This window comes from Puma concolor, chromosome F2 (genome assembly GCF_028749965.1).
Source record: "Puma concolor isolate L17-30 chromosome F2, mPumCon1.1.hap2, whole genome shotgun sequence".
Classification (NCBI taxonomy): domain Eukaryota; kingdom Metazoa; phylum Chordata; class Mammalia; order Carnivora; family Felidae; genus Puma; species Puma concolor.
This window is the reverse complement of record NC_141684.1, coordinates 77,439,691-77,511,779: the sequence shown is the minus strand read 5'-3', so window position 1 is coordinate 77,511,779 and position 72,089 is coordinate 77,439,691. Positions and strand designations below refer to the sequence as shown.

General features: G+C 43.6%; 1 pseudogene; it reads left to right on the top strand.

Moving 5' to 3' along the window:
• The first annotated feature begins 40,397 nt into the window (after nucleotides 1–40,397).
• Nucleotides 40,398–42,611, top strand: LOC112859362 (large ribosomal subunit protein uL23 pseudogene; annotated as a pseudogene).
• Nucleotides 42,612–72,089: the final 29,478 nt, after the last annotated feature.

Sequence of the window (72,089 nt, the reverse complement as noted above, 5' to 3'; positions counted from 1 at the left end):
TCACTTAAATGGGATCATACAATCTGTGGTCTTTTGTGTCTGGCTTCTTTCACTTCGCATGACGTTTCCAAAGTTCGTCCGTGTCATAACATATATGAGAACCTCAGTCCTCTTTATGGCTGAATAATATTCCATTGTGCGTATGTAGCACAATTTATTTATCCATTCATCTGTTGATGGCCATTTGGGCTATTTCCACCTTTTGGCTACCATGATCAGTGCTTCTCTGAACATTCACGTGCAAGGATTTGTTTGAGTATCTGTTTTCAATTCTCTTGGGTATATATACACCAAGGAGTAGAATTACCGGGTCGTCTGGTAATTCTATGTTTAACTTTCTGGGGAACTGCCAAACTTGTCCACATTAGCTGTACCACTTTATGTTCCCACCAGCCATTTACCAGGGTTCCAATTTTCCACATCTTTGCCAAGACTGACTGGTTTTTGTTTGTCTGTCTGTTTGTTTTTTCCTGTAGCCTTTCTCGTGAGTGTGACATAGTATCTCATTTTGGTTTTCATTTGCATTTCCCGAATACCTAGTGATATAATCATCACCTTCATTGGCTTATTTGCCACTTATGTACCTTCTTTGGAAGACTATCTGTTCATGTGCTTTGTCCATTTTTTAATTGGGTTATTTGTCTTTTAATTGTTGAGTTGTAATAGTTCTTTATATACTGAAGATACAAAACTTGATTAGATATATGATTTGCAAATGTTTTCTCTCATTCTGTGGGGTATCTTTTCAGCTTTTTGATAGTGTCCTTTCATGCAGAAAAGTTTTTAATTTTTCTAAAGTCCAAATCATCAATTTGTTGTTTCTTTTTTTTTAATGCTTATTTTTGAGAGAGAGAGAGAGAGAGAGAGAGAGAGAGAGAGAGAGATTCACAGAGAGAGAGAGCACAAGCAGGGGAGGGGCAGAGAGAGAGGGAGACACAGAATCCGAAGCAGGTTCCAGGCTCTGAGCTGTCAGCACAGAGCCTGACACGGGGCTCAAACTCACAAACTGTGAGATCATGACCTGAGCTGAAGTCAGACACTTAACTGACTGAGCCACCCAGGAGCCCCTCAATTTGTTGTTTCAATTGTTGTATCAATTATTGTTCATATTTTGGTGTCATATCCAGTGATTTCTTAATCCAAGATCGTGACGATTTACTCCTAGGTTTTCTTCTATGGGCTTTATAGTTTTTGTTTTTATATTTAGGCATTTGATTTATTTTGGGCTAATATTTGTTTATTGACTCAAAACATAAAGGTGTCCTTTATGAATAGTTTGCCTTCTCTTTACAAATTGGATGCTCTTTCTTTCTTTTTTTTTTTTTTTTTTAATTTTTTAATGTTTATTTATTTTTGAGACAGAGAGAGACAGAGCACGAGCAGGGTAGGGACAGAGAGAGGGAGACACCAAATCCGAAGCAGGCTCCAGGCTCTGAGCTGTCAGCACAGGGCCTGATGGGGCTCAAACTCATGGATTGCAAGATCATGACATGAGCCGAAGTCAGATGCTTAACCGACTGAGCCACCCAGGCGCCCTTCTTTTCTTTTCTTTTCTTTTCTTTTCTTTTCTTTTCTTTTCTTTTCTTTTCTTTTCTTTTCTTTTCTTTTCTTTTCTTTTCTTTCTTTCTCTTCTTTCTTTCTTTCTCTTCTTTCTTTCTTTCTTTCTTTCTTTCTTTCTTTCTTCTTCCCTTTCCTTTCCTTTCCTCCCTCCCTCTTTTCTTTTCCCTTTTCTTTTCTTTCCCTAATTGTCCTTGGTACAACTTCCAAGACAACGTTGAACAGTAGTAGTGGATTCAGTCAGCCTTGTTCTTGATTTTGAGTAAAATCTATCTAGTCTATCACCTTTAACAATGATTGTGGGTTTTTTATACATGCGCTTTATCAGGGTAAGGAAATCCCCTCTATTCCTATTTTATTGAGTGTTTTATCATGAATGGGTGTTGGATTTATCATCTTTTATCATGAATGGGTGGTGGATTTTGCCAAATGTCTTTTCTGTGTCTTTGAGATGATCACATGGTTTTTGTAGTTTATTCTATTAAGGTGGTGTATTGCTTTGATAGATTTTCAGATATACTAAACCTTGTGTATCTGGGATAAATTCCACTTGATCATGGTACATAATCATTTTTATGTTGTTGAATTTGGTTTGCTAGTATTTTGTTGATTATTTTTGCATATATGATTATATTTGATGTTTTCTTTTAAAAATTTTTAATAAACTTTTAAAAAATGTTGATCTTATTTTTCAGAGAGAGAGCAAGTGGGGGAGGGGCAGAGAGAGAGGGAGACAGAAGATTGGAAGCAGGGTCTGCACTGTCAGCACAGAGCCTGATGGGCTTGAACCCACTAACCGTGAGATCATGACCTGAGCTGCAGGCAGACGCTTAACTGACTGAGCCACCCAGGCGCCCCAATATTTGATGTTTTCTTTTGATGTCTTGATGTCTTTTGATGTCTTGATCTGGTTTAGTTTTAGTTTGATGTCTTGATCTGGTTTAGTAATTAATACTGGGCAAATAGAATGATTTGGAAGTGTTCTCTCCTGTTTTGTTTTTTGTTTTTTTGTTGGTTTTTAAGGAGTTTGTGAAGAGTTGATGTTAATTCTTCTTTAAATCTTTGGTAGAGGGGGGAGCTGGGTGGCCCAGTTGGCACAGTGACTGACAGTGCAGAGCCTTATTGGGATTCCCTCTCCCTCTTTCTCTGCCTCTCTCTCTCTCTCTCTCTCTCTCTCTCAAAAATAAATAAATAAACATTAAAAAAAGTCTTTTATAGAATTCACTAGTGAAGTAATCTGATACTGTGCTTTCCTTTGTGGGAAGTTGTTAAATTAAATTAAATTAAATTAAATTAAATTATTAAGTTAAATTAATGAATTACTTTATTGGGAAGTTTTCAAAAATTGTCAATTCAATCTCTTGTTAGACATCTTTTCAAAATTTCTCTTCTTTTTGAATCCATTTTGGTAGTTTATGTCTTTCTAGCTGTTCATCCATTTCACCTAGAATACCTAATTAGTCGTCATGCTATTATTTACAGTGTTCTCTTACAATCCTTTTTATTTCCATAAGGTTGGTATTAGTGTCTCTTATTCATTTCTGATTTAGTAATTTGCTCTGCATGTGGCAGAAATACCTTTATTACTGTAAGAGTAAGAATATATATATATATATTTAAAGTAATCTCTATGCCCAACGTGGGGCTTGAACTCATGACCTGGAGATCGAGAGTTACATGCTTTATTGACTGAGCCAGCCAGGTACTCCATACTTTAAAATATTTTAAAATCAAGACATTTTTCAGTGTAAAATTTGTTTAAAATAAAATGATAGCAGTAGACATACTACGTGTCATGCCATAAAATTGCAGCCAGGTTGTTCAAATGTAAGAATTCTATGCTTTTTCTTGTGTACTTCCTACACGTCTTAAAACTTTTTCTTAGCAGTGCCTTCTCCTATCAGTCAGAAGCTTATGGGTCTTTCTTTTCTCTGCCTCCAATATTCTGTCAACGTCAAGTCACCACTCAAAGATGATTTTATAACACAAGGCCATAGGTCTCAAGGACCAGAGATTTATAATGTAGGAGGTTGTTTATCTTGAGTGTAAAGAATGACTCTGGTCCAGGAAAGTTCTTGGGGTAGGTGGGTCTCTTTTTATTGCCTCTCGAGTATACGGGTGGGGACAATTCCTCAGGTAGGAGCTGCCCTGGAAATAGGTCATGATTACTGTTCATAGACCGAGAGGTTGCTGAAGGGAGAGAGAGGTAGGGATTTATTTGCTCTGCCTTCCACTAGGAGTCACATCTGATGAGAAATAATTAGGGCACAGCCCAGCTGCCATGCAGTGGTACTGGTACTGAGCCTAGTTTCCCCCTGGAGTCACATTGCCTAGAACAAAACTAACTCCTGAGGGGATTGGGGTGGGGGAGTCATCCTAATGCACATTTACTGTTTCTCATTTGTGAATGTCATTTGTAGTATCTCTGTAATTTCATTGTATTGACTGAAGAATGAAAAGGGAGAATTCCAAAGCAAGCATTAGATGCTGCTGGATATTGTTTGAAGTTGGAGAAGAAGCTGGTGTCCATTCTCAGATGTTGAGATGATTGGATTGTGCATGCCTTTTCCTTCGTTTACCTAGCGATCTCTTGAGAGTGAGATGTTGGCCTTCTACTTTGAAAAATAGTCGTGAAGGATCCACAGAAGTAAGCAACGATGACCTCTGAGGCTCTTTAGAGCTCTAAGTGGCTCTAATTGTTCTTTCTTCAAGTGGAGACTGTCAACATCACACACACACCCACCCACCCACACACCAAGACACCACACGGAGCAATTTAGCCGTCTAAGATTAGGCAAGGCTGCCACCTAGTGGCCAAATGTGAACATTTCTCAGGGAATTTCTACTTTTCATTTTGGTCTGACTTAATTTGAATCATTAATTATTCATGAATTTATATACTCAACGAATATAAAGTACTCACACACTAGATGCAAGGCTAAGCACCAGAATCCTAAAATCAGAAAGGCAAAGTCATTGCCCCACAGGCACACACAGACCAGTAGAAGGGAACAGACAGCTAAATGAATGAATACTGAAATCACAGTGCAGTAAATGCTGTAAGTGACTTACTCCCAACACTCTGGTTCACCTTTAATTTTATAGGAGCTGGCACCTCAGTCTAGGCATGGCCAACCCAAGTTCTTCATTGCCTGGAGTTGGTGGCCATAAAAAAGAATGGGGAGGAGGAGGGCAGGGAGCAAACTAAAGGTGACAACAGTGGCTGTTGATTTTCACTGAAGTCTCTTACTATAGAGCTATAGACGCTGACTTTTGCAAGTTTGGAAAATTGACATTTACAGTCCCCGCTAGCATCTTAAGGATACAGAATAGATAAACTCTTGCTTTTTGAGGTGATACACTATGCACACATATTTGAAATCCAGCTGCAAACAGTCTAAGGAAGAGAAGCCCAGAAGTTGTGCACTCTCAAGCTAGCATTAAATGTGGTAGCGAAGTGGCTTAAAGCGGGTTTTGAATGCGCTGGTCCTGGGTGTGTGTCCCGAAGCAGCTGCTTACCCAGGAGAACTATTAGAGCTCTAAGCCTCAGCAGCCTCCCCGGCCAAACGGCAGGAGCATTACTGCCTTCTTCAGTATGACTGTGGTGCTGAGAACGACAGAAGAGGTATGCAGATCATTTAGCAAGTGCTGAGCGGAGTGAAGGTCCAATAATCACGCGCGCTCATTATGTTTGTGAAGACATTCTGTGGATTGCTTCAGGGAAGACAGTGCCTAAAACACAGACTTCTTTCCTTATGTGGCAGAATCTCATAGTGAACCCTGCTTGCTGGGCCTCCCTGCAGCTGTGTGGCCAGAGGCCACACGTTTTGTGCCCCCTGCGTTTTGCTCTCTCCCCTGGAGAATTTCTGTCTCTAGACAATTAGGCTGGGCACCTGGTATAATTTAGCCAGTGCCAGCTGCTGGGGAGACAAAATAGAACATGGGAATGTTACTTTTAGAACTGTTTTAACAGGAAGGCATGGGCAAAGGAGTAAGTAGACATGTTCCTAGATGCTGTAGTTACAAAAAAGGAAGGGTTGGTAATAAAAGGAATTTCATTTAGGGCAATTGGCTGTTCTGAAACTAGTAATTCAACAATGCCAGTTCATTTCAACGTACATAGAACCTCTTGTAGAAAAGGGGAAAATGAGTTTGACTTCTGAATTTTTAACATGTAAAAAGATCTTTACATATATTTACAACTTTCTGATTCTATTTACACGACTATCAAACTCATTGAAATACCATGAACCAGCACCATGGGCATCCCCTGGGAGCTTGTTAGCAATGCAGAATCTCAGTCCTCACCCCTCACCTTTTGAATAAGAATCTGCCAGATAATTTTAAGATCCCCAGATAATTTAATAAGATCCCCAGATAATATAATTTAATAAGATCCCCAGATAATTTTTGTACACATTAAAGTTTGAGAAGCTCAGATACAAGTATGGCTCTCGCATGTTGCAGTAGCACATGCTGAACACTAGGGGGACCCATTTCTTCATATTTCCTACGCTTCTAAAGGGTGAATTAAGACCCGCCACTTGTTGTTTATGCAATCCCCACCTCCCCCCCCCCCACATCGGAATAACATTTTGCTCTGTTAACAAAGAGAAAACAAAGATGATACAAAACATGTTATGTATGACATACATATTATATTTGATGAATGACTGTGGAGAGGACATAGTTTAAATCTTCTCTGTTAAAGTCTAAAACCTTTTAGAAAGACTAAAAACAATCTAAAAGTCCGGGCAAATCCTTGAAAATGATAAGACATTATTTGTACAATAATGTACAATTTTGTTGGGGCTACAATAAAAATGAGTAAGGTACAATGAAAAACTTTTGCTTTAAATTGTGCGTGTGTGTGTGTGCATGTGTGCATGTGGTATAATTTATGACAAGAAGTACGGTCATTAAATGTGAAAAAAACATAAAAACGAGGATGGCGTCATTTTATAATGACATAAATAAACGATGATGAACCTTTAACCCATCAAACTTCATCATCAAAGACATCTAGTCAAGGTCACTGGTAAAAATGAACTTCCTGCTTCTTTCCTTTAGAATAAACAAAGAAATCTATAAATTGAGACTTCAGGCTTACCAGCTCCAGAGAACTCTAAGGCGGGGCTAAGTGACCAAACAGAACTTGTGATGACTGCTTGCCCAGCAGTCCCGGCCACACAGTCTTCACACACAGCAAGAGCTGCCCAGTCTTTTTAGGGGGGCCAGAACACCCGAGTAGCTCTCCTTGAGGCACTTTTGTGTTCTGTGCCTCCAGATTGTAGGAACAGGCTTCCTGGAGGGAGGTTCCCAGCTTGTGTTGGGCCTTAGTGCCCTGGGAAAGTCAGGAGAATCTTGTCCTATCGCATCGAGTTTATCGGCTTGTGTCCTTCAGTGGGCATGGGTATTCATTTCTTAAGTTACTGTGGTAAGATGTGCATGACCTTGGATAGATGACGCAGTGTGATAGAGGAATGAGAAGTTCAGAGAAGAAGTTCCTACGTATGGAATCTCCATAACCTTATCAATGTGAAATAATCATCAAAGAATCCAGTGTTGGTGATAATGTGTGGAGCTAGGTTCTCTCTGTCACTGTTGTTGGGACCGTATGTTGGCCCAGCCTTTTAAGTGTGCAACTTGACAGTTATTTGCCAACATAAAAAATACTCATGCTTTTTCACTCAAAGCCATATTCTGAGCTAGAAATGGTGTTCTAACACTAGAAGCCTGACACAGAGGCCTTCAAATGCAGAGAGAAGGCCAGTGCCCAAAATTACTTTAGTTTTCCTGTGTGCCTGCCACCTAGATATATGCTGTTTATTCTCATCATATAGATAAAACCAAAGAGAGCAAAAGTCTGGTCCCTGGAGCCAATGACCTGTCACATCAAGATTTCAAAATATTCTTCACATATTTCCCTTAGAAACACCAAATTGTACCAAAGGCAAATACAGGGGAATGGGACTGATAGTTTTTAAGGGTTAGAATGTCCTATATTTCAAAAAATGAATTGTGGAATAAAGGCTTTTCCTGTTGGCCCATTAGCCAGCTGACCCCCCACCCCCACCCCCACCCCAGGTCTCTTCTTGCCCACTCTCTGATTAAGCATATGGTCAGAATAGGGGAGAGGGTGCCCTGGTCTTTGTTCCACACCCTCCTTTGACAGCTGCTCCACAGCCAGAAGCTTCTCCATCCTCCCCAACCCTCACCACCCCCAGCAAGAGCTGGGTGAGAAAGGTGTATGGGGTGGCATGGCCAGAAATAGAATTCAATGTTCCAAGTCTTCTAACACAAAAGAAAACCAATGAGGCTGTTTTGGGTTCCCAAGTACACTACATACTAACGAGCTAAGTTTAAATAGAGATTAGAAAAAAAACAAACGTATTTAGACACTTGCACTGAACCATAGGGAAAGCCCCTCCCTCGCTGGAAGCAACCCTTTGAGCTGGTCTGAACCCCAGCTAAGTGGTCATACACACTGGATTGTCCAGAGGAGAGCAGATCTCAGGCTATCTGGCGGAACGAAGGAAAACCTGTTTCACTTACCCCTCCCCTTCTGATAGTCGCCACCCCTGACAGATTTCTCCTGAAAGCTTGCAAGTGGGAGAGTAGTTTAGCTCATTTAACCTTGTCTTCCAGGTGCCCTGCTCAATCTACGAAACTGAGATAAAAAGGTGCACTTTTTGGGGCGCGTGGGTGGCTCAGTCCAGTAAGCATCCGGCTCTTGATTTTGGCTCAGCTCATGATCTCACGGTTCATGAGATCGAGCCCTTGGGGTTGTTTTTCTCTGCCTCTCCCTCTCTCTCTTTCTCTTTCTCTCAAGACAAGTAAATAAGCATTTTTTTAAAAAGGTACACCTTTATGACACACTCCCAATTTGCTGTATTTTTTATTTAAAAACACTTTTTTTTGTTTTAATGCTCGAGACAGAGAAGCTTACGTTGGAGAGGAGCAGAGAGAGAGGGAAACAGAGGATCTGAAGCAGGCTTTATGTTGACAACACAGAGCCCGATGCAGAGCTCGAACTCATGAACCACGAGATCATGACCTGAGTCCAAGTCAGACGCTCAACTGACTGAGCCACCCAGGCGCCCCTGCTATAAGTATTTCTTAAGCGTAGAAAATGAGCTGATGCTTGTTGAGTGCTGACAGTGTCTGGGCCTAGGTGTAAGTTCTCATGCTCTGTCTCTCTCTGTCCCAAAAATAAATAAACGTTGAAAAAAAAAAAAAAAATTTTAAAAAAAGTTCTTAATGTAAATGAACACAGCCTCACACCCGTCTCCCGGGGGCCGACAGGAATGGCTGTCACTCTCGGCTTCTGGGGCATCTTGAGGGAGGTGGGTGTTGAGTTCGTGCCTGCTGGTGGTCATTATCCTTGCCTTACTGCACACGCTTAGTTGTCTTAGGTGGCATAAGAGATTACCCATAGATTCAGGAAACAAACTCTTGGAGGACCATTTGGCAAGGACTATGTCTGTGTTCTGAAAACCTCCAGACGCTTCTGCTAAGGGCAAGAAAGCAGCAGCCCTGAACCTTGGAGAAGGGGTGTCTGAGGCTTGCCGCAGGTCCCGGAGAAAAATGGTGGAGCTATCTTTGAAGACATCCTGCCCAGTGACCCCGATGGCCCAGAGATTAGCAGCCAACGTGTGGACACATGTGGACAACAATGACCAGCCCAACAAGCCATTCAGGGGAGTTGGGCTCTGAACTGAGAAAGACCTAGAAGTATCCTGATTTATTTTTATTGTATTTTCCTTTTTATGTATGTATAAGAGTGACAGGATAAAAACCTGTGTCTAAGTAAATCTAATAAGGACTTTTCATGAAATATAACAAATTAGAAGTGATGAGAAAGCCCTGTGTGCTAGTTTAGTTGGCAGTGTTTTCTCTTAGTGGCTCATAAAAGAGCCGTACATTCTACAATTGACAGCATTTTAGACTAGTTGAAATATGGCATCTTTTTTTAGTTGAATTTTACGGATGAGGAATCGAGGCACAGAGAGGTTAAACAATTTGCTCCAGGTTGCACAGCTAGTTGGTGATAGGATGTGAACAGAAGAGCCTGCCTTCAGGGTGTGTATTCTGAACCCCCAGGGTATGTGCTCATCATCCACCTTGGTCTGGTTCTGTGCCGTGTTTTTGCCTGGCCTCCTCCGGCCTGGCTTGCCTTTGTGCCTGTCCGTTTTCTGAACCTAGTTCTTCACCCTCCACAGATACTCTGAACAATTCAGTGCACGTCTTTTGGTTTGAATCAGCCATGGTCAGTTTCTTTTGCTGACAACTCCCGCCTTTAAAAGATGCCGGCCATAGATTTCACCATAAAGTGACCGTGCCCTTGAGGGATCTTCAGTTTGTTGAGAATAAATGAGCCCTGCGGGGCATGGGAGGTAAGAACCTGAATGGGCTCCTTTGCTCTTCGTTTGTTCTTCACGTTCTGTGGTCCTGGTGATATCATTAGGCCCTCCATATTTCCCACTGAAACTTGCGATTTTCTGTACATTTCCTTCACATGTTCACTCATGCCATTTCCTTAATCAAGTGAGTGCTACTGGGCAGATGCAAAAATTTGTGCCGTCACAATACCCGGACTGTCCGTTTTCTTCTGTAGTAAGTTAGACACTTGTCAGTTTCTTGTTTATAATTTTTTGTTTAGCCTCTGCCTTTACCATTATGCTAATTTCATGGGCTGTTTTATACCTGGTCCTGGGTAAGTGCTCAGAAACCATCTCAGAAACCTGAAATTTTAGAGCCCGAGGCCTCAGAGGCCCTCTGATGAGATACTGTTAGTGTATAAATGAGGAAGCCAGCGGAGGCCTGGGGAGACGATGCACCTGGTCCTCTGTTACGGGGGGAGGGGCCGTCTTCCCGGGATCTATCTAGGTTACATCCCTCCTAGTTCCTCATCCAGTCCTCCAGGCCTGGGTCTCTGTCCGGGTCCCATTGTATGTATCCTTCCTGAATATTCTATAGAGGAGAAGTCATGCCAGTTTATTGTACCTAAACAAATGTGTTTGTAAATGTTAATTTTCACTGGTTCAGCCATGGGTTAGGAGATGGGCCAGGAGGAAGCTAAAGGATGGATGAAAGTCAAGGCTGAAGCCAGGCATCCTGGGAAAGGAGAAACAGCAGTAAGAAACGGAGGGGCAGCTCAGGAGTGGAGCCTCTGTGGAACCGGCAGTAGCCTGTGTTTCAGGACAAAGTGGCCACTGAGGGTGGCCTAAGTGGCTTCCGGGAAGTGGGGAGACTGGTGTGTGTCTCCACCCTGTTCCCCAAACTTTACAATATGAGCTTTGTTCCCTCCCCAGAGACAGTGGTGCCTGGGCCGGTTACTGCATGGAGGGATGGCTCGTGGATGCCTCTGAAGATCTCAGCTGCCCTTTGGGTATGAGTCCTGTCACGCATGGTTCCTTTTCCTAGACCATGTCCCCAGAATCATCATCTCCAGGCAGACGTGCCCCCTGCACACGATGTCGGGCTTGACCAGGATGCCCAGGCATGGCGGCAGGGGGGCGGGAGCCTGGGTCACTCTCACCGTGGTCTAGAAGGCAGCCCCTGTCAAATCCTCACAGGGAGGCAGTGGACGTGATACCACAGGCAAACTCAGAAAAGGCGTGAGAGGCGTATGAAGTCTTGCCTGTGATTCCAATTCATACAGAAAGGGAAAAAAGAAAGAAATGGATGAAGCTCTTTGACTTGGAAACCTTTAGGAGAACGGATTAATCCAGCCCCATGAAGATAAAGGGGTTGGACCAGGCTTCTTTTCCACCCTTGGGGGGAGATAGGGCTTTGGCGATGCCCGGGACAGGGGTTGGAGGAGGTGTGTGAGGCTGGCTGCCTGCTCACCCTTTTCCAGAAAGCCCGGTGAGGCCCCGGCCCCCCCAGTGTCCTGCGTGCATGCCTAGGAACACACCAACCTCCTCCAAGTATGAACGAGAAATATTAACCAATGGAAACGAGCGAGAATGGGAAGTCAACCCTATAAACTAGGCGGAGGCAGCCAAGTGTGAGGGCCAGAGCCCTTGCTGAGAATACGGATTATTATAGAAGGTCCTTCAAAGGGTGGAGGCTCACCTTCAGCTTTTTTTTTTTTTTTAAGTTTTTAAATGTTTATTTTTGAGAGAGAGAGACAGCGTGAGCTGGGCAGGGGTGGAGAGAGAGGGAGACACAGAATCCAACGGTGGCTCCAGGCTCCGAGCTGTCAGCACAGAACCCGACGCGGGGCTCGAACTCACGAACTGCGAGATCATGACTTGAGCTGAAGTCGGACGGCCAACTGACTGAGCCACCCAGGCGCCCCACCTACCCCCCCCCCCCCCCGCTTCGGCTTTTGATGGATTCATCCTCTACCAAGCTAACAAGCCAATTTTTCTCATTTACAAGGGATAATACTGACAGCTTCCAAGAATAAGATTTTGTGGGTGAGAGCCCACCATCCGAGGCTAACTTAGGGAGTACGGCACAGTATTTGAGAGAGAGAGGAGAAAATGTCAAGGACGTTTGGCCAGCAGTGTCGCCTCCCGTTGGCGGTGCGTGTCTGGCCGCCCCCTTCCCTCAGACCACTCTCTCCCCGGATACGTAGAAGGTCAGACAGGTCTTAGGTATGCACCAGCTCTGCTGCTGACCAGAGAGCGGTTCTGGCTTTTGTCTTGAGTAGCTTTCATCTGAAGGGGTCTTTTGCAGCGGCTGCTGGAGAGGCAAAGCTTCCTGGAATATGGCACGGGTTGTCCCTGCTGCTCCCAGGCCTCCCGTGGGGCACGAGGCTGGTCAGCGAGCCAGGGAGGTGGCCTGCTCCTCCCCCCTCAAGATGCTAAGGGGCCTTCGAGTCACTTGACAGGCCTACCCCCCTCGAACTGGCTTGCCTGTTTGCTCTGTAAAACTCCTAAGTTCTCTTACAATCCTCTCTCGGTGAGCTGCTTCTTCACTGGTTTTTATGATGAGGCCCATACACTAGGAACCTGTAGGCGAGTTCACTTTAACAACAGAGAATCCCTCACAAACGCTTCTGTTTCTTTCTCGACTTATTTGGTGTCAAGATGACAAGTGGCTCGTAGGTGTGGGGTCTGTGTAGGAAGTCTCCGACATGGCCACACTGAGAATGTTTATTGTAGAAAGGGAACTTTTGCCCTGTGAAGTCACCTCCTCCGAGTCACCAGTAGCTTTCTGATATTCTATCACAGGAAATTCCTGGTGGTCCACAAAAGCCGTCTTCGGAACACAGCTGCAGAGAGAGAGAAAATAATTGCCGAACTTGACAGTAAGGTCTGGGGACCCGTGTTCAACGGTGGCCCGGCACCTGGGCTCTGTGAAGTGCACACTGGAGGATCTCGGAACAATGTCGAAATAATCCAAGGAAAAAAGGTCAACTGACCTCTCATTGTAATGCATTTAATGCAGAGAAAAAGGTACTAGATAGAGGATGTCTTTTGTATCCCGACGAGTTAGTAGGGGGATTCTATTTAGGTTTGCTTTCTTTGACACTGTAGTAACTGCCCCCCACCCTTACCTAAGAGTGGATGTCGATGATCAGAACCTTAGCTTGAAAATTTGGGTGAAACAGTGACATGTTTGAAGCATCAGATTTTGAACGAAAAACTATTTTACATCAGTGATTTTGACTCAGAATGTTAACATGCCCCAAACAGCTATATGTCCGTCAACCTCAATTCCCTGCATGACACAGGCCAAATGCCCTAATTCTCTGGGCTTAAGAGAGTGTCATGAGTCTTGGGGCGCCTGGGTGGCTCAGTCGGTTAAGCAACCAACTTTGGTTCAGGTCACAATCTCATGGCTTGTGAGTTCGAGCCCTGCGTTGGGCTGTGTGCTGACAGCTTGTAGCTGGAGGCTGCTTCGGAGTCTGTCTGCCCCTCCCCTGCTCACGCCATGTCTCTCTCTGTCTCTCAAAAATAAATAAACATTAACAAAATTAAAACAAAAAAAGAGAGTGTCATGAGTCTGTAAGGGCTCTTCCAGAGTCAGGATCCTGTGATATAAGCCTTTCCGCATCCCTTCCTGGGGGAGGAGAAGGCAGTGTCCCCGTGCTGACTGGCTGCGGAAGCCGAACCATGTTTCTGTGGGTCCTGCCCAGGATTTGAGAAGATTCCAGTGCAAGTGTTATTTTCCTGGAACATCTGTGGCTCCAGCTGTGGTATAAGAATTAGAACGGGCAACAGGAGCCTGAAAGAACAGTGCAGATTGAATTAGAGACCGACTTCCCTAAAATAATTATGACCCTTCATTTGAGGTTGGTTCTGAGCTCTTTCCAGACCTCTTCCATGGCCATTTTTTCTGGAGCCCCATGGAACAGTTGTTGGGCTTTGCATTAAATCTCTCACGTTCTCTACCAATATGTTTTGAGTGACTTCCATGTGCCAAGTAGCTTGCTTGAGTTGGTCCGATTTGATGTTCTCACCCTGCTGCTGGAGGATTGGCCTGGAATCCTTACAGGTCTCCATTCTTCTCTCTGCGGTAAGATAGAAGGCCAAGCAGTGCCATAAACCCATAGGAACTCATAGGCATTGATGAAACTGGGAAGGAGCGATTGACTAGTCTTCGTGGCCTTCTGCTGGCACCCGGCATTTTCTAGCCACACAACTGTCGGCAGCTACACACCTCCCACAGGCCACAACAATTCATGGAAATTAATAAATGCATTTATTGGGAGAGGTCATGGGTGAAACAGGAAAATCAGTCCCCCAGCTTCCCGGACAAATACTTTGGGATCGAGTTTCAATAGAGACCAGCAGTCTCCTTCACAGCGCTGTGTATTTATGGCAAACAGAAGTGGTTCAAGTTCTTAGGTAGTTCGGCAAGGTGAAGTGTGGTTCTTGTATTTGTTTAGTTAACAAAGGCGTTTGGAGGAGGCTTATCCCACAAAATACCGAGGACCAGGAATTCTGGAACGTGAGGAGACTGAATTAATGAGCCTGATTGTCCTCCCCTCAGACCGTGGTCACACAGAAACGGACCCAGTTTTTTTGCTTAAAATTGCCATGTAGTTCAATGGGGTAAAAATAATCTTTTCCACAAGTGATGCTGGAAGAAGTGGATATCCACACGCAAAAGAATGAAATCAAATCCCTTCCTCACATCATATACAAAATTAATTCGAAACAGATCACAGACCTGAGTGTAAGAGTTAAGATGATGACATTTTCCAAAGAAAGCATGAATAAATTTTTGTGATCTTGAATTAGTTGTGTAGCCATGACACCAAAAAGTGTAAGGAACCGAAGAAAAAATACATTTGACTATATCAAAACATAAGCTTTTTTGCTGCAAATGATATATCAGGAAAGTGAAAAGACAACTCACAGGATGGGAGAAAATTACTCAGAGATCACATGTCTGATAAGAAATGGGTATCCAAAATATGTAAAGAATTCTTAGAAGTCAACAACAAAAGGACAGTAACCCAATTAAATGGGCAAAGGATTTGAAAAGAGATTTCTCCAAAGGAGATATGCAACTGGCCAAAAGGCACGTGACAATATGCCCAACATCGTTAACCATTAGGAAGATGCAAATTGAAACCACAGAGAAATACCACTTCAAACCCTTGTTAGCAAAGATATGGGAAAACTGGAACCCTCGTATACTGCTGGTGGGTATGTGACCTGGTGCAGTGCAGGTGGTGTGGAAATTAAATCAGTTTGGTGGTTCCTCAAAACGTTAAACACAAGAGTTGTCATATGAGCCAACAATTCCACTCCTAAGTATGTGCCCAAGAAAATTCAAAGCATATAAACCAGAACATAAGTGTCCATAGCAGCATTATTCGTAATAGCCCAAACATGAAAGCCACCCAGATGTCCACTAATTAATGAATGGACAAACAAAATGTGGTGTGTCCAAATACAGTATCCAATGGGATGTTGTTGGGCTATACAACAGAACAACATGTTGATGCACGCCACCCCATGGATGAACCGTGAAAACATTGTGTCAAATGAAAGAAGTCAGGCACAAAAGACCACTATGATTCCGTTTACGTGGAATGCTCGGAATAGACAAATCTAGAGGACGGAAAGTACATTAGTGGTTTTCTAGGGCTGGGGGTTGTGGGGGCAGTTGGAGGAACGACTGCTAACGGGTTTCAATATTTGGGGCGATGTGATTACCCTAAGTTCAGATCACGGTGATAGTTGTCCGGCTCTGAGAGTATACTGAAAAATCATTGATTTGTATACTTCACATGGGCGAATTTTAGGATATGGGCGTTAAATCTCAATAGGTCTTTAAAAGAACTGACATGTAGGTGGGCACGTGATAAGGTATTATGACGTGCCTGTGCTCTCTGGGCCTGCAGCACCCCGTGCTCCCCTTTTCTCCCTCCACCACATCCTGGTCCCAGGCAGCCCAAGGAAGACCTTTTCCAGCTGGGCTGTGAGAAGAGAGAGGCCGTGTTTCCTTGCTCCTTCCTCCTACTTGTCTGAGTCCCATAAATAGAAAAGACCGAAAGAAATGCCTCAGGCTGAGACGCCTGGGTGGCTCAGTTGGTTAAGCTTCCAGCTCGATTTGGGCTCAGGTCATGATCTCATCGGCTCACGAGATTGAGCCCTGAGTCTGGCTCCCGGCTTTGTGCTGGTAGCACACAGCCTGCGTGGGATTCTCTCTCTCTCCTCTCTCTCTGCCCTTCCCCCCCCCCCACCTCACATGCCCATGCACTTTCTCTCTCTCTCAAAATAAATGATAAATAAACTTAAAAAGAAAGAAAGAAAGCAAGCCTTCAGGCTGTTTGTGGTTACCAAGAAAAGAGAAGTGTGTTCTATCACAATGAAAAAACTTGTATATATATTACAATGCCTTTCTCTCTGGAGCTTTAAAGGTGGTTTTTAGTTCCTCATGGAGTCTACTTAAAGTTCAAGTATTTACGTAGTACAGATTGACACTATATATGACCCTCTGTCTAGTTCTTTTCCTATTACGTATTCACAATGCCCCTATTATACTGATAGGCGTCGGTAGTTTTGCTATTCCATTTTTCTATTTCAGAGTCTTACTTAGTCCCCGCTTCCCTTACAGTGTGGTTTATTATGGACTATTTTCTCGGTAACCATAACTGGTGGTGGTGGCTCTAAAATGCACCTCTTAGGCTTTCTTCTTGCAGAGAGCGTGACGCACTCTGATATCCATCCATGTCTACGTTCACACGGAAGACACGCCGCCGCGGCCGTTTCCGGCCCGTGGCTGAGCACACCATGGATTCCGTTCCTGGGATGCCTCTGACAGGTGACTGTGTCTCTCGGACTCCCTGTCAGCCCTGCTGAAACTTCTCCAGGATGACACTTCAGCCTTCCACCCTTCAACCACGCCGCCTTCCTCCCCTCACACAGCGGGAGACCGCATCCTGTGGGACATTTGCCCTTGACGGCTCCAGGCAGCCTGGCAGGTGGGCTAAATGGGACCCTTGACCCTGGTCAGGGCTCACTGCTGTTGACCCTTTTTAAGGTTATGCTGCTGTTGTTCCAGTTCGGTCAGCAACCCCTGCCAGAGCATTGTGGCCTGTGAAACTGATGCGTGCCCAGTGTTTGGCTTTCTGGACCATTTGCATCTGGACAATGGCGAGCCTTTTACTGCAAAAGGTGCTCAACAGTGTGCTGCTAGTCAAGCATTTGATGGACCTTCTGTAGTTTCTACTACTCACAGGCATCCTGTGTTGCTGAGCATTGAAACAGCCTCCCCGAAATTTGACAGAGGAAAGAATTGACAGAAAAAGGTTCTGACTCTACTCTCTCCCCCTTTCCTGGTCCACACCCCTTAGTGAGACAGTTTGGTGGCTGAATTTGGCAGAGTCCCCGGATAGGAGGTGTCTTCTCCTCGGCTGCTTCCTGCGTAATGATCAGGACAAAAGAAGTGGGGGGCGATCATCAGGAACCGTGGAGGGTTTATCCTACTTGCAAACTGGAGACTTAGCCTGCTACCATTTTAGTGATGCTGGCAGAGGGCATGAGACTCGTGGGTCCCAGAGACGGAGGGCTTTGCTGCTCAGGGTTGTCGGGGTTCTTGGGTCCGATTCCACAGAGTAATGTGATGAGGGGCATGTGAACCCTACACATGAAATGGGTTGCATACGCGAAAAGAACCCCAAGTTCAAGGAGCCCAAATCTTTAGTAATGGGCAATGAGACTGCCTGATATTTGCCCTAGAGAGAAACATGATTATACTGGAAAGTTAACACAGCTGTTCTTTGCGCCGGAGGGAGACATTATCTTCATTCTCCAAGGCTGTATGCTAGACAGACATTCCGGGAAAAAGAGTCCAGAACAAAGAGGGCCAGTGCCTTTGCTCACGGTGTTCAGAGAGACCCCCTGGGGAATTGTCTCCCAATAGTTATATAGACCTATTTGAAAGGGGCGCCTGGGTGGCTCAGTCAGTTATGCATCTGACTTGTTTTTGACTCAGGTTATGATCTCATGGTTGTGGGACTGAGCCCCGCGTCGGGCTCTGTGCTGGGATTCTCTCTCCCCTCTTGTCTCTGCCCCTCCCCTGCTCACACATGTACTCTCTCTCAAAATAAATAAGTAAACTTAAAACATTTTTTTGGTTACTTTCCTTATGATAATTGAGCATTATGTTCCTTTCTTTCACCTGTTGGCAGTTCGAGGCTGGCCTGGTGGTATGCTTTCTGGGGGCAGCCCAGCCAAAAGGAAGACCTTATACATACATAATACTCTCTTTCAGCCACTTGAATTCTCTTGTTGGCTTAGCATGGCCCTAGATGATAATGATCACATGACTGAGTATACGCCGCTTACCAATTCTTTCTACAGTGGCCCACACAAGCCAAGGTTGGGGAGGGGGGTAACTGTTGTTATGGACTGAATCGTGTCCCCCTACCTCCCAGTTCATATGGTGAAGCCCTAACCCTCGATGTGACTGTATTTTTAGCTACGGCCTTTACAGAAGTAATTAATGTTAAATGAGGCCATAAGGTGAGCCCTAATCCATTAGCCCTGGTGTCCGTATAAGAAGAGGAAGTGACACCAGGGGTCTGTTTCTGGGCAAGTGCAGAGGAAAGGCCACGTAGAGACACATTGAAACGGCGGCTGTTTGGAAGTTGGAAAGAGAGGCCTCACTGGAAAACACTCTTGGCACCTTGAGCTTGGACTTCTCAGCTTCCAGAACTGGGAGAAAATAAATGGCTGTTGTATAAGCCACGCAGTCTGTGGTATTGTGTTACGGCAGCCCTGGCAGACTAACACAAATGCTCTTATACGTTCTATAAAAGTGTCCTTGTCCCTTGTGTACTTGACCCTTCCAAAGAATGGTCTTGGTGTGAATAGTGAAATATTTGAACACCAGGTGAAGTTACAGGTACTAAAATGAACCACACCAATTTTGTGGTGATAGAGGGAGAGCAAGAATCCTGGCGCCTGGGAAGGGGAGGCCTTAGACCTCCTGAGGGGGAGTGAGGGACAGTGGAGCCTCTCAGAGGAACAGGTCCTGGTGCACCTTCTTTGTCCTGTTGCAAGTTACTTAAATTTAAGACTGCTGGGTCTGCCACCAGACGACTCTGACCATGACTGATCATCCTTTGCCTTAACCTTACTGAGAAATTTGTTGGGAGCAACAGAGGAGGACCTTGTCATGCAAAACCCTTGTTGGCACCACTGGGTACCTTCCCCACTCCCCATTCCTGTAGTCCTTGTTCCATCATTCCGTGGGGTGAATGAATACTGCTCTTCTGGTGTCATGTACAAACAGGATAGGTTTTGTCCTAAAAATAAGGACGGGACTCAATTATTTAAACTGAACTGAGACCCAGATGAGCTGCCCAGGACCACGTCCTTGACATCGCCAGACTTTTCACATCCACCCCAACGATGTAGGGCTCATTTGAATGGCCCCAACAATTGTGCACTCTCAGTATTGTACGTCTAGCCTGAAGTCAGGTGTTAATCCGCCTTTCTCATGATAACATGGGGACTTCACCTCTAAAGGTGGCCATAGGAGACTTTGCAATATTTAAGCCAATACCATCAGGAGATCATGTAGCCCTCACACAATTGTGGAGATCTCTCCCAAAACAGCTATACCTTGGTTCTCAAGGGAGTGTCCTGGAGGGATAATTGGCTTGTTATTTATCTATATGCACCCCACCACCAGTTCTTCCTGTGACGGGAAACGTCCAATTAGAGGAGGTGGCATGGAATCTGCCCCTGATTTTAGCTGGAGTGAATACTGATATGACCTTGTCCTTGAAAGCCAGCCTAAATATATTGGCCAAGATTGTTACCATGGATAGAATTACCCTAGACTTCCTCCTTCTGTACGTGGATTCATGTATTGGGCCAAGTTAAAAGATCAATAAGATCAATATAGTAAGTTAAAGAGAAAGCCACTTGGATTTCTAAAGACCTTGATGGTCTATGGGATTCGTTCAGCCTCATTGGATCCAGGACCCTGAGGGGCATGGTTGAGGTCAGCACTGGCCACGTCCTGCTGCCTGGAGTCCTAAAGGCATTAGCCTTAACTAAATGCCACATGAGAAACATTGAATGGGTTTGGACCCAGCCTCTGTTGGTCAGATAAATTGTAGAGGATGACTGAGTGGCATACTTTTGGGAAAACTGACCAGAAACCAAGATGGTGTAGAAATGAGGGGTGGATATATGGGGAAACAGTTCTCCATGGATCTCTTGAGTTCCTGCAAACCTTGCCTGCAGAAGTATTAACTGCTCTATGTCTTTTCAAGAATACTTATATAGTAAATATCCTTGGATGATAGAGGCAGTGTCTCCCTGTGGGGCAAAGGGCAGGCAGCCTACTGCTCAGTATAAAAGATACCCTAAGCTCAGAGTTCTCTTCTCTATTATAACTGAACTTGCTGTGTGTGCAGGTACCCGTCTGGGCTCATTTGCATCCACCCCATGGTACTTGGGGGCAAGAACTCATGACAATATGCTGATGCTCATACTGTTTGCTATGTAGGGAGCAATATATATATATATATTTTTTGTCTGTGACCTAGGAGTTGTGTGTCTTTTGCCAGCATCCATGAAATACTAGCAGACTAACTTACCAGCTTCTAAGTAGAGTAAACTCTCAGACACCTCAGAGTTCTTTTTTTTAAATTTAATTTTTAAATTTTATTTAAATCCAAGTTAGTTAAAATATAGTATAATAATGATTTCAGGAGTAGAATTTAGTGATTCATCACTTAACATATGACACCCAGAGCTCATCCCAGCAAGTGCCCTCCTTAATGCCCATCACCCATTTAGCCCACCCCTCACCCACCTCCCCTCCAGCAAGCCTCAGTTTCATCTGTGTATTTAAGACTCTCTTATGGTTTTCCTGTCTTTCTCTTTTTATCTTATTTTTCCTTCCCTTCCCCTATGTTCATCTGTTTTCTTTCTTAAATTCCACATATGAGTGAAGTCATATGATGTTTCTCCTTCTCTGGCTGACTTATTTCACTTAGCGTAATACCCTCCAGTTCCATCCACGTTGTCGCAAATGGCAAGATTTCATTCTTTTTGATCGCCGAGTAATATTCCATTGTATATATATGTACCATGTCTTCTTTATCCATTCGTCAGCCAATGAACATTTGAGACCCCCAGCAGTTCTTATGTAAGTAGCATGAGTCGTCAATGACCATTAAATATTTCATAAGTTGTGGACTAGCAAGAGGGAAGGAATGAATTAGTGCACAGAAAAGGACTTTCTTCTCTCACAATTAAAAAAAAAAACAAAATTAAAATTAAAAAATTAAGATGAAATTAAATTACAATTAAATTAAACAAACAAACCCTGAGTTTTTAACACGTTTCCTTAAACTTTCCAAAGTAGCAGAAGGTTTTCTTCAGCCAACACAACCTAGTCACATGTGTTTTTCTTTTTTCCTTATTATTGCCTCTCTTCATCTTTCTATGTTTCGTCTTATTTTTCATCTCCTTTATTTCCCACCACATGAATAGGCTCAATGATGATTGGTGATTGTTAAGATTTTATACGGGGGCTAGAATACCATTAGTAAAGGACTAAGGCACGTGAGTGTTCATTTTATTTTATCGTGGTAAAATATATGCAACATAAAATTTACCATTTCAACCACCTTAGAGTATACAATTCAGTGACACATTCATCATGTTGTGCAACGATTACCACTATACAGTTCCAGAACTTTCTCATCCTGCCAAACAGAAACTCTGTACCCATCAAACAATAATTTCCCATCCTCGTCTCCCTCCAGCCCCTGGTAACCACTATTCCACTTTCTTTTGCTATGAATTTGACTATTCTAAGTCAAATTTGTCCTTTTGTGTCTGGCTTGTTCTGTGTTGTCAAGGTTCATCCATGATGTAGCACGTGTCAGAATGTCCTTCCTTTTTAAGGCTGAATAATATTTCCTTGTATGTATATGGCACATTTAGAAACATCTTTGTCAGTTGATGGGCAGTTGGGTTGTTTCCGCTGTTTGACTGTTATCGATAATACTACTAAGGGGCGCCTGGCTGGCTCAGTTGGTAGAGCATGCAATCCTTGATCTCGGGGTTGTGAGCTCGAGCCTCAAGTTGGGTGTAGAGATTACTTAAAAATAAAATCTTAAAAAAAATAATCCTAAAAACATCAGGGTACAAATATCTTTTGAGTCCCTGCCTTCAGTTCTTTTGAGTAGATACCTAGAAGTGGAATTGCTGGACCATACAGTAATTTTATGTTTAATTTTTTGAGAAACTGCCAAACTGTTTACCGTTATAGCTGCACTGCTTTGTATTGCCACCAGGAATGCACAAAAGTTCCAGTCTCTCAACATCCTTGCCAACACTTTTTATTTTTTGCTTTTGTCTTGTTTTGCTTTAATAACAGCCATTCTAATGGGTGTGAAGTGGTATCTCATTGTGGTTTTGAATTGCATTTCTCCCGCGACTAATGATGAACATCTTTTCGTGAGCTTATTGACCCCCCTTGTATATATTTTTTCATGTATATCCTTTTGATGCCCTCTTTAAAAAAGGTTTTATTTTATTTTAAAAATAATCTCTACACCCAACATGGGGCTTAAACTTACAGCCCCAAGACCAAGAGTTACATGCTGTACCAACTGGGCCAGCCAGGTGCTCCTTGTTGCCCATTTTTGAACTTGGGTTGTTTGGTTTCTGGGTTGTTGGATTAGGAATTCTTTATACATTCTGGATCCTCTCACTGTGGGTTTGATTTGCATTTCCTTAGTAACTAGTAGAGTTTATCATCATCTTCCTGGGCTTATTTGTCACTGACATATATTTTTTGGAGAAATGACTAATTAAGACTTTTGCTCATTTTAGAATTTCCAGCACCATTTGTTGAATAAAATGCCTTTTCTCATTGAGTGGTCTTGACACCGTTGTTGAAGATCATTTGACCATATGTACGAAAGTTTATTTCAGGGCTGTTTTATTGTATTTGTCTATACATCTGTCCTTATGCCAGCACAACATTGTTTTGAATACTCTATGTTTATATTTGTAGTAAGTTTTGAAATCAGGAAATGTGAACCGTCCAATATTGTTCTTTTTTTAAGAACACATAAATTGAGATTCCACATAAATATTAGGATGGATTTTTCTATTTATGCAAAACACAACATTATCTTTTTAAAATGTTTATTTTTTGAGAGAGATATATATAGAGAGAGCAAGCATGAGTGGGGGAGAGGCAGAGAGACAGGGAGGGGAGTGAAGGGGGACAGAGGATCTGAAGCCGGCTTTGCACTGACAGCAACGAGCCCCATGTGGGGCTCAAACTCATGAACTGTGAGATCATGACCTGAGCTAAAGTCGGGCACTCAACCGACTGAACTATCCAGGTGCCCCACAAGACACAATATTGATAGACACAATTTTGATAGAGATTTCATTGATTCTGTAGATCTAATTGGGTAACATTGTCTTTTTAACAATGCTAAGTCTTCCAATCCATGAACTCAGAATGTCTTTTCATTTATGTCTTCTTTAATTTCTTTCAGTAATGTTTTGTGGTTTTCAGTGTACAAGTCTTCCTGGTTAAATCTATGCCTCAGTATTTTACTCCTTTTGATGCTACTGTAAATGGAAATTTTTTTCTAAATTTCCTTTTCAAATTGTTTGCTGCTAGCATATAGAAATGCAACTGGTTTTTACGTATTGATTTTGTATCCTGCAACACTGCTGAATTCATTTATTAGCTCTAACAGGTTTTGTGTGTGCGCATGAATGTGTGTGTGTGTGTGTGTGTGTGTGTGTGTGTGTGTGTGTAATCTATAGAGTTTTCTACATATAAGATCATGTCATCTGCAAACAGTGATAATTTTACTTCTTCCTTTCCAATTTGGATTCATTTTATTTCTTTATCTTGCTTAATTGCTTTGCCTAGAACGTTAAATACTATGTTGAATAGAAATGGTAAAAGCAGGCAACCCTGTTTAGTTAATGATCTAAAGGAAAAAGTTTTCATATTGTCTTTCCCCCCTTGAATGGTCTTAGCACTCTTATTGAAAATCAATTGACCATATAAGCAAGAGTTTTTTCCAGTATTATATTAGCTGTGTCTTTTTCTTTTCTTTTCTTTTCTTTTCTTTTCTTTTCTTTTCTTTTCTTTTCTTTTCTTTTCTTTTTTTCTTTTCTTTTTTCTTTTCTTCTCTTTTCTTTTCGAGAGAGAAAGAGAGAGCATGAGTGGGGGAGTGAGGTGGAAGGAGAGATAGAGAATCTTAAGTAGGCTCTACATTCAGTGCAGAGCTTGATGCAGGGCTCGATTCCATGACCCCGGTATCATGTCCTGAGCTGAAATCAAGAATTGGACATTCAACTGTTTGGGCCACCCAGGGTCCCCCTAGCTCTGTGTCCTTTAAAAAAATATATGGCCTTTATCATATTGAGAAAGTTTCCTTATATTCCTAGTATACTGAGTGTTTTTATCATGAAAGGTTTTTGAATTTTTGAATTTTTATATGTGTCAATTGAATAGATTATGTGGCTCCCCCCTCCATTCTGTTAATGCAGTGCGTTACATTGTTACGTTGCATTACATTGTTTTTCAGATGTTGAACCATTCTTTCTATTCTTATGGGAATAGGTTTCACTTGGTCATGGTGTATAATTCTTTTAATATACCACTGAATTTGGTTCGCTGATATTTTGTTGATGATTTTGGCATCAATATTCATAAGGGATATTGGTTTGAAGTTTTCATTGTTTGTGGTTTCTTTGGCTTTAGTGTGAGAGTAACACTGGCCTTGTGGAATGACCTAAGAAGTATTTCCTTCTCTTTAAGTTTTTGGAAGAGTTTGACAAGGATCGATGTTAATTCTTTTTAAAACGTTTGATAGAATTCACCAGCGAAGTCATTCTCAGCTTTTATTGTTGGGAGGTTTTTGATTACTGATTCTGTTTGCTTACTAGTTATAGGTCTGTTCAGATTTTCCGCTTCTTCAAGGGTTAATTTTGGTAGTTTTTGTGTGTCCATTTCATTGAGGTTATGCGATTTTTTTTTTGGACACACAGCTGTTTAGCATAGTTTTGCAAAGCTGAAACTCTCCATCCACTGAACAATGACCCTCATCCTTATCTTCCCCAGCTCCATTGTTTCTGTCTTTCTGGTTTTGATTAATGTAAATGCCTCATATAAATACAATCATGTGGGATTGGGATTTTGGGACTCACTTATTCACTTAGTATAATGTCATCAAGGTTCACTCATGCTGTAGCATATACCAGAATTTTCTTGCTATGTTAAGGCTGAATAATATTCCATTGTATCTACATAGCACATTTTGTTTATCCATTCATCCATTGACGGGCACTTGAGTTGCTTCCACCTTTTGGCTATAGCATGTTTTGAATCACCGTAACCTAACTTTGAGAACTATCTCTGTACTTGGGAGTTTTTGATCTTGGGCAATTTAATTTCCTTAAGTCTCATCTGTTTAAGAGCATAATGATGGAACCTCCCCTGTAAAGTTATTGAATTAAATGATAAACTGTTTTTAAAACACTTAACATGGGGTATCAATAAACATTCATTACCTTCAGCAGGGTGGCACAGGAGAAAGAGTTGTCTTTAGAATCAAAGAGTCCTGTGTTTAAATCTCAGATGTTTTGCTATCTAGTTATATGACTTAGGGAAGTTGAGCTTCTGTTTCCTTATTTTAAAAATCAGAATAATAACATTCATTCTTTCGTACAATAAATACTTATTGATACCTATTTAGTGCCAGGCATTGTTCTTTAAGATAGAATATAAGTGAACAAACAGAAATATAAATCTGTGCCCTCATGGAGCTTACATTCTGTGGTGCGAGAACTGAAACAAATAATTCTCAATTCATGTGTTAAACAATGCTAGGAAATAGTGCTTTTTATCAAGACTAATAGTTCATTTACCGAGTCCTATGAGACCCCATTTTGCTTTTTCCAGTAGGGCCACCTGGTCCTCAGCCATTTGGTCCAAGCCAATTGTCATAAATTGTCCACTTTTAGCCAGTTCACCACCTTTGCAAGATCGTATTTGACATCACTTAGCCCAGGCCCTAAACCCTCATAAATACTCTGCTCTAACTTTTCTTTTTTCTTTTATTTTAGAGAAAGGGAGAGGAGTGCATGAGTGAGAGAGAGAAGAAGGAGAGAGAGAGAGACAGAAACAGAATCTCAAGCAGCCTCCACACTCAGCACAGAGTCTGATGTGACTCTGTGTACACACACACACACACACACCTTGTACACAATTCGCAGTAAATATCAGGTCATTAGGTTCCATCCCTTTGGCAAACTAATTGGAATTCAGGAAATAGAAACTGGCGCTGTAATTAAGTTCTGCTCATCACCTTTAGGTAGCCAGAGGGTGAGAGGGTGGTATTACACAGAGCCTATCTACTATTTTTCTGAATTTTAGTGGCTGCACACCCAATCGCACAATGTTAGATCTTCAAGCAGACATTGGCCGGGAGTCCAGGGCCCCATAGATATCCATACGTCCAGTAGGAAACTTTCTAAGGCTGCCGAACAGGAGGGAAAAGTGCCGAGTCATGGGTTTGTTTCCTTCTGAGTCTGTGTGGTTCTTATCATGTTCAGGAAACATTAGCACACCCAGCTATTAATAATGGTGATGAAATGAATTTTCTGACTAGATCTGGGGTGGAGGTAAGGGTCACCTGCCCGGCTAAACTACACTTCTATCTGTTCAGGAAGGAAGGGACCTATCTGAAGGCACGCTGTGAAGATAGGAATGTCCATTCTGAGAACCCTCCGCTTCACGCAATAGGGCAACCTGAGCCTCCTAGAGGTCACGGTTGGGCGGGAGATATGGATGTTGTCATTGGCAGATTTTCTCAGCCATTTCCAAAATCCCTTAGTAGGCAAAGAGTCCAGATAAAGACACAGCATGTAAGGCCTTACAGAGAGTGGGATGAGAGTCCTTGCCATACTGCAGGAGGAAGTATTTGTTTCAATTAATAGAAGACCGTGCTTGCACCCTTAAAATGGATGAACTATTTCCCCTGGGAGACGCGCTCTGATTCGTTATTCGCTTCCCCCCCCTTTTTTGTTAAAGCATGAGATTTCACAGACGAGAGCCCATTCTTTCCTGTACCTTCTCCTGCTCTCCCTACGTCCCCTCAATGGGCTTAACCAGTTCTGATAAGCAGGAACGGTGTCAGATCATCGTTTCTGTGTGCTGCCTAGAACCTTCCAGAATTTATGGTTGTCAGAGTGAATCACGAGAGAGACTCTGACTCTGTTTTTTCTCTCAGAAGGCGAAGGACGGTTGTGGCCATGCCCCTCAGTGAATAGGCCACCTTATGCAACCACCTGCGTTGCTGGGTGCAGAAGCTTATTCTTCTACCCACAATCTGACTGGAAAACTTACCTCAGGTGATGGAATATATCCTATGCTCCCATTGCCCAACAAATCAAGACCTGACAGAAGGGAAAGTTCAGTTCAACTATTTTTGTTTCCTTCCCTTTATCGAATTCATACCCGAGAAGTTTTCACAACAGATTTTAATTTCCAACACTTAAATCAGGTTGATGATTAACGCAAGGAACCGGGGGAGAATTCCCGTCACAATGCGTTACCACAAATAGGGTTGTCGAGCTTGCTAAAGCAATACCCTTGCAAAAGTCAGCCAACAGCTGCCACTGCCGCGCTCACTGGGGTAGCCACGGGCCACGCGTGGCTCTTTAAACTTAACCCACCATGAGTTTATACTAAAAACCCCCTTCCTCAGTCACACTAGTCACATTTCATGTGCTCAGTAGCTACATGCGGTTTGTAGCTACTGTATCGGGCAGACAGGTACAGAACATTTCTATTGTTCTGGAAAGTTCTCTGGGACCGCGCTGGCCTACAGGTTCAGTTTCATCATCTGAGAAGGGGGTAGCAGCTCAGGTCCCGGAGGAGATAGTGCACGGAAACGCTGTTCCTTGTGAAGTGCAACACAAACTGTGCCATTGACCCTGACTTGTAACTTGGATGGACGCAGAGTGGAATCCAGATTTCCTAAAGCAAAGTGTTGTGAAATAATCTGACTCCCTAGCGTATGTGTCTGAGAGTTTCACAAGTCTGCCCTGTTTCTCCCTTTATAATCAGCAGTGCCGGCATTCACCCTTCCTGGGCAGAAAGAGACATAAGCCCTGTCCACTCTGACCCCTGGTTTCCCAGGTGCTCCTCAGTCGGCAGCTCCCTCCCCCTGCACAAGCTCTAGGACTTCGGTACCCCCACCCTCAGCCCCGTGTTCTGAAGCAGCAGGATGCCTGCGGGAGAGCAGAGAACTATCCTTCCCCCAACTCCGCGTTCACACAGAGACCCTAGAAGCCTGTGCTTCCAAGGGCTCGAGAATTTATATGGCAGAGAAGGAGAGGAGCATATACTTGAAACGGGACTAGGCTGGTTCTCACCTCTGTCACTGCTTAACTCTGTGACTTTGGCGAGTAGGTGACCTTCCTTGAAGCAGGGTTTTTGTTTTTGATTTCTTTAATCTGTGTGAATGGGGACAAGGCACTCACTTTGCAGAATTGTGGCAAGAGTGCCCGGGCACACCGTGCTTGGCACATAATGGAGGCTATGAATAGCGATGGATGTACTTACTCAAGACCCGATCTCAGTTCTGGTCGGGGCGGGGGGGGGGACGGGGGGTGAGGAATGGTGCTTTTTCTGTCTCTTGCAAAGCAATGGAAGGATCTCAGGTATTTCATTGTCCACATCTAGATCTGTCTAAACATCAGTGGGACAGGCCTAAACAGCTTCAAGTAAAAGTGCCAGCGACAATACGCATGTCGTACTAAATCCTGTTGGTTGTTCACCTAACCGCCATCCCTCCCCCACACTTTCCCCCTTGATAGCAGAATCCAGATTTTGTTTCCATGCATGGTCTCCAGGGCTCCCTCTTCAGGTCCAGAGTGTTGAAGCTTTCACCAACAGGATTGGTTCAGGCTTTCAGGTTAATATTTGTTTCACCAGTGACTGGTATAAGAAAGGTCATGTGACATCATTCTGATAAGTGGGACATAGGGGAAAGTGTGGGGGGCAGATCTAAGAAAGACTTTTCTGCCCTTAAAAATGAAAGAAAAACAAATGGAAACACTGGACTCTGTTTTTTCCATATTTCTAAAGGAACATGGAAGTGAAATACAGCCCCTGCAATTATAGACTGCTTCTAACAGAACTTCTACCATGAAAAATTAAAATAGAGGGTTGATAGCGAGGGAAAGCCTGGGATTATTAATACTGTGATAGATTCTACTTTTTCCTATTCTACATGTGGTGTATCATCCTTCTAGAAACTCTGACTTAGAAATTTGAGGGGCGCCTGGGTGGCTCAGTCGGTTGAGTGTCGGACTTCAGCTCAGGTCATGATCTCGCAGTTGATGAGTTCAAGCCCCCCTGTTGGGCTCTGTGCTGACAACTTGGAGCCTGGAACCTGCCTCGGATTCTGTGTCTCCCTCTCTCTCTGCCCCTCCCACACTCATGCTCTGTCTTTCTCTGTCTCAAAAATAAAGATAAACGTTAAAAAATTAAAAAAAAAAAAGAAATTTGATATGGCCAGAGCACCTGGGTGGCTCAGTGGATTAAAGTGTCTCACTCTTGGGGCGCCTAGGTGGCTCAGTTTGCTAAGCGTCCAACTTTGGCTTGGGTCATGATCTCGAGGTCTGTGGGTTCGAGCCCTGCGTCGGGCTCTGGGCTGACAGCTCGGAGCCTAGAGCTGCTTCGGATTCTGTGTCTCCCTCTCTCTCTGCCCCTCCCTACTCATGCTGTGTCTTTCTCTGTCTCAAAAATAAAGATAAATATTAAAAAACATATTTTTTTAAATAAAAAAAAAAAGAAATTTGATATTGCCAGGGCGCCTGGGTGACTCAGTGGATTAAAGTGTCTGACTCTTGTTTCAGCTCAGGTCATGATCTCATGGTTTGTGAGATCAAGCCCTGCACTGGGCTGTATGCTGACAGCAGGAAGCCTGCTTGGGATTCCTTCTTTCTCTGCGCTTGCTTGCGTGCTCTCTCTCAAAGTAAATAAATAAACTTTAGAAAAAAAGAAAGAAATTTGATATTGTCTTTGACTCTTTCCTCCTCATTTATCCCTTGTATCTGGAGAGTTGCCAAGCTCCGGTCATATCATCTTGGCTTCTCAGCTTCCCCAGGGTAAACAGGTTTTAGGGAAACACTGGCCTATACTGTCCAAGCAAATGAGATTGGTGTGCGACAGAAAGGCCACGTAATTTTTTTCTAATGGGAGCTGCGTCTTTTCAGGAGAGAAGCCTACCAGGGAAGCTAGATTGAGATCGAAATGGCTCCGGATAGATGGATGGGAACAGAAGATCAAGGTGCCACTGCAGTGGCCGGATATCCTCGGTGCCCTACATGGGGCGGCCCGGCTCTTCCCCTGCAGGAGACTCACGGTCTGTCCTTTCCCTACGGCCCCCCCGCCAGCTGTCCTCTTGGCCCTTTTCATTATGGCAATAACAATGTAAAGATGTGAAGAGCCCTTAGTAGACTCTAGGCTTTCTTCTTGATTAGTCAGCATTTCTAATGATCTGAAAGGGTATTATCACTCTTCCGAAAATGCTCAACATCATGAAAGGCCGTGTTTCCTCCTAGCCTCCGTGGCAGGATCTCCTCCTGACTCACACGCCTGTCCAGCCGTCTTCCCAAAGGGCTACGGGGCAGGCAATGTACCTGTTAGCTGAGCTTCCTAGTGGAGTGGCCCCCAGAGGAGAAATATTGCAGCAGGGGATGAGGGACTTTCTGCTGGTGAAGGGGAGGGTTTGCACACACGTGAGGTCTGAAAAGCTGTCATTCCACCCCAGGCTCTTGTGTCCTCCTTCCCAGCTGTGCAACTTTCTGTGTTACTGCTTTTGCCTGAGCAGAGATTTCTCGGCATGAAATCTCACTGGGATGCTATAAGTGATTCCACCTTTGTACCAAAAAAAACTTTGGCTCTTTCATTCAGATGAGAGAAGAAAGAAATGAGTGAGAGGAAAAAATATGTACTAAGGAGGGGAATAGAAAAGTCAGGAAAGAGAGCTTGCTGATGAAAAAGTGGAAAAGGAAGACAAAGGAAGTAATTGGTTAGAAGCTTAAAACACAGGGAAGAAAATAACCACAGACAACACTGTTAGCCAAAAAATTCATATAAAGATGGTTCACGAAATAGGGGTGGGGGGGGGGACAACAACCAGGGAGGAACAAAAGTGAAGAAAATAAAGGAATAAAGGAAGATTGACGAATGTCAACTTGACTACTTTTACTAGAATAATTTTTTTCCTAGTGCATTTCAAGGGTGACTTATTGCCTAATAACTAGTAAAAACTTCCGATATTACCAATATTGCCAAATAGCTTTCCTGCTCTTATAAATGGCAGTTGCCTCCTATGTTGTTCCTGACCCTTCTCATAGAACCTAGAATTTTAGAAATGAAAAGGGGCGTGGAGAATTTCTCACGTTTGATCATGTTAGAGGAAAGGAAACTGTCGTCTGAAGAAGGGACTTGCCCGGAGTTGTGTAGCTGGTACCATAGGAAAGCCAGGACTTGACCTTCCTTGAAGGGGGTCTGAGCTGGTTGGGTACCCACTGAGGCCTCTTTTCTTCTAGGGCTCCCAGTTCCTGTCCCCCTTCCTGTTAAAATTTATTTGGCCCATGGCTCAGTCTGATTGAGTCTGATGAATTCAAATTGGTACTAACAAACTACGAAACAAGTAACATTCTAACATGAATATCAATTAGTATTTAAAAATTGCTAAATAGGGTAATATGTTACAACGTCATAGCTAATATTTATAGAAATGTTACTCTCTGTTAAGTATTGCCGTCAATATTTTACATGTATTAACTCACTTTATCCTTAAGTGAGTAACAATATAACATGTTAATGCTGGAATTATTGACCACTTAGCTAACACTTATGGAAATTTTACAGTGTGCCAGGTATGGTGCTATTCTGGGTTGAATTGTGTCCCTGCAAATTTATCTTGAGGTAACCCACAGCACTTCAGAATGTGACCTTACTTGGAAATAAGGTCATTGCTGATATGATTAGTAAAGATGAAGTCGTTAGGTTAGATCTTAATTAGGTGTCTTTACAGAAGGGGGAAATTTGGACACAGAGGCGGACAGAAATATGGTGAAAGTGATGTAAAGACACATGGGGAAGGCGACCTTCTACATGACAAGGAGAGAGGACTGGAACAAGTCCTTCCCTCTTGGCTCTCAGAAGGAACTGACCCTGCCCACACCTTGACTATAGGCTTCTAGCCTCCAGAACTGTGATAGAATATGATGAATTTCTCTTGTTTAATCTACCCAGGGTGTGATACTTGGTTACAGCAGCCCAGGCAAACTAATACATGCCCTAAGCGTTTTGCAAACATTAACTCGTGTAATCCTTACCATTAAACCCAGGAGATATGGAAAATGGAGAGAAAAAAGTTAAATACCACTAGAAGGAAGAAGTCCACCTAATCCAGAATGTGGAACATTCCACAAGATGAATGATAGGGCTATTCCGACAAAACAATGTTGTGGTTTAGAGAGAGAGAGAACTGTTGTAGAATACAAGGGGTTTAATGGGGGCACCTGGGTGGCTCAGTTGGTTGAGTGTCCAACTTCGGCTCAGGTCATGATCTCATGGTTCGTGGGTTCAAGCCCCACATTGGGCTCTATGCTGACAGCTCAGAGCCTGGAGCCTGCTTTAGATTCTGTGCCTCCCTCCCTCTCTGCCCCTCCCCTGCTCGCATTCTGTCTCTCTCTGTCTCTCTGTCTCTCTCTCAAAAATAAATAAAAATGGGGCGCCTGCGTGGCTCAGTCGGTTGAGCCTCCGACCTCGGCTCAGGTCATGATCTCACAGCTTGTGAGTTCGAGCCCCGCGTTGGGCTCTGTGCTGACAGCTCAGAGCCTGGAGCCTGCTTCAGATTCTGCGTCTCCCCCTCTCTCTGCCCCTCCCCTGCTCATGCTTTGTCTCACTCTGTTTCTCAAAAATAAATAAATGTAAAAAAAATTAAAAAAAATAAATAAAAATGTTAAAAAAAAAGAACACAAGTGGCTTAAGGTATATAATAACCACATTCAACATTTGGACCTTATTGGCCTTCTGAGTGAATCAACCAGCTGTGCAAATACATATTTGAGACAATCGAGGAAATTGGCTATGGACTAGGTATTAGATGACAAAGAATTCTTGTTAATTTTGCTAGGTGTGACAGTGGCATGGCAGCGATCTTAGAAAATGCATACCCCAATTAGTGAGAGATGGGTGAAAATGGCATGAGGTCTGGGGTTTGGTGTAAAGGAATTCAGGAACAAATGTTTGGGGCAGGTGACGTATACATGGCAGTACATTCTACCATTCCCTCTACTGTAAAAAATATGTTTGAAAATGTCCATAATAAAAAGAAAAAAAAAATCTAAAGTTTCTCCTATTGCTTTTTTACAAATGAAGAAACTGAGGCCAGGAGAAGTTTAGTAAACGCCTTGGAGGAGCAGAGCTGTGACCAGTCAGTCTGGTTACAGAGTGTGATTCCAAACACGGATGTAATAATATTAGTGTTTAATGAGAACGTGATGATCCTTTCCTATTCATTCTATTCCGGGCCTCTGAGATTGGCATCCCCGGCTGGGTGCATCCTCATCGGGTACATGGGTACAAGTCATCCCCGCTACAGAGGTGGAAGCGAAAGTCAGAGGTGATTTGTGTAAGGTCACATATTCACTAGAGAATGTCGAAACCAAGAGTGGAATCCAGATTTCTTGACTTCTCATCAAATGCAAACACCAGCTCCCATGGCCGAAACCCTTCACATTTCAGAGGAAAGACGTAGGGCTGGGACCTCTGCACAGGGTTCCCCACGGACAGTCTCCTCTTGCTCGGCTCACACACGGCCTCAGATGTCCAAAACAACGCAGAGAATGACCACCGCTCAATCTCTGCCCACGTTGCTAGCTTACTGGCGTAGCAAACGCTGTGCGGATGCTAGCCTCTTCTATTTACGTCGTATCGTTTACTGGTTGGTGAGACAAGAAAAATGTGGTTCGGGGGCCCTCATCAAAGGCAATTTTGAGGGCAAAATGGGACATCGGGGGTTCTTACAATGTCATCAGGTTTCCACTCACAAAATGTCAACGGCTTGAGATAAAAGTCAGGGCATAGGTGGGATACACTCAGGCCATTCCTGGGAGGCGGCTGTGCCTTCCTGACCTGTCTCTTGGCAGTTGGATAGTGGATGGTACACTTTTAGCCCGTGCTTCTCAGAAGCGGCCTGCATTATCCATTAGGGCCTGTCCATCCAGTTCAAGTTCACAGTGATAAATCTCATAGCCTCCAAGGGTCCTCACAAAGGTGGGTGTGGTGTGCTGATAGCATGCATGATTAAGTGCTTTCCTGTGTCAAATATAGCTGTAATATACTACAAACAGGCAGTTGAGTTTTATACAAACTGATCTGGCCGCTATCAGCTGCTCTGACATTTCATACTAATACTTAAAATAAATCTAGAAACAGGAAAGAAAGTACAGAATTATTGTTTTAAGCAGCCTGTGCGAGCTTATCTTCAAAGTGACAGAGGTTCTATTGTATTTAGAGAAACTGCTCAGTCCACTGGCATAAAGGTTAGCAGCGGGACCGCCACCACCACCGAGAGCGAGTTTCCCACGTGAGCGCTCGCCCTGTAGCACAGCGCTCGCCCCTGGCCAAGGGCTCTGTCCGGTTTTCGTTTTCTTCTTGCACACCCGAAGACCTTACAGTGCACCTGAAAACACCAGATACCTGTTAGAAGTCATTTAGAATTTCTCCTGAAGACAGACCAAGCCATGATACATGGTGGTGAGGGTACATTCAAAGTCTGAAAGCATTTCCCCTTTTAAATTATTGGTCTTGACCTCTGTGTGTGGTGTCTGTCTTTGCATGTGTGTGTCTCATGGCTGACAAGAAAAGGAAGCTTGTGCCATTTTCTTTCTGGAATGAGAATCTGAGAGAGAAGTGCCCCCAAGGAAATAGAGACCTAGTTTTTGACAGAGAACATAGAAATCATCTGGCTCATCTAGGGATTCTCAGTTCTGGCAATGCATGAGAATCCGTTGGGGAGCCTTAAAAACTATTGAGGCTGAGGACCCATTTACCAGAGTCCAATTCCACAGTTTTGGAAATTTCTAGGGGCATTGATATGTTTAAAACTCTGCATTAGGTGATTCCAACGGGCAGAAGTGTAGAAAAACCATTTCTTTATTCCAATGACTCAGTATACACAAGTGGCATCTGAGGGTCAGAAAGGAGGGGCCACTGGGGTCTCACAGAAAGTGTGAGGGCTTTGCCAGGTCAGGACCAAATGCTCCACTCAGCAGTCTTTATTAGACATTAAAATTTATTGGTACCCTGGGGTGCCTGGGTGGCTGAGTCGGATAAGTGTCCGACTTCAGCTCAGGTCATGATCTCGCGGTCCATGAGCTGGAGCCCCGCGTCGGGCTCTGTGCTGACGGCTCAGAGCCTGGAACCTGCTTCGGATTCTGTGTCTCCCTCTCTCTCTGCTCCTCCCTCACCCACACTCTGTCTCTCTTTCAAAAATAAATAAACGTTAAAAAAAAAAGAAATGTAAAATTTATTGGTACCCTGAAATAAATCTACAAATGGATTGAATGCTAAATACTGACTTAAATTTGCAATTGTGGGGGTGAGTCTCTTGCTCATAGTTTTAGTTCATAAATCAAATTACCTTTTTTCTATAGACATAATCAAAGGATTTCTTGTTATTTTGTCATTTCTGGAAACTCCTTTACTTCTTGGTTCCTCCTTCCTCTGTCAAAATGACTTCGCTTAGTTTTGAGTTATGAGAGATTTTAGAAGACTTATGCTCCATTTTCACTTTGTAAAGTTGAATCAATAATGAAAAATAACATGGCAGAGGTAGCACAGAGAGGAACTGAATTAGGTTGGGTGGCTGCACTGAGTATTACTTCTGATTTTATTTGTAAGAATAAGAAAGCTTGTTATTCTTCCTGTGCTAATATCTTCATTTTTGGTGAACATTTTCAAGATTTTCTACCAAGCATATAATATGTACTATATATGATTATGGAGGTTATACCTCCAGGATTTTTTGGGATAGTCCTATTTTATATTTATATCAAATCTTTATATTCAAATAGAAAGTAAAGAGGGCCTAGGAATTTCAATATTTTGGTATCCAAATGACGTCTCTGAGATTATACTTGAAGTGTTATATGAAATCATGTGTTCCAATTTTGGTTTGGAGAAGATGGTCACTTTAGAGATTCTTCCGTGATGCTGATGGAACCTGTTCAGGGCCCTAAGACATAGGTGTGGGTCACTGCTGGCCTGTAGATAATAACTTCTGCTCTTCGGATCTGCCTATCTATCCCGTTGGGAGCAAGTGACTCCTGTGGCCAGTATGACAGCACAGTGCAGAGACCCAAAATCTGGCCTCATATGCATGTCTCAGTTAGCACATCTTAAAAACAATAGTGGGAGAAGTTCATGAGGCTGCTTTGGACCGTCATGAGCCACTCTTCATTCTTCATCCCCTTTGGTTGTGTCGCTGTCTCCATCCCTGATTCTTCCCATATCACTTCTTCGACCATCTCAACCCCACCTTCTCTGTGCTCTGGAGACTTACTGTATATGGAATTAGGCCTGGCCAGACACCACCATCTCCTGTCTGGCTATGACAGCAGTCTCTTCATGGTCTTCCCATTTCACTGTTGTCTTCCCATTCCTTATGCACTATCAGTAGCATCTGGTCACAGTCCTCCCATCATTAGCAAACAGAAAATTCATGAAAGGCCTCACTACCTCCTTTACTTCCCTTTCAGTGCCAGCCCTCAGGCTCACTCCTGGCCTTTCTTTGGGCTCACTCTCTGCACTCCAGGATACGTGTTCTCAAATGTGGATGCACATAAGATCACCACTGATGTCTGCTGTTTAACCCTGGAGGCTCTATTCATTAATCTGTGGTGCCACATGAGCATGGGATCCTCCCTAAGCTCCCCAGGTGATTCTAATGGGCAGCCACGTTGGAGAACCTTGCTCAGTGTTTGTCAGCTACTTGCATGTTGGCTCCTCTCCGGGTCTTTGCTTCCTTGGCCTGAATGTCCTCTCCCACCCACTGCTTTTGGAAATTTGTCCATCGCTTACTCACAAGCGGAGGCTATCAGAGAGTTCAGTGTTAGCTGCAGGGCAAGGCAGCCGACGGGAAATTCAAGGGAGAGTCCACACTTAGAGGGCCAGCAAGTCATAACTTTGTAAGAATATAAGAGGAAAGACGTTAGGTGGAGAAGGGCCCTCCCTCATGGAAAATGGCCTTTGTCTTTTAATTCTGCCTGGCTGTGGTTCCAGACCACGTTCTCTAATACAAAGTAAGATTGGAAATGAGATACTTTGGAGAGCCTGGAGGCTGTTCCGTTCTTGAACTTCTATGTCCTCTGTGAATTCTTCGCACAGCCTGCGTGCTTACACTCAATGTTCCCCCACCTCTACAGATTACAGAGGGGCAGGGTGCTCAGGTCTCCAGGTCTGAAGTGCTAGTGGTGGTGGGAGGAGTAGAGACAACCTGAGGTCGTTAACAGGTCTTCAGGAATTGACCCATTACAGTGATCGCCCCCCAAAGGTAGGCATACCGATGGGCTTTGATCTTTCCATTCTACTTGTACAAGTAACAGTCAGTGGATTAAAGGAGCTTGAAACTGATCACTGCCCTCAACCATCTAAATATATTTCATATTTTCCCTTCCCCCACAAGCATCTTTGACATTGTCTTCTGATTTGTGCAAGAACTTACAGATCCTACTTTAGAGGTCTATAAAGGACATTTAAACAAAAACCCAAGTGCACGTCAATAAAGGAAACTTGTAGGTCAGTCCCAGCCCCAATCTTATATAAGACGCTGATTCCTATATGTAATCCTTGGTGTTCACAGAGGACACATGCCATTCAAATTGCTGTGAATTTTTTTTTTTTAATTTTGAAGTTTATTTATTTTGAGAGAGAGAGGGAGAGGGAGAGAGCGTGTGTGTGCACGCGCACACGCGCGCACACACACACACACACACACACACACACACAAGTCGGGGAGAGTCAGAGAGGAGAGACAGAATCCAAAGTAGGCTCTACATCATCAGCGCAGAGCCTGATGCGGGGCTTGAACTCACCAACTGTGAGATCATGACCTGAGCGAAAATCAAGAGGGGGATGCTTAACCGACTGTACCGCCAGGCACCCCCAAATTGCTGTCAATTTTACATGCCATGAATAATAGCAAAGAACATGAAACCTGGATTCATTCCAATCCCAGCTCCACTATTTACCAGGGTGTAACCCCAAGCACATTCCCAACCTCTCTGTATTCCCAGTTTCCTCACCTCAAATATGGATGCAAAAATATCCAGAGGTCGGTGTGAGGTTTAACACGGTGATTCTTTGTGAAGAGCTTACCTGGCACTTGGTAATAAATGTTAATTTAATAAATGTAACTTCAAAAAAATGGTTAGGATTTAGTTTTTTTTTTTTTTTTTCTGATAGTTTTCCTCTTGGCATTAATAGTACCATTCTCTTTAAATAGGTTAGGCTACGGGTGGCTGGGTGGCTCAGTCGGTTGAGTGTCTGACTTTGGCTGGGGTCATGATCTTAGAGTTTGTGGGTTCAAACCCCATGATAGGCTCTCTGCTGTCAGTGCAGAGCCTGATTCAGATCCTCTGTCCCCCCCTCTGCCCCTCCCCTGTTCTCTCTCCCTCTCTCTCTGCCCCTTGCTATGCCCCCCCATCAAAAATAAACATTAAAACAAACAAACAAACAAATAAATAAATAGGTTAGACTAACCAATTCCCGTAGTTAAAGATGGCATAAGAAAGAAAGATGTCCTGTCCAAGTTCAGGTCCCACTGTCACTACAGACTCTGTGTTTGGCCAATACAACCTTCAGAACATTCATTTGCAACGTAGAAGTGACATCACAGGTCCCATTCCTCATTAAAAGGCAAATTTCAAGCTACAGAGCTGTCCAGTGACTCTGAGTCGCAGAGGTGGCTTAGCAGCAGAGCTGTGATGAGCTTTTCAGGTTTTCACAGGACACTAGGCTTCCAAACTGCATTGGGCATGACTTTCCTGATCACATCAGAGCAGTGCTAATTTATCCCATCTTGTCATTTCTGTCTGACAGTACTTACATTAACTGGATGTCAGAAGCATGGATCACTTCTGAAAGGACAAATTTGTGACAAAAATATAGGAGAACTTTGTCATCAGGACACCTTTGCTGTTCTGCATCTTTAAAAAATTTTTTGTGGGCGCCTGGGTGGCTCAGTCGGTTAAGCGTCCGACTTCAGCTTAGGTCACGATCTCGCGGTCCGTGAGTTCGAGCCCCGTGTCGGGCTCTGGGCTGATGGCCAGAGCCTGGAGCCTGCTTCCGATGCTGTGTCTCCCTCTCTCTCTGTCCCTCCCCTGTTCATGCTCTGTCTCTCTCTGTCTCAAAAATAAATAAACGTTAAAAAAAATTCATTAAAAAATTTTTTTTATTAATGTTTATTTTTGAGGAAGAGAGAGACAGAATGTGAGCGGGGGAGGGGCAGAGAGAGAGGGAGACACAGAATCTGAAGCAGGCTTCAGGCTCTGAGCTGTCAGCCCAGAGCCTGACACGGGGCTCGAACCCACGAACTGTGAGATCACGACCTGTGCTGAAGTCAAACGTGAGCCACCCAGGCGCCCCTGCTGTTCTGCATTTTAATAGCTGCCCCTGAACTTGGATGTAACTTGCAAAGGTTAAAGCATGAGGACTGGGAGTGTAAGGACAGGACTCGATGTGGTGGGGATGAAGGTATTGCATAGTTATTTCCGAAGACTGGCCCTGCAAGTCTGTAGGACTTAACCAGACAGATACCCCTGATTCTCACTTGAAAGGAGAAAGAGTGAGCTTTCTCATCTTGTAGGTGCAGGTATGGCGGACATGGTATGCCTCTCTTTATTGTTGACGGAGAGGGTAAAGGGGCTTGTAATGAAATCAGCACTAAGCAAGCAGCGTGGTCAGAGCTGGATAACACCTAGAACCAGTAGAAAAGCATTTCCACAAAAAGAAAAGAATTCATCAAGAGAAAGAATTGGGTAACTTCAAGATATTTAATGTTATTTCCTCCTCTGCCTCTCACCCCCAGCTCTTCTTTTCTTTAATTAACTCACAACTCGGAAGTGCTGGATGATGACCAAGAACATAACCAAACGGGGCCACTCATCTATGTGTGTGTGTGTGTGTGTGTGTGTGTGTGTGTGTGTGTGTGTGTGTTTTAGCACAATTTCACGCCAGGGTAGGTCTTAATGCCACTCGTCTGTAATCACATCATCACAATGACAGCTTCCTAGAATGTGGAATCTTTGGGTCTAGCAACCATGAGCCTCCTGTGTAATCCAGATCTCACCGGTGAGGCGAAAATAGCTTAGGTGATCACACTAAATAAACCAGGTCCCTCAGTCCGAATTTTACTAAATGCCTTTGAGGTGACTCCGTCGTCGCAGGCTCCACGAGCACGGGGGAGGGGCATGGGTGGTGCCTAGATGACATTGTTCGGAGATAGACCTTGATTAGATGGCCCCTAGCATGGGGGGTTCAATCTGCCCGGGTTTAGAGGATTGCTCTGCTGGGACACCACCTGTAGAGCCAGGACAATGCTTCATAAAGCTTAGACCCGCAGCCTTAAACTGGACAGAACCTAAACAGATAACCTTTGGGAAGATCCTTAACCTGAGTCCCTCAGTACCTGCAAGGAAGTCACTGTAAGATTAGAAAATGTAATTACATCTGATAAAGTGATTGCCGAGACATTGTTTGCAGAGGAGGCTTTATCAGCCCTATTGTGTGAAGGTTAATGGAGACCTGGGTCTCCGGCCACTGGTCTCTCACCTCCAACAGAAAGAAATCTGATTATATTAGAAGGTTGAGAAAGTAGCTCAACAGTCCTTAGAGTTCCAATCCTTTACAGTTCACTCCATTTAGTATAAGCTAGCCGTGGAATCGCACAAATCCGAATCCACGTTACTGTGAGATCTATCTGGGGACATGAGATCCAGGAGACTGGCCGTAGTTTCGTGGGTGCCCCGCTGTGGCCTTCCCTACCTGAGCACAGGCTTGCAGAGTCCTGACTTCATTACGTTCCAGTTCTGTGAGACAGGAAGACCCTTAAAAGACAGACACTCACTTATTTTGTATTCCCAGAGCGTAGCACAGATTTTGTGTTAGGAGTCAATCCCCACATGATTGCAGACCTGAATCAAACATGCTTAGAGAAATCTTGGGTTTTCCCATTGGTGAATATCGGAGAGGTTGGTGAGGGTTGAGCGGACCAGAGGAATCCACGAGGACTTCTCCTTCTCCCCACCCCCTGCTCCTATGGATGGCTTGACTATTTACCAAGCTGTGGGGGGAGGAAAGGGTGGCTAGGGGCAGAAGCAGGAGAGAAACTCCCCATACGGAAGGATATTGTTTACTCCATTTTTTAATTGGATGGGATAATCTCATCCAAATTCCTCATTTCATAGACAGGGAAACAGCTCTAACGAGTCATATACCAGAATTATAGTTGAACTTATTATTTTTCTGCTATATCATGACCAAGGTTCCATGTGACATTCAGTCACCCATACCACCTAAGTATTCACTGAGGCTGTGAAGGGAATGCAGTGCTTACCTAGATAGCATACATATTTCTATGTGCTTACAATCAGATAGGAAAAAGGATTTCAGTGAATGAGGGGATTTGGGATAGATCTAAAGAATTGGACCCCAGAGAATCTTAAAAATACATAATATGCTAGACACATAAAAAAGAGACATTTTAAGTTAAGAAGATCATAATACGACTTCGAAAATGTCACCCAAGTCTTGTTTATCCAAATTAAGTTTGATCAGAAATCCCTTTCATGAGGGCGTCTGGGCGGCTCAGTTGGTTGAGGGACCAACTCTTGATTTCAGCTCAGGTCATGACCCCAGGGTTGTGGGATCCAGTCCTGAGTCAGGCTGTGTGCTGAGCATGGAGCCTGCTTGAGATCCTCTATCCCTCTCTCTCTATCCCCTCCCCCAATCACGCTCTCTCTAAAATAAAAACAAAAGTAATTTAAAAGAAATCTCTTTCACAAATTTGGTGCCAAAGGCGAACAAGGAAACCCCCGCCCTTCCCAAAGCCGAAAACAACGCAAAGGCTTTGAAGGCTGAGACAGTGGTGCTGAGAGGCATCCATAGTCACAAAAAAAGATCTGCACGTCACCTACCTTCCGAAAGGCCCAAGACACTGCATCTCTGAAGGCAGCCCAAATACCCTGGGAAGAGCGCCCCCAGGAGAAACAAGCTTGACCACTATGCCATCATCCAGTTCCCCCTGACCACTGAGTCAGCCATGAAGAAAAACAGAAGACAACAACACGTTTGTGTTCGTTGTGGATGTCAAGGCCAACACGCACCAGATCAAATAGGCTGTGAAGAAACTCTATGACATTGACATGGCCAAGGTCAACACCCTGATCAGGCCCAATAGAGAGAAGGAGGCATATATTCGACTGGGTCCTGACTATGATACTTTGGATGTTGCCAACAAAATTTGGATCACCTAAACTGAGTCCAGCCAGCTCAATCTAAATCTAAATTTTCCACACACACACACACACACACACACACACACACACACACACACACACACAAATTAAATTTGATCAAATGGTCCTAACCAGAGAGATATGTACTCTGGTTTGCACTTCACCTCCTTTTACCCATTTCCACCTTTTCCACAGAGCTGAGTCCTAATAGGCCCCCACAAGATCTGAATGGGTATCAGCTGGTCTCCCATCACCCCAAACCCCCATGGAGGAAAGGAAGAAATACAGCTTCAGCAAATGGGGAACACAGTTCTCACCTCTCAACTAGTCAGTGTATAAAAGGAGGGATTGTTAAGAAGAGATACACTTGTTACTAGTAGATCCTGGAAGAAGCATTCCAAGTCCCATCCTTCCCCAAATGTTTGCTATCAACACAAAATACAAAAGACTTACTTTTATACAGCACTTTCACCTGTCTCTTTGCTGCTCAACGATGTCCTAGTGAGGAAGACATGACAGCTACACCCTCATTTTATAGGTGAAGGAAGGGATACAACAGAGAGGTTGAGCAGTCAGCCCATGGTCACCCCAGAAAGGGAAGTGTTAGGGCTGGGATACTTTTCTTCCAATTACACTTCACTGGCTCCCTGACCAAGTACAGAAATACATTTCTGCAACTCATCCCTTTTCAAAGCAATCAGCCCGGAGACCCAAGACCCCGCCTCTTCTTTCTGTGAAGGTCCAAGTCCAGCAGGCATTCTTGTCTTTGGTCTTGTATCAAGGTCAGTCTGTACCAAGATCCTCTGACTCAGATAGGGAGGAAAGAGCAGAAGGGCACAACCACAGAGCACACTGGCAAGGACAACATTTCCCTTCTTGGAAATATTCGGGTTTTCATTTCTTTGCTTCTGGTGGAAACCATCAACAGGCAATGTAAAACCTCCCGTAAGAAGTCAGCATCCATCTAGGTGATGAGGTATGAAGTAGATGATTTCTAGGCAACTTTCTGTGATCCCAGCCCCTTAGGAACCATTTCCAGGTGGCTGGTTCTCCAGTCCTTGTGCGGTCGGTGGCAATACAAAGATGTCATGTGACCCGGAATTTTGTGTGCAGCTAGAGTGTTTGGTAGCCATCCAGTTGTTGTTTTCGTCCTGAGATTTTAAAATCCACCTAGCATTAATGCCCATTCCAGGCTTATCTAAAGCAAAAACCATTTATTGCAATTGAAGTTGGTCTTTAAATTCCTTTTAAAATGAAAAATACCAAATCATCCATTGATTTGCATAAAACCTATAAGAGCATCTTCCACCTGTGTGAGACATTCTTCATAATTACAAAGGTGGCTTTGCAGACAAGCAGGAGGCCCCAGGTTGGCAATGCCAGGCATAGTTTTTCCATGTTATCTCCCTGGAAATATGTGCTACAGTCTTTACACTTAATAAAAAGTAGAGCCAAGACGCGAAAGAATTTTAGTTCCCTCAAACCAGATCAAGGAGACTGTAAACCATCTTTACTTACATGGCCGGTGGGGTGACAGCCCAGGCAGAGAGAGCAGAACCATCCTCAGGGGTACAGTCCCGGGGACTGAAAATGAAGGGAAAACTGGGATTTAAGCAGCTTGTCTTTGCATTTGCCACAATGGGACATTGTTAGGTCTGGGCTCCATGAAACAATAGACTTCGATAGGACATAATACCCATTTAGGACAGGTTTACATCCTACCCCCTCAAGCACGCTGAGCTCCCTTTCAGTTTGCTCTTGCTGCACACAATGTATGTGTAACAGATTATTTGACCTAACTCTCCTCCTGTTCTCCCTCCCCCATCTCTTCCCTTCTGTGCTGGATTTCCAGTAAGTCCATGGTGGTTTCCATCTCTTGAAACAGTGGATGATTTTTCATGAGACTCCGCTGCTGAAACACACAACTTTCCCCAGTCATTTAAATGGATGGGTGCATTGCCTGAATGGATTCTAAGGGCTGGTCTGTCTGAATGATTTTATACCCCAATTTCTCCAAGTATGAATTTAACCCCCAGATTCTTGGCTGCATTAGATGAAGAATCTACAATTTGTTAACAAAGGGTTATTCTCATTTTTATGTGGAAATGCGTTGTGAATATAAAACATCAGGGTCATCATAATGTTTCCCAAGATTATAATCTACTAAAGAGAAAAATGAAAAGGAATAAAATTATGTTCATAAAGAGATTTATCGTAGCATAAACCTGAATATGGTATATAAAACTTTTATAAGATGGTCAATTCTGGAGCTATTTTATGGGATAATGTGAGAACCGTGCTGGTAAATGAAGAATGCCACGGACAAAAGTAGGAGTACAAATAGTATATTCCCAGATGGAAACTATGAGAAACTATCTGCATGTGGGCAAAGACTGCAAGATAATCACCAGAGAAACAAAAAATAGTTGTAGTAAGAAGGGGAATTATGACCCTACTATAAATTAAAAAAATTTTTTTAAATGTTTATGTATTTTTAAAAATTTTTTTTAATGTTTATTTATTTTTGAGACAGAGAGAGACAGAGCATGAACGGGGGAGGGTCAGAGAGAGAGGGAGACACGGAATCCGAAGCAGGCTCCAGGCTCCGAGCCATCAGCCCAGAGCCCTACGCGGGGCTCGAACTAACGGACCGCGAGATCGTGACCTGAGCCGAAGTCGGAAGCTTAACCGACTGAGCCACCCAGGCGCCCCTCCCCTGTTTTGTTTCTTAAAGAAAATTATGACTCTTTAAAATCTCTATTTTTAACCTTGTAAATCCTTTTATTAATTATTTTATTAATTATTAATTATTTTATTAATTATTTAAAATCATTCCATGAGAATAGGGCAATTCCGGTGGGAATGACCATTTGTTCTCCAGGTCTGGAATATAGTTTATTGGACAGGCATCTTTTGCCTTGCTATTGCAAGTTACATTTGCCTGTGGCATATTCTTAGCGAGGGCCAGAACTGTGGGTCACACCCTGACTTCAAAGTCATCACCAAGGACTTCTGGAAAGCACAGTGAAGGGCCCTGGAACTAGGATTATTTTTCTTCTTCCTGTGAAGTTGTTATAAAGGGGAAAGGAGAAAATTAACGAGAGCCAGTCCATTCCAGATAATGTCTTATAAGCATTATCTCCCACCCGGTGAGTATTAGATGTTTGCTTTAGAGAGAGTTTCAGATGTTAATTAAATTCCTCAAGGTCACTTGGTGAGGAAATAAATAGGCTAAGAATTTGAGCCCAAGTCGAGGTTCCAGAGGTTGTATTCTTCCTGTCATATCACCAGGCTGCCCAGAATATGTCTGCTAAGAGCAAATGGGGCACAACTCCGATAGACCAGAGAGGAAACTTTCACCACCATGTTCCCTGGCCGGTAGGGCAGTGCCAGGATGGGTAATAATCAAGGGTGCTGCTAGTCTAAGCTCTTTTCATATATTTAAATGTATATCATATACTCTTATTTGATCTGTATAACATAGCTCTCCCCATTTACAGTGGAAACCGAGGCAGAGAGAAGTGAGCAACTTGTGCTGGGTGACGTAAGTTGTAAGTGGTAAAGCAAACTTTTGCATGTCTGGTTCCAGAAGACCATAGGTGCTAGACAAAAATACCTGCAAAATGCATTTTCTGCTATTCTTGGATCTAAGGCAAATCAGAAAAGAAAGATATAATCAAGAAACATAAAGGAAAAAAAGAAAAAAAAAGACTTGTTAGTCTTTTAGCTCTGCCTCCCCAAAGAAGGTGTTAAAGGGTGGATTCTCCGAGGGAAGAGCCGGACTTATCAGGGAGATAAGCTAATTGTGGCTTTCCCGGTGACTGAAGCTTACCTAGCCCTGGCTCTCCTAGTAACTACTAGAAATGCACGGTTAACCCTCCCCCACCTCTTCCTTGGGAAAAACCAGTTCCCTTATTTCTATCCTTGTGAGGATCTTATACCTTTTAATTCTTTGTTTTAGTTTTGAATGAAAAGAACTGGATGTCTGTGATGGAGGATGGCACGTGTTTTGCCTGCAACCCACAGTTGGAATACATTTGATTTATGAGCCAGTATATAAAACACACACACACACACACACACGCACACACGCACACACACGCACACACACACCTGAAGCAGTTTCATGAAACATAATTTATTCTTATCCGCTCCAATATGTGTTCGACTGAAGGAATTCTGATTACGACTCTCCAAATTGACTGCAGGACTGGAGATTGGAAAACCCTGGTTAGGGACCCTAACATCAGGCTCTCCCGGAGAATTTTGGAACTGTGCCCTCAAACACGCGTCTCTAGAATATCCTCTGTGCTTTCAGGTGTCCCAGCTATTATCCAGTTGGTTAAGGTGGACCCAACTCTGCCATGTTCTACTGTAACTGACATCTTTGCAATCAGGTTTGAAAACTGTGAGAGGCTGGCTTAGAAGCTTCTGCCGTTGCAGAGACTTCCTTTTTTCCTTTGTGTTTTCTCTCCAGCAAATACTTGATGAATAACAGCTGGCCTTTGAGCGTGTTAACTATCGGGTGTGAAGGATCCTGGTGAAACCTTCCGCTGTTGGAGGATACAAGCCCGATGCTCAGGGAAATGGGGGAGTAAGGAGAGAGTGTGAAAACAAGAGCCCACACACGATATTAGCTGCACACTCACCCCTCTGAGGCCTGCTACAAGGAAGGAAGGTGGAACCATCCTCCTGGGATGGAAATGGGAAGCATTTATTACATCAGCTAGTGCTTTTCCGACCCACAAGGGTACAGGTTGTCTCTCGTTGGCCTTGTCAGTAGAGAGCACGTGCTCACTAAGGAAAAAGTCTCCCATTGTAGGAATACACGAAACGTTTGTTAAACAAAAAGTTGATTTGTTGACTGTGCAGATAGGAGTGTAAATAGTACTGAATGAGCAACACTGGTTAGCAAACTGTAAGACTTTTCTGCCTAAGCCATAAGCATGAGGAGAATTTTGGAGCTGGAACGTCCTTAAGATGGCCTGGTCCCAAGCCTGTGGTAGATACGAGGAAGCCCAAGTTCAGGGAGTAAGCTCTCCAAGGTCCCCTAGTGGGAAACCAGGGTGTTCTTTCCTTTACCAATGCTGTCTATACCCCCTGGATTTTCTACCTCTCCTGATTCTGCACTTTAGCCCCCTGAGAACACAACATTGTCACACGATGAGTCCCAACTTCTGTTTAGAAGATATGGTTACATTGTTCTAGTATTTAAAAAAAAATTTTTTTTTCAACGTTTATTTATTTTTGGGACAGAGAGAGACAGAGCATGAACGGGGGAGGGGCAGAGAGAGAGGGAGACATAGAATCGGAAACAGGCTCCAGTCTCCGAGCCATCAGCCCAGAGCCCGACGCGGGGCTCGAACTCATGGACCGCGAGATCGTGACCTGGCTGAAGTCGGACGCCCAACCGACTGCGCCACCCAGGCGCCCCTGTTCTAGTATTTTTGAGAAAGGAGGAAAAGGAGAGTTGTGAAATTTGAGTAGGAGGAACATACCTGTAACAGTATTAAGTCAACTTAACAATATACCTTCCAGGCAGAATCAATCATCTTTACTTCTGTGCTGTTACTGGGCAGAACATCCAGGTCTGTGGTCTACTGTTTGAGTTCAAACACACATAGACTGCAGCCTATAGGGCAAGAAACAGAGTATTCAGAATAAACAGAATATTTGGAGTGTTTATTTGGAATAACTAATTCCAGAAAACGCTTTCTCTCTCTCTCTCTATATATATATGTATATATGTACACACACACACACACACACACACACACTCATTCATTTATTCATCTGTTCATCACACAAATATGCTTTGTGCACTGGGAAGTAGAAACATGAAATGAAAAAATGACACATTTTCTTATTGAGAGCACAGTAGGTAAACAGGTGATTACAACATAGATAATAATCACCATGATGGAGGTAGGGGCACCCACATAGTGCTGTGGGATTTCACGGGGGAAATAACAAATTCTGTCTGGGAGAGTCATAGGCTTTTTAAAAAGTGACATTAAAACTTTGACGTAATTGTACAGAAAATTCAAGAGACTACAAAATAACTGTTAGAGCTAAGAAGCAAATTTAAAGTTGTAGGATATAAATCAATATAAAAATGTATTTCTGTATACTAACAACAACAAAAGAAAAACAATGAAATTAAATTATACTCTACACTCCATACTTAGAACTAAAACAGCATTACAGAGAGACAATGAGAATACTGATGCTTGAAAAGATAAACACATTTTTGAGTGGAAGATTCAATTTTTTAAAAAATGTTTATTTTATTTTCGAGAGAGAGAGGGAGCATGTGTGTGGGAGAGGGAGAGGCAGAGAGGGGATCAGAAGTGGGTTCTGTGAGTCAGCAGAGAGCTCACTGTGGGGCTTGCACTCATGAACCGTGAGATCATGACCTGAGCTGAAGTCAGACACTTAGACTGACTGAGCCACCCAGACTGCCCTGCGTGGCAGTTCCTTACAAGATTAAACGTACACATAGCCCATGACACAGCAGTCCTAAGAACCAGAAAGACCTACGTCCACAAAAAGACTTGTAGAAAAAGTGTTCATAGAAGCTTCTTTTCCAATAACCTCAAAATGGAAACAACCCAAATGGCCGTCAACAAGAACAAGAATAAATAGTTTAATCATGGGGCGCCTGGGGTGGCTCAGTCGGTTGAGTGTCTGACTTCGGCTCAGGTCATGATCTCGCGGTTTGTGAGTTCGAGCCCCGTGTCGGGCTCTGTGGTGACATCTCGGAGCCTGGAGCCTGCTTGGGATTCTGGGTCTCCCTCTCTATCTGCCTTTCCCCCACTCACACTCTGTCTCTCTCTCCTTCAAAAATAAATAAACATTAAAAAAAAATAGTTTAATCATGTAATAGAATACCGGACAGCAGTGAAAAGAGATCAACATGAGTGTGTCTCATAAATATTACATTGAGCTAAAGAAGACAGATACAGGGGCACCTGGGTGGCTCAGTTGGTTACGTGTCCCACTTCGGCTCAGGCCACAATCTCATGGTTTGTGAGTCTGAGCCCCGCATTGGGCTCTGTGCTGACAGTTGGGAGTCTGGAAACTGCTTCAGATTCTGTGTCTCCCTCTCTCTATCCCTCCCGACTCGTGCTCTTTCTCTCTCAAAAATAAAAAAACATTTAAAAAAAAGATACAAAGATAATGCATATTGTCTGATTTCATTTCCATAAAGTTCAAGAAGAGATAAAAGACTAATCAAAAGAGATTGAAATCAGCATAGTGGTTGCAGCGGGAACTTTCTGCATTGATGAGAAATGATCCTTATCTTGATTTGGGTGTTGGTCACACAGAGTGTATATTTGCAAAACGCCTCATACTGTATGGTTAAAATCTGTTCATTTTGTTGTATGTAAATTAAAAGTAAATTGGGTTTTTGAGCACGAGTAGAGATTTTCATATTCAGAAGAGGGGAAGAGAATTCCAGGTAGAAGGAACTATTGAACGAAGGTTGCTAAATGTGATTGACACTTTTTTTCTGGCCATGATGGTAACTATTGTGTTGTTGTATCACATGACTTATAGAATTGAAAAGAAGAGGGAAAAAGAGGGCAAATCAGTAGCATGTGATCAGTTCCTGAAGGACCATTTAGCAGGCTAAGAGGTGGATACTCATATTCACCAGTAGGCAGAAGAGTAATACGGTCATAAAGTCTGGAAGGTTCGTGGAGTAGGATGAATGGCCTGAAGCAGAGGTTGGCATGCTTCTTCCATAAAGGACCAGACAGGAAATATCATAGGCTTAGGGTCAAGTAGTCTACTCCATTCTGCCTCCATAGTGTGAAAGCAGCCATAGGGGCTGGCTAAGGGGATGAGTGGCTATTCTGGTACAACTTTGTTTGTGGACACTGAAATTGTTGATTTCACATAATTTTCATGCATCACAAAATATTACTCTTTATTGTTTTCAACCATTAGAAAATGCAAGGACCTTTCTTAGTTTGTAGTTCATCACTGCCATTGTCATCATATTAGAAAATGTTTCTTCGAGAACCCACGAGGGAACCAGAAGCTACTCGCCAAATCACTCCAGGCGATGATAATACCCACGATGTCCATTTCTTAAAGGAGATGCTGTGCCCAGAGAGGTGAAGGAACCGACTTCAGCAACGCTTTGGTGACAGAGCTGAACATGACCTACACACAGTTAGTGCTCTTGTCCAGTGGGCCATCAGACCTCATATAATGCTGATGAAAGACAAAAATGATCATGAATATGCTTTTTTTTTTCTTTTGTGAGAGAGAGACGGCACATGCGGGTGGGGGAGGGGCAGAGGGAGAGGGAGAGAAAATCCCAAGCAGGCTCCATCCAGCATGGAGCCCGATGCAGGGCTCAGTCTCACAACCCTGAGATCATGACCTGAGCCTAAATTGAATCCAATGCTTAACCAAACTGAGCCATCTGGGTCCCCTGATCATGAATATGTTTAATGTCATGGATCTTTATGTGCCTACTCACAGAAATTTGGAAATAAAAAGCTAAAAGAACTAAGAATATGAAGAAAGTGGACAAAACCCTAATTACTGTGAGAGACCAACATATTTCTTTCCCTTCCTTCCTTCCTTCCTTCCTTCCTTCCTTCCTTCCTTCCTTCCTTCCTTCCTTCCTTCCTTCCTTTCTTATTTAGAAAATTCTGTCTGATAGGACAAGTCTCTGATGCTCATCTTTAGAACTGTCTTAGCTATTCCTAGTTCTTTAATTTTCCAAATAAATTTTAGAACTATGTCAAATCCCTTAAAATGTGTTAGAGTTTTGGCTGTAATCACATTGAATTTATAGATGAATTTCGGGGAATTGAACCTTCATAGACTCGAGCCTCCTCATGCATACTTTGTTAAGTAGAACCCTAACATCTACAGGCTTTGAGGCTATTTTGAATGAAATTTTGTGGTTCTTTTCTGTTTTTTTGGGGGGGAGTTATTACTGTATTCAACTGCTACTTATCGTTTATTATTTTAATTCTAGTGTAGTTAACATACAGTGTGATATTAGTTGCAGGTGTACAATATAGTGATTCAACAATTCTATACATTACTCAGGGCTCATCATGATAAGTGTACCATTTAATCCCCATCACCTATTTAACCCATCCCCCTCCTGCCTCCCCCCTGTAACCGTCAGTTTGTTCTCTAGAGTTCAGAGCCTGTCTTTTGGTTTGTCTCTGTTCTTTTTCCTTTATTTATTTGCTTTGTTTTTTATATTCCACATATGAGTGAAATCATGTGATATTTGTCTTTCTCTGACTTATTTCATGTAGCATTATACTTTCTAGATCCATCTCTGAGATATGTCATTGTTTTGTTTGTTTTTAACATTTATTTACTTTTGAGAGACAGAGAGAGACAGAGTGAAGAAGGGGAGGGGCAGAGAGAGAGGGAGACACAGAATCTGAAACAGGCTCCAGGCTCCCAGCTGTCAGCACACAGTCCGACTTGAGGCTCAAACCCACTAACTGAGATCATGACCTGAGCCCAAGTCAGATGCTTAACCAATTGAGCCACCCAGGCACCTCTGAGTTATATATATTTTTTAAACTTTTTTTAATGTTTATTCATTTTTTGATAGAGACAGAGAGTGAGTGGGGGAGGGGCAGAGAAAGAAGGAGACACAGAATCCGGAGCAGGCTCCAGGCTCTGAGCTGTCAGCACAGAGCCCGACACGGGGCTTGAACCCATGGACCGTGAGATCATAACCTGAGCTGAAGTCGGACGCTTAACAGAGTGACCCAGTCGCCCCCCGAGATATTTTTTAAAAAAATTTTTTTTAATGTTTATTTATTTTTGAGACAGAGAGAGACAGAGCATGAACGAGGGACAGGCAGAGAGAGAGGGAGACACAGCATTAGAAGCAGGCTCCAGGCTCTGGCCATCAGCCCAGAGTCCGACACGGGGCTCGAACTCACAAACAGCGAGATTGTGACCTGAGCTGAAGTCGGACGCTTAACCGACTGAGCCACCCAGGCGCCCCCCGAGATATTTCTTAATAGGCACATTAGTCAAACAAAAAAATAAGACTATGGAGGAGTAGAATATTATAATTTTTAACATGCTTGATCTAACAGATACATATGGAACACTTTGTTGCCCTCAAAGCGGAAATCATGCAGGCCACAATCAACACAGAGTTCAATAAAGTTAGAAGTGAACAGTAAAAGCAAATTAGGAGAAAGAAAGAAAAACCCAGGCACTAGGATATTTAACAATATAAAATTGAATATAATATAAATTTAACAAAATTACTCCTGGATTAGGGAAGAAATCAAAATTGCAATTAAAAAAAATTGCAAATGAACAAGTGCTCTGCATATTAAAATCCACACTGAGCAGCTCTCAGAGGTATCTTTCTCTTTTTTTTAATGTTTATTTATTTTTGAGAGAAAGAAGGAGAGAGAGAGAGAGAGAGGTGGGGGGAGGGGGAGGGAGGAGCCAACTGAGCCATCCAGGAGACCCTCAGGTGTCTTTAAAAGACACACACACACACACACACACACACACACACACACACCATGTGAAGATGGGCACAGGATTGCTCCCAAGCACTAGGATCCAGGTAGAGAAGTAGATCATATCCTCCTTCAGAGTTCCCTCAGGCCACAGGTGGGGACATTTGGGACACACAATGGGCAGTCTGTGTTTGTCCGCCCCCCCCCCCCCCAAAAACCAGCCACCTCCCTGAGGCCAGATCTCGAGAAATCTCGGGCCTGATCTCGGCAGGTCAGAAGGGGTGGAGGCAACTCCTTGGAGGGCTTCCAAGAGGTGCCAAGGGACACCTGGAGTTTAGACTCCTGGCCTCCAGAATTGTGAGAGAAAAATTTCTGTTGTTTAAGGCACACGGTTTGTGGTAGTTTGTTACACCAGCACTAGCAAACGCATTATGGGAAATTTTATGTCACTAAACTGGAATTCTGAGATGATGTGAGTGATCACCTGGGAAATGACAATGGCTAAGAGTAGCTCATCAAAAGGTAAAAACCTTGAAATTGTGACCCACAATTAGTCCATCAAAAAAGTTAGAGACCGTACAGTTTTATGGAAAGGATCCACCTAATCTGCAGAAAACTAGCTAATCCCCATGTTTCGTACAGTATTTTGGTGGGTAGAGAAAATGGATGATTTTAACTGTTTCCAAAGGGCTAACGCATCTTGCGAATAAAGACAGAGAAGGGAGCTCACAAAGACAAACCAGCAGGAGTATCTTTTTTTTTTTTTTAATGTTTATTTATTCTTGAGAGACAGAGAGAGATGGACCTCGAGCAGGGGAGGGGCAGAGAGAGAGGGAGACACAAAATCGGAAGCAGGCTCCAGGCTTCCAGCTGTCAGCACAGAGCCCGACACAGGGTTTGAATCCACGAACTGTGAGATCATGACCTGAGCCAAAGTCGGACGCTTAGCCAACTGAGCCACCCAGCCGCCCCAGGAATATCTTATTCATACGCATAAGTAGGGAATTTCTAAAAAAAAAAAAAAAAAAAAAATACCGGTGAATCCAGCCAAGTAATGGGTTAATAAAATGATAAGTTGTGGCTGAGTGCACAAGGCTGAGACAACACAAAGAAATGTAGTCATGGGGTTGAAAAAAAAAGTCCCGATCCTGTCAACAGGTACGAAAAGAGCATTTGATAAAATTCAACATGCAGTCCTGGTGGAAACAAACCAGCAAACAGCAAAAAAAGCCAGGAGACTTGAGGGACCCAGACAAAGGGCATCTACTGAAGAATTATGAAGGTAGAGACAGGAAGACTAAAAGGATGTCCACTGTCCCAGCTACAATTCAGTATTTGTTCTGGAGCTTCTGGATAATATAATAAGACGAGGAAAAGAAATAAGAAACAAGTTTTATTTTTGAAAGATCTCCGCTGTGAGACCAATAGAACTAATAAGAGTTCCGTAAGACGGGTGGACTCTGGATCCGTTTGACATCGTTAAAGCAGCAATGACCGATTAGAAAGCATCATCAGGGGCACCTGGGTGGCTCAGTTGGTTAAGAGGCCGACTTCAGCTCAGGTCATGATCTCGAGGTCTGTGAATTCGAGCCCTGCGTCAGGCTCTGTGCTGACAGCTCAGAGCCTGGAGCCTGTTTCCGATTCTGTGTCTCCCTCTCTCTCTGCCCCTCCCCCGTTCATGCTCTGTCTCTCTCTGTCTCAAAAATAAATAAATGTTAAAAAAAAAAGCGTCATCAAAAAGCTCCACTGATGGTAGCCGCACACTCATCAAACAGCTAACAATAAAGCTAGCAGGTGCCTAAGCTTATGTGAAGAATTAATACAGCTTTATTGGTGGAAGAAAAAGATTTAAAGATATGAAGAGAAACACTATGACACGTGTCTCTGGTCTGAAGCAATGCCTTCCACCACCCCCATACATCATCTCTTTATGATGAAAGAACACATGTTTGAAATTAGGCTTTGTCTAGAAGCAACAGTAGCTGACATTGATTAAATGCCTACTACGTGCCAAATGCTTTACAATTTTATTTCAATTAAACTCTCTTAAGCCTCGGTTTTCTTGTCTGTAATATGGAGATAATAACCTCACCGTGTAGAATTGTGATTTTAAAAAGAAAATACACTAAAACAACAAGGGGTACAAACTTCCAGCTATGAAATAAATAAGTCACAGCATAGGAAATATAGTCAATAATATTGTAATAACTTCGTACACTGACAGATGGTGACCACACTTATCATAGCAAGCATTGCGTAATGTATAGAATTATTGAGTCTCTATGCTTTATACCTAAAACTAATATAATATTGTTCAATTAAAAATAAATTAGGGTCGCCTGGGTGGCTCAGTCAGTTAAGTGTCTGACTTCGGCTCAGGTCATGATCTCACAGTTCGTGGGTTTGAGCCCCGCGTTGGGCTCTGTGCAGATAGCTCAGAGCCTGGAGCCCGCTTCAGATTCTGTGTCTCCCTCTCCCTCTGCCCCTCCCTCACTTGTGCTCTGTCTCTCAAAAATGAATAAACGTTAAAAAAAATGTTTTTTTAAATAAATTAATTAGAGGGGCGCCTGGGTGGCTCAGTCAGTTAAGCTGCCGACTTCAGCTCAGGTCATGATCTCACCACTTGTGAGTTCAAGCCCTGTGTTGGGCTCTGTGCTGACAGCTCAGAGCCTGGAGCCTGCTTCCAATTCTGTGTCTCCCTCTCTCTCTGCCCCTCTCCCACTCACGCTCTCTTTCTCTCAAAAATAAATAGACGTTAAAAAGATTAAAAAAAAATTAAATTAATTAGAAACAACAAGTCTTTAGACAGTGCCTTTTATATAATAAGTGCTCAAGAAAATTACAGGGAAAAAGGTGTTACTTAGCTAATAAGTTATTTACTTCTTATGGTAACCTTGTAAAGAAGGAATTTTTTATACTTGAGTAAATTGAGTCGACTGTGCAGCTCGTGTTAAAAGATTGGCCCATCTGACTTTTACCCTTGATCACATCCCTATACACCGTTGCGGATATGTGCTGATTCGGTCGTAGGGAGATCCAGGCGGGGAGAGCAGGAGGCTAGAGAAAGGAAGAACGTGTAGTTTGCAGTCTGGTTTGAGAATCACAGGGCGTCAGTAGAAACACCCTGGGTGACAAGCCCCAGTCCCCCTCCCTCTGGACACAGGAGATAATCGCTGGCAGAAGTTAATTGCACTGTCCTGCAGATTCTTTTTTTTTTTTTTTTTTTTTAATGTTTATTTTTAAGAGAGAGAGAGACACAGAGCACCAGCGGGGGAGGGGCAGAGAACGAGGGAGACACAGAATCCGAAGCAGGCTCCAGGCTCTGAGCTGTCTGCACAGAGCCCCATGCGGGGCTCGACCTGACTATCTGCGAGATCAAGACCTGAGCTGAAGTCGGCTGAGCCGCTTAACTGACTGGTGTCCCAGATTCAGTCGGTCTCTTGCAGGTCGAGTAAAACGAATGAATGAAGTGGTCAAGATGTCCCTCAGGGACCTGCGGTTGTGTAGCTGAAGTCAACGCATTTCCTCCCTACAGGCCTGTTGGGAGCTGCACCCACTGCCCTTAGTGCTGGTTGAATAGCTCCCTGAAGACCTGCTTGGGCCAGACACCCCCCTTCTGCACGCAGAGGGGATAACCTGTAGGTTATTTTTGTTTTCCAGCCCCAACTGGCTTTTCTTTGTTGCCCTGCTGGAGTTCTTATTTTATAACTCCTTGAGCAATTTTCAAAAAAATTTTTAAAGATTATTTTTAATGTTTTTATATTTATTTTGGGGGGGGATGGGCAGAGAGAGGTTAGAGAGAGAATCCCAAGCAGGCTCCCCGCTATCATTTCAGAGCCCGACGCGGGGCTCGAGCTCACAAACGTGAGATCATGACCTGAGCTGAAATCAAAGAGTTGGATGTTTAAGCAACCGAGCCACCCAGGTGCCCCTTGAGCCATGTTTAGTCTTTTGTTTGTATTCTCTATTATCCCCCACACTCCGGGCAGTCTTTGTGAGCAGGCCCGAGCCCACGTGGCCAGGGACGACCAACTCCAGGGTGCCTTGGGGCAGCTGAGGACATGCCCCGGATGTTTGAGGTGTGCGGTTGTCAACCCAGCCTCACCGCCCCGAGGGAGGGAGGCGCACCCCGCGGGGGTCCCTCCGGACAGTAAATCTGCAGGGCTTGGCCAAGCAAGTAGAAGCGCTCCCACCTTACCTCACATGAACAGACCATTCAAGGTAGACGGTATATTCCAACGATCTAAGCTCCGGATCCGGTTGTTGTAAACGGAATTTTGTTGGAACGCAGCCACGCTCATTTCGGTAGGTATTGCCTGGATTGCTTTCCCGACAGAATGGCAGAGGTGAGTCGTTGGAGCCCCCGGTGAGTGGCCCACAAAGCCTCGAATATTTACTCTCCGGCCCTCACTGCAAGCGTTTGCAGACCTCTGCTCCGGAGGCCTAACCTGGCACCCTCTAGTTGACAGTGAGCAATCAGAAACCCTCCTGGAGCGAGGGGCAGGCACAGCCCCTGCAGGGACCGCACCACAGGGGCCATTCAGCAGGATGCCGGTGACAAGCCTCACCGTCCCAGTTTGAGCGGGGACGGGCGGTGTCTACAGCTTACAGTTTTTAAAAATATGTTTTATTATTTTATTTGTATCAAATTTTTAAAAAAATTAAGTAGGCTCCATGCCCAACAGGGGGCTTGAACTCACAACCCTGAGATCAGGAATTGTGTGCTCTACCTGAGGGAGCCAGCCAGATGCTCCACCTGAAACATTTTTTTTAGGGGTGCCTGAGTGGCTCAATCCGTTGAGCGTCCGACTCTTGTTCAGCTCAAGTCATGAGCCCACGGTTTATGAGTTCGAGCCCCATGTTGGATCTGCACTGACAACACGGAGCTCCTTGGGACTCTCTCTGTCTCTCTGGCCCCCTCCCACTCATGCTCACTCTTTCTCTTTCTCAAAATAAATAAAATTTAAAAAACTTATTTTGTATTTATTTTATTTACTTAAAAAAATTTTTTTTAATGTTTATTTTTTGGGAGGGAGAGAGACACAGAGTATGCGTGGGGGAGGGGCAGAGAGAGAAGGAGATACAGAATCCGAAGCAGGTTCCAGGCTCTGAGCCATCAGCACAGAGCCCGATGCGGGGCTCGAACTCATGAACCGTGAGATCATGACCTGAGCCAAAGTCGGATGCTCAACCGACTGACCCACCCAGGCGCCGCCCCCCCTGCAAAAGAACTTTAAAAATATTGCAATAAAATATACATAAAATGTACCATTGTAACCATTTTTAAGTGTTCGGTTCAGTAGCATTAAAAGCATTCACGTTTCTGGGCAACCAGTGGGATCATCCATATCCAGAACTTTGTATCATCCCAACCTGGATGTCTACACCTGTTACGCCATTTGTCCTGTCGATGTTTTCAGCAGTCAGGGCCCATTCCTCACGTTCATCATAATAATTAATGAGCGAGTCACTGGTGTCAGGAAGGACGATCCATTGTTGACAGCCTGCTGAGGAGCAAATCTTTTCGGTCAAGCGGGATCGGTGTGGCAGAGGCTGAGGAAGCTGTCTCTGTCAGATGTCCAGGAGGCTCAGCTAGCCAGTCCCTTGCAGAGCGTCTATGCAGGAGAGCCCATGGGTGGATTCAAGCCGAAACCAGCCGGCATGGGCACACATGCATGCTGATAATACAGAAGTAATTTATTTTTATTAAAAAAATATTTTTTAATGTTTTATTTATTTTTGAGACAGAGAGAGACAGAGCATGAGCAGGGGAGGGGCAGAGAGAGAGGGAGACACAGAATCCAGAGCAGGCTTCAGGCTCCGAGCTGTCAGCACAGAGCCCGACGCAGGGCTCGAACTCACAAACCGTGAGATCATGACCTGAGCCGAAATCGGACGCTTAGCTGACTGAGCCATCAGTCAGTTATAATTTAAAATAAATACAGAAATAATTTAAAATAAATCCCTACGGCCAGCACAAAGCATGGTCCCAGAGGTTTAGCAGGTGCTGTGTAAATATTTCCTGGGGAGCGAATAAGGGAAAGAAGGAATGAATCTACTCTGCATGCAAGAGTGGTAGAAATTGTCTTCCAGATTTTCACTGGCTTTCGTTGGTCACCTTCTTAGGAATCTGACGCTTCCGCTTTGTCGTTCTCTCTCAGGAACATGGTTGTTTTAATAATTCTCCTGACCCTGAGAAGAACAGTTGTTTTGAAGTGGACACTGTCAAGGGGTGTCCCGAAGTCCTGCTTTTCTAGCCTTCACGAGTTGAGTCCCTGCCCACCTCTCCTTCCCACCCCAGCTTCCTTGACCCGGGCATGCTCAGATTTCCACCAGAGCTGTCCGGTGCAGGGGGACGGAGTGCTGTCCAGATTGACCATGTGGGGGACTTCCCTTGTTCTCCTGCACAGATCCGCCACTGAGCAGTTGCCAGGATTTGCGCGCTGGTGGAATTTCAGATGGGGCTGACTGGGGGCTCTCTCTCTCCCATTCACGTCTCCCAAATCTGGTTGGAGGCTCACGGTAGGGGAGGGAGAAGTGGGTGTGTGCTTTCACACTGTGAGGGCGTATGGGGGTGTGGGTCCATGGTTGGGAGAGGGGACATAGAAACCACCTCGATTTCCACCCTAAGGAACCTGTGGCTGGAAGAGGCCTTAAAAACCATCCAGATGGGCCTTCCCACTGGGCGGGGAGAGACTGAGGCCAGGAAGACTAAGTGGCACGCAGAGGTGGGCCAGAGCAGCCATTCTCACACCTACTAGAGGCAGAGCCCCAGCCAGGTTCATTTCTACATCCCCTTGACTGGAATGTTGAGTATATGTGTCTGGATTGGCTGTTGTTAAAAAAAAAAAAAAGAAGACCCAAGTGGAACATAGCTTCTGTTACAGACACTTAAGTAAGAATGTTGGAAGGGGGACGGGGCAAGGGAAATTTATTAGAATGAGTTGGTCTGGGGACAGTGATAGGAAAATGGTAGTGACAGGGACATTATACACAAACATGGATCAGCAAATGGGCCCACTGCTCTGGATATTCTGTGCCCAACCTCTTGCCCTTCCTTCCCTGCCTGGGGCCTTGCAGGCTCTGGGGCAGTACAATCTATATTTAACCCCGGTCCTCCTTGTACAGTAATTCACTGCATAGCCATGGGCTCACATCTCCCTGTCTTACTGATCAAAACCCTGGGATAAGAGTGAACATTTTTTTTTCTTTGAAAGTTTGTTTATTTATTTCGGGGGTGGGGAGAGAAGGAAGGAGAGAAAGAGAATTCCAAGCAGACTGCCAGCGCAGAGCCTGACGTGGGGCTAGAACTCACAAAGTGTGGGGTCATGACCTGAGCCGAAATCAAGAGCCGGGTGCTTAACCGATTGAGCCACCCAGGCGCCCCAAGAGTGAAATATTAAAAAAAAAAAATTAATTTTGACACGAATTCACTTGAGATGTGCCTTGTCTTCAATGTTTGACCCTTCTGGGCTACAGCTGGTTCCTGGATTTGCTTGTGTTCGTGGGCATAGGCCCTGAGTCATTTAGACTCATGTGGTCCTCTCCCTCTTCATTCCCAGATAAACATCTCAAGTTTTCCCTCCCTTTGGACTTAAGTTGGGGAGGATGAGATAGAGGGGTGGGGGTGGGGGTGTGAATGTGTGATTGGAACTGCGTTATCTTGGCATCTCTCTTTAAAATTGAGTTGAAGACTAACATTAACTTCTGACACGGAAGTGTTCATATTTACTTAGGATATTAAATTATAGCTAATTATAACTTATTTGTTCCTGAAAGCTAGAAACAAGCCAACAAGACTATTTGGTCATGTTTGAATTATGCTGCTCTCTTGGGCAGTCGGTGTCACAGATTTAGTGAGATAAACCAACTAGGTCAGCTGGTCCTCTTTCTAATTTTTCCTTTTTTAAAAAGTAAAAGCTGGAGAAAGGAACTGGTGACCTCTGAGGCTGTTTAGATTCGGTGTGGTTTTCTGGAAAACATCTTCATTGTTCGGGGTGAGAGGTCGAAGGTTTATTTTTACACATCTCTGTTTTTAGCTGCAGATAGACGTTGCTGGCTCACGGTAGAAGCCCCTTTGTAAGAAACATCCCTTACTGCATTTGTCCCTTGAGCATAGCACGTGCCAAATGATCATTCCTAATAGACTGCTTGGTTTTCTGGAGAGAGGAAACATCTTGATAACTCCCTGGGATGTGTTATGTCAGAGAGAATGTGTCATGGATCCTTGACAGCTCACACAGGGGCATCATTAGGGCTGGAATGCCAGGTGCCAGGCCCTCCCCCTCACCTGCTCAGAGACCGTTGCCCATCACATCTCATTACCCAACTATGTACACTTGGCTGCCATTTTCTCAAAGACACTTACGCAGTGGAGTTTGGTAACGACGTCAATTCTTTTCCTGTCGACTTAGAAGATTGCAGTGACTCAATGCTGGCTGGTCAACCTTAAAGATTAAATCGAGGACATTGGCTTAATGATTTTAACAGCTAGTGTAAAGGATTTCCCAAGTGTGAGAATCATGATATAAAATAGGGTTGGGAACTTTATCCAATCTTAAAGAGAAAGTAAGTAACACGGCTCGAGGTTTACTTTATGACAGTATTTCTTAGAATATAAGCTTCACATTTTAAAAGATTAAACAGGCATAAGATATAAGAGTCTGATGGCGAATCGGCACACCCTGAATTTGTAAAATTCCCTACTGTGTGAATGAATTTTTGATCCTATGTTGGAAACCATATGAGTCATTATTATTCTGGGGCACCTGGGTGGTTCAGTTGGTTGAGGGTCCGACTTTGGATCAGGTCATGATCTCGCAGTTGTGAGTTCGAGCCCTGCATCGGGCTCTGTGCTGACAGCTCAGAGCCTGGAGCCTGCTTCAGATTCCGTGTCTTCCCCTCTCTCTGCCCCTCCCCTGCTTGCACCCAGTCACACACTCTCTCTCTCTCAAAAATAAACAAACATTGGGGCGCCTGGGTGGCTCAGTTGGTTAAGCGTCCGACTTCAGCTCAGGTCGCGATCTCGCAGTCTGTGAGTTCGAGCGCCGCGTCAGGCTCTGGGCTGATGGCTCAGAGCCTGGAGCCTGTTTCAGATTCCGTGTCTCCCTCTCTCTCTGCCCCTCCCTCATTCATGCTCTGTCTCTGTCTCAAAAATAAATAAAACGTTAAAAAAAAGATAAAAAAACAAACAAACATTAAAACTAAGTTTTTTTAAAAAAGAGTCATGTGATTTCCCTCAATTATTGTTCTGTGATTATGATAATTACTTTTTTAGTTGTATTCCTTTCAGTCAAACTTTTATTTGCTCTACTTCAGTGTTTCTCAAATGTTCGTATGTATAAGAATCTCCTGGGCACTTTGTTTATAACGCAGATTCCTGGGTCATATCCTGAGACCTCCTAGGTATAAAGTAGTCACCAAGAATTCAAGTAAGCACTCTTGCTGATTGCAGTGCTGGTGTCTGTGGAGATGGAGACTCCTTAGCCAATACTGAACCAACTTCTGGAGGCTGATAGAAAATGGGGTAAAAATAAGGATTAATTAATCGCCAATGGCAAGTAAGCTTTGTAAACATACCTACCCTGAAGAAGTAGCTCCTGAACTCTTTTGACTCCAACGTCCAGTATTCTAGAGAGACATGCAGCTTGAAAAGGAAAGGAAAGAGCTCTGCCATGATTTCTTTGTAGTGTTTGGTATACGGTCTAGAAATATTTGGAAATATGTCCTATAAAAAAAATCCTGCCTGGAAGATGTTGGGAACAAGTGTGTGCCCTGGGATTATGCACCCCCGTTGAATGTATCTGGTGTGGAGAACCACACTGGTTGGCTCTGAGTCTTGGTTACCTGGCCTGACAATGGGGGTGGTGGGCAGCAGGATTTGGGGACTGCTCCAGAGAAGGGTGGACATCAGCCTCCCCCCTTTCTCATAGAATGTGATTTCCCTCAAATTTAGGAAAATCTTATCTCTTCTCTTTGAGGAGAATCAGGTCAAACGATATTACTTTTAAGAGGCTTGAGTATAGGGTACCTGGATGGCTCAACTGGTTGGGCGTCTGCCTCTTGATTTCAGCTCAGGTCATGATTCCGGGGTTGTGGGACCCAGCCCCGTGTCCAGCTCCATGCTGAGTGTGGAGCCTGCTTGAGATTCTCTCTCTCTGCCCCTTTCCACTGCTCATGCTCTCTCTTTCTCTCTAAAATAAAATAACACAAAATATCATATCATATCATATCATTTCCTAATTGTAAAATAAAATGCTGAGTACAGACTCGGGATGAAGAGAAAAGCAAGAAAAATGTCAACAATACAGATGCTTCTTTGCCTTTGGGATTTATTTTTCTTGCTGCTGTTTTGGAAGGGAACAATCATTTGAAGCTCCTTGGAAAGGCAGGGATGTAATGCAAGGAATGCAACAAGATGACCAATTCTATCTTCAGTGCCTCTTGAGTCCTAAATCAATTGCCTACTGTACTTGGACACCCCACTTAGAAACCACAGGCACAGTGTGCACAAAAGTAGGCGTACTGAAATCCCAATGACATGTATTTTTGCAGAAATAGAAACACACCATTCTGAAATTCTTACGGAATCTCAGGGGGCCCCGAATACCCAAAACAAATTTGAAAAGGAAGAACAAAGTAGGGAGACTAAAACTTTCCGATTTTAAAACGTACCACAAAGCCAAAGTACAGTGTGGTACTGGCACAAAGACTCCTAGACCAATGAAACAGAATAGACAGATACGATCAAATGATAAGGTCAAATGATCTCTGACAAGGGTACGAAGATCATTCACTGGGGAAAGGACAGTTTCTTCAACACATAGGGTTGGGAAAACTGGGAATCCATGGGCAAAAAAATGCAGCTGGATCCTTTTCATACATGATGTTAAAAAATTAACTCAAAATAAAGACCTAAACATAAGACCCCAAAACTATAAAGCTCCTAGAGAAAAAAACATAGAGGAAGATCTTCATGACATTGGATTTAGCAATGAAAGTGCAGGCAACAAGAGCAAAAATAGGCAAGACTGTGCCAAACTTACTCTTATCAATAGAGTGGAAGACTGTCTACGGAATGGAAGGAAGTGTTTGTGTTTTGTATTCTTTCATGAGGCAGTCAGCCAGGTACAACCACAAAAAGGACACGGAAGAGGTGCAAGAAAATAAAATTTATATCTTCACAAGTCCTAGGGACAGGAGGTATGCCAGGCCATGCAAGGCCACATGGAGGGTAGTGTCAAGGGAGCCAGCTCAACCTAGCAGGTGGGGGTAAGGGACGCTAGTGTTTTTCCTGGGGGTCAAACTGGAGCACACAAACAAAAGGCATGAAGGGATTTCATTGGTGCATTTGAAGGTCATTAGGTCACAATCTGGGGAGGGCAAGAAAGTAAGGGACAGGGACCAGCCTTATCACATTGGTGCAACGGGTGCTCCGGGCATTCGCAGCCTGTTTGTGGGGTTGTTGAGGCAGCAGGAAAGTTAGGAAGTTGAAAATTTCACAATACAATTTGCAAATCATATACCTGATAAGGGGTTGATATCCAGAATATATAAAAAGTTCTTACAACTCAGCAACCAAAAAAATCAGATAACTCAATCAAAAAGGGCAAAGGACTTAAATAGATATTTCTCCAAAGAATATACAGATGGCCAATAAACATAGGAAAAGATATTCAACATCATTAATCATTAGAGAAATGCAAATAAAAGCTATGATGAGCTATCACGTGACACTAATTAGTATGACTTCTATCAGAAGAAAGAAAGAAAGAACGAACGGAAAATAACAAGCCTTGGAGAGGATGTGGGTAAATTGGAATCTTTATGCAGTGTTGATGAGATTGGAAAATGGTGCCACCACTATGGAAGACAGGGTGGCAGTTCCTCCAGAGATTAAAAATAGAGCTATCATCTGATCCAGCAATCTTATTTCTGGATACATAGCCAAAAGAAGAGAAAGTATGGCCTCGAAGAGGTATTTGCACACCCAGGCTTGTGGCAGCACTATTCATGATAGCTGAGAGGTGGAAGCAACTCAGATGCCCTTTGGCGGATGAATGGATAAACAAAATGTGGTACATGCTCACAGTGCAATATTATTCAACCTTAAAAAGGATGGTAATCCTGCCACATGCTACACCGTGAAGAAAACTTGAACACATTATGCTAAGCGAAATAAACTCGTCGTAAGAAGGCAAATACAGCACGGTTCTACTTACGTGAGCAACTTAGAGTAGCCAGATTCATACGGAAAGAAAGTAGAATGGTGGCTGCCGGGGATGAAGGAAGGGGGAAAAGGGAAGCTATTTTTTTTAATGGGTACAGAGTTTCAGTTTTGCCAGATGAGAAAGTTCTGGTGATGGATGGTGGCGATGGCCGCAGAACGAAGCGGACATACTTAGCAATACTTAACAGCACACTTAAAACAATGAAAATGTAAAAAAAAAAAAAAAAAGAAAGAAAGAAAACACAACTAGGTGTACCATTTTTCCGGTGACCTCTTTCTCCGCTGTACCATGCGGATTCTTTGTTGCAAGCCACCAAACTACGCGATGTTAGCAGAAGAGGGGTTGATTACATGTATATTGTGTTTAGCTGATTTGAAGAGGTACAGTTTTCTTTTTTTTTTTTTTTAATGTTTATTTATTTTTGAGACAGAGAGAGACAGAGCATGAACGGGGGAGGGTCAGAGAGAGGGAGACACAGAATCCGAAACAGGCTCCAGGCTCTGAGCTGTCAGCACAGTGCCCGACGCGGGGCTTGAACTCACGGACGGCGAGATCATGACCTGAGCTGAAGTCGGCCGCTTAACCGACTGAGCCACCCAGGCGCCCTGAAGAGGTACAGTTTTCTATATTCTAGCATGTCTGATATTGGAAGCCATCTCACATTTGATGACATTGGTGGTGGATGAGGTTAATGCCACCCAGATCCTCCCCTCAAGTCCATCTTTTTGGAGTGTTGGCAGAGGACAGCTCTGGGCTGGGTGTCCCCTTCTGCAGTTTGCCTTCTGTTGGGAGGAGCTGCCCCATCCAAGGCTAAAATCCACATCCAGTGACTTGTCTACACCGGCTTTCTGAGCTCTGGCTCCCTTGCCTCCATGAGGGACAGCTCTGAAGAGGCATCAGCTGCAGAGCTCCCAGTGGGTATGTGGAGTGCCGGAACTCTATTCTATTTCAGCTCAGCGTCTCCCAATCCTGGGTCCTGCTGTCCTCATTTGCTTGAGGGTATCGTTCTGGGGGCCTTTCCCAATCAAGCTTTTGTAGTCAGATCTCCTCAGAGGCTTTTTCCAGGAGAAATGGGCCTGACAGTATGTCACCACTTGATTGGGAGTCTCTTTTTCTCTCATGATGTTCCATAAAATAAAGGTGTGACTTAGCATGAATGGTGCCTCAGATTCTGTAAAACGAACTAGGAGTTGGCCAAGTCAAAGAGTGGAGGAGGTAGAGAGAGTCTAAAACAGCTGGTGGAGATGAGCTCTCAAAAGGCCTTATACACCATTCTACTGAGTTTAGACTTTGTCTTGAAGGAAAGGAACATAAGCAAATTTGGTTTTGGGAAAGATCTGCCTGGTCTGAGGGGTGAGTAATAGATGGGAAAGGCCAAGCTTTGGAGCAGAGGAAACAGAACAAAGGTGTTGGAACAGTTTACAGCAGAAAATGGTGGTGCCACTAAGGAGCGGGCGGATGAAAGCGTCCTCATAGAGGTGGAGTCTACCAGATTTGGTGACCATTATGGCCGTGCAGATCTCTGGAAAGAAAAGACTCTGGCTTGGATATCACATTTCAACAAGCCCAACATGTGACTGCAGGGTGCACCATGATTTTATGGGCCACCGACAACGGAAAAAAATGTTGCCAATCGAAGTATGGCCTGCTCTGGATTGCAAAACACATCCCAATCTCAGATACGTCAGAAACTGTGCATATGAGAATAATTTAAGCTACCTACTCTGGAAAGTTCCCTAATATTGAGTTAGATACCCCTTTGCGTGTTGTATAGCAATCAGTATGCTTAGCCTTATTACAGGTGTCCTGTTCTCCTGTTAATGCTATTTTCAGCATCATGAACAAACACCCATGAAAGCCCAGCATGTGCCTGGCTCTCTTCTAGGGTCAGGGATTCAGCAAATGGACTCAGATGGAAAAAATCTGACCAGATCTCTTATGGTCACTTGTTTTCTCTTGCCCAGTTGACTGTGGAGTCCTCGGCAGAACACCATTGCTTCCCCAGTAGCTGGTGCAACACCTGACGTCCTGAGCATCAGAAAGCTTTGTTGTGAGAATGAATGAGAACATCGAAGGGCTTTTCTCTTGTGGGTGAGGTCCAGTAACTCACTCTGGTCCAGACACTCAGAGTTTTATGCTTCAGTGATTTCAAGAGGGCATGCCTCAAGTTTTTCTGCTCACTCTGACCATTTTGGGTGTAGCTCCTGGATCAATCTGCCCAAAGCACTGCTGTAATGGTACCCAAGTCAAAATCCTTGAGGGGCTTCCTTACTTCCCACTGAGCGAAGTCCTGTGTTGACTGATTCCTCTTCGTCTAGTTCGGGCTCATTGTTCTAAACCCACTTCTTACTCCTCTCTACTGTCATCTGTTTACGGTCCTTCAAATCATTCCTGATTTCATCTTCACTTGGCCATTTTCTTAGTCTTGAAGACTTACTCGTTTCCTCCCTAGAAATCATAACCACACACTGATACCCACTGTGGATCCCAGCGTATCATGGAGCTTTTCTTAACTGCCTTGGTTCACAGATATATGTTTTAACCTCCTGTAACAACCAATGATAACTTGTGCCATCCAACTTAGTATGTCTCTTTTATTATGATTTAATCATCCATTTATCATCTCCTTAGTCATATGGAAATTCTTCATGAGTGGGAAATTCCTCATGGGTGGAAATAGCCTCCTGGCTAATGGAAAATGTTTAGAAATAGCTTGATGAACAAATGGATGGTTATCTACTGGGAGGGGTGGGAAGTGTTTTGGAGACTTTCTGACTATGATAATATAGAAGAAATGGGCAAGGTGGTAAAGAAAAAGTCATCTGCTGATTTTAATTTTTAAGAAAGGAATATCCATATGGCTTTAAAACGGTGCCCAGAGGGTTCTATCGAAAAATTGTGGTCCCAGTTCCAATCCGCAGGGACAACTTCTTTCACTCTTCCAGCTTTTTAAATTAGAAATTCCAGATTTCTAAATAACATGCTTCTTCTATGTTCTCTTTTCATGAATCTGTTTTCTACATAAGTTTCTATTATAATAAGTCCACACGTTCCCTTTTTTCTCTCCCTTGTTTTCATTCCCTTGTTTTCCTGAGGCACACCCTTCAGTAGCAACCTAAGAAGGTACATATGAGAGCTCTCTTTCTCTTTCTTATTATGACTATTTTTTAGAGTATTTCTTTAAGTATTTTTTTCTCTCTTTGTTCTAGCTCATCAGCTGGCAAGCAATTACAAAAGCCCAGCCAGGAACCCACATTCTGAACAGAAGTTGCCTGTATATTCTTTTTTTTTTAATTTTATTTTTTATTTTTAAAAATTTACATCCAAATTAGTTAGCATATAGTGCCACAATGATTTCAGGAGTATGTTCCTTAGTGCCCCTTACCCATTTAGCCCATCCCCCCTCCCACAACCCCTCCAGCAACCCTCCGTTTGTTCTCCATATTTATGAATCTCTTCTGTTTTGTCCCCCTCCCTGTTTTTAGATTATTTTTGTTTCCCTTCCCTTATGTTCATCTGTTTTGTCCCGTAAAGTTCTCCTATGAGTGAAGTCATATGACTTTTGTCTTTCTCTGACTAATTTCACTTAGCATAATACCCTCCAGTTCCATCCACGTAGTTGCAAATGGCAAGATTTCATTCTTTTTGATTGCCAAGTAATACTCCATTGTATATACGTACCACATCTTCTTTATCCGTTCATCCATCGATGGACATTTGGGCTCTTTCCATCCTTTGGCTGTTGTTGATAGTGCTGCTATAAACATGGGGGTGCATGTGTCCTTTCGAAACAGCATACCTGTATCCCTTGGATAAATGCCTAGTAGTGCAATTGCTGGGTCATAGGGTAGTTCTATTTTTAGTCTTTTGAAGAATCTCCATACTGTTTTCCAGAGTGGCTGCACCAGCTTGCATTCCCATCTTTAAACATTTTTTTAATGTTTATGTATTTTTGAGAAAGAGAGAGAGACAGAGTACAAGCAGGGGAGGGGCACAGAGAGAGGGAGACACGGAATCCGAAACAGGCTCCAGGCTCTGAGCTGTCAGCACAAAGTCTGACGTGGGCTCGAACTCACCAACCGAAGTTGGTTGAGATTGTGACCTGAACCGAAGTCGGCTGCTTAACCGACTGAGCCACACAGGTGCCCCTAGAGTTTTAAGTTTATAGCAACACTGAGGGGAAAGTATTGAGATTTCTTGTATTCCCCTTGCCTCCGCATGTCCATAACCTCTTCATTGTCGATCTCTATCATCAGAGTGGTAAATTTGTTGCAGTTGATGAACCCCCCATTGATTCATCATAATTACCCACAGTCCATAGGTGACATTAGGGTTTACTCTTGGTGTTATACATTCTATGGATTTGGACGAATGTATAATGACATGCGTCTCTTATTATAATATCATACGGAGCATTTTCACTGTCCTAAAAATATTCTGTGCTACACCTGGTCATTCTGCCCTACCCACCCCCCAAACCTCTGGCAATCTTTCTACTGTCTTCATAGTTTTGCCTTTTCCAGAATGTCACATAGTTGGAATAACACAGCATTATTTCACTTCGTAATGTGCATTTAAGCTTCTTCCATGTGTTTTCATGGCTCGATACCTCATTTCTTTTGAGCACTGAAGAGTATTCCATTGCCTGGATGTACCACCATTTACTTACCTGGTCTCCTACTGAAGGACATCTTGGTTGCCTCCCAGTTTTGACAATTACGAATAGAGCTGCTACAATACCCATGTGCATGGACATACGTCTTCAACTCCTTTGGGTAAACGTCAAGGAGCACTATTGCTGGATCATATGGTTCAGAGTACGTTTGGTTTTGCAAGAACCTGCCAGACTGCCAGATTTTTGTTAGAAATCTTCCTAAGCGATGGTACTAGTTTGCATTCCCACCCACAATGAATGAGAATTCCCGCCTCTCCACATCCTCGTCAGTGTTCTGGAGTTCAGTCATTCTAATGGGTGGTGTTGTGGCATCTTGTTTAGTTTGCATTTCCCTGACGACATATGATGGGGAGCACCGTTTCTATGCTTATTTGCCATCTTCTTTACTGAAGTGTCTGTTAGGGTCTTTGGCCCATTTTTAACTCAAGTTATTGTTGAGTTTTAAGAGTTACTTGTGTGTTTTGGGCAATAGTTCTTTATCAGATGTGTCTTTTGCAAATGTTTCCTCCCAGCCTGTGAGTTGTCTCTTCATTCTCTTGACGTTGTCTTTGGCACGGCAGAAGTTTGTAATTTTGATGAAATCAAGCTTATCCATTATTTCTTTCATGGATTGTGCCTCTGAAAAGTCGTTATTAGACTCAAGGTCATCTAGGTTTTCTGAGAGCTCTTTTTTTTTGGTCTTTGCATGTCTGAAAAGGTTTTTGTTTCTCTTCACATTTGATTATTTGACTGAGTATAGAATTCTCTTAGAATTTTGAAGTCCTGTAGCAGCCAGCTTCGTTGTTAAGAAATCTGATGACATTCCAATTCCTTTTCCTTGGTTTGTTAACTGCTTTACCTCTCTGTCTTCCCTTTACACATAGGAAGCAAAATTTGCAATAATACGCCTTTGCATAAATTTAAAAAATTGTCGTGGTGAGTGTGTGGTGGGCCCTTTCAACCTACCAACTCATTAGAGAAATTATTCTGGTATTGTTTTTTATGCTTACCTCCCTTTCTCTGTTTTTTTTTTTATTTTTGTGTTTTTTTCTGGGGTGCTGCTTATCAGATGTTATAACATCTGGATTGATCCACTAATTATCTTGTTTATTTCCTAGTTTCTGTCTATTTATATTCTTCTTCTACTTTCTGGACATTTATTTGATTTTAACCTCCGACATTCCATTGGATTTTTAAAATTTTAGTTCCGATAGTATGCTGTCCATGGTCTCTTTGTTCTTTAATCTTTTAAAATATGTATTCTTTCTTTGAGGGTATTATGATTTCTTCTATTCTCTTCATTGTCTCTGCTTCTTTCCTATTCTTCTCTCACTTTTCTGTTTGTTTTAGTCTTGATGAATTCTTTCCCTTGGCCACACCAGTATATCCTCAAGGTCACACAGATCCATTCCTCTGCTTTTTGCCATGGAGACTGTATCAATAGGGTACTGTGCCCTTTAGATTCTGTTTGGGCTTGGAGAGGAGAGTGAGTGTGGGGTATTGGCTCCCCCAGACCCCCCTCTCTCCCCTCCCCCCACCGCCCCGGCTGTTGGCTAGGTAAAACTAGGTTCTCCTACCAAAGGCCACAGTTCTGGGTGAGTAGCCTCTCCATACAACTACATTCTCCAGATTTGGGGAACCCCTCCTTCATCCTTACTCACCCTGAATACTGCTTACTTTTGTCAATTATCCCTCTATTAAATTATCCTTAAATTTCCAGGTTTCAGTGTGCCATCCTTTTTCTTTCAGGGGCACTTGGGTGGCTCAGTTGGTTAAGTGTCCAACTCTTGATCTCAGGGTCATGAGTTCAAGCCTTGTGTTGGGCTCTATACTGCGCATGATGCCTACTTAAAAAAAAACAACACGGAAAACTCTACATTTTCTTTCAGAACTTTAGGCGATGTAGTCATTTTCATGTAAGAGGATTTGTCTCAAATGTATGGTGATCTTCAGCTGTCCCTTCCTAGCTAAGAGCTCTTGGGAAAGCCTACTGTATTGTAGGGCTTGCCACCTGGTGAGTTTCACTGTAAAAAAAATGGGGGACCATCATTTCATTGGTGTATTCCCAACTGTCACTATTTGGATATATTTCCTCTTGGACTTTCACTGGAGAATAAGAATACTGTAGTCTCCA